This window comes from Salmo salar, chromosome 14 (assembly GCF_965601325.2).
Source record: "Salmo salar chromosome 14, fSalSal1, whole genome shotgun sequence".
NCBI lineage: Eukaryota > Metazoa > Chordata > Actinopteri > Salmoniformes > Salmonidae > Salmo > Salmo salar.
The window spans coordinates 79,578,026-79,650,114 of NC_138304.1; the positions used below are offsets into that span (position 1 = coordinate 79,578,026).

Here is a 72,089-nt window from a genome sequence, read left to right on the forward strand (position 1 = left end):
GGGGTGTTTGTTTAATGTGTTTCGGGGTTTGTTGGGCAATGTTCTATGTTAGTCTATTTCTATGTCTGTGTCTAGTTTATCTATTTCTATGCTTAGTTTATTGGTTTGACCTTCAATTGGAGGCAGCTGTTACTCGTTGCCTCTAATTGAAGGTCTTATTTAGTAGGGGTGTTTTTTCATGGGTTTTTGTGGGTAGTTGTTCCTGGTATAGTGTTGTACCTTACAGGACTGTTAGCGTCTTCGTCATTGTTTGTTATTTTGTTTTTCTGTGTTCACGTATTCTTCACAATAAATAAGAAGATGAGTTTACACATTCCCGCTGCGCCTTGGTCCCATCTTTACGATGAACGTGACAGAACTACCCACCACCAATGGACCAAGCAGCGGAGGAAGGAGCAGCAGAGGGATTTGGAGTCGTGGACATGGGAGGACATTTTGGACGGGGCAGGACCATGGCACCAGGCTGGGGAATACCGACGCCCTAAGGAGGAGCTGGAGGCTGCCAAGGTGGAGCGGCGCCGTTACGAGGCATTATACGCGCCGATTGGCAAACCCGAGAGGCACCCCCAATATATTTTTTTTGGGGGGGTGGGCACACGGGGAGTGTGGCTAGGTCAGGCAATAGACCTGAGCCAACTCCCCGTGCTTATTATGGGGAGCAGCGGATCAGAAGAGCGCCGGTCTATGCGGAAGTGCGCACGATCTCGCCCATGCGCACACACAGTCCGGTGTGAGCGATTCCAGCCCCTCGCAAGTGCCGTGCTAGAGTGGGCGTACAGCCAGGTAGGAGTATGCCTGTGCAGTACATCTGGCCACCAGTACGTCTCCTAGGCCCAGGTTACCCTACGCCTGCTCTACGCACGGCAGCCATCAGGCCTCTGCACAGCCCAGTTCGCCCTGTGCCAGCACTCCGCCTGTACAGGGCTACTGTTACCACCCAGCCAGGACGGGTTGTGCAGGCTGTGCACTCCAGACCTCCAGTACTTATTCATGGCCCTGTGTATCCAGTTCCTGCTCCTCGCACTAGCCCTGAGGTGCGTGTCTCTAGTCTGGCATCTCCAAAGCCAGCACCACGCACCAGGCCTCCAGTGCGTCAGCCCAGTCCAGTTCGTCCTGCTCCTGCTCCTCGCACTGGCCTTGAGGTGCGTGTTACCAGTCTGGCGCCTCCAAAGCCAGCCCCACGCACTAGGCCTGTAGTGCGCCTCTCCAGTCCAGCGCCGCCAGATTCGCCCTCCAGTCCGAGGTCTCCAGCGACGCGCATCAGCCCGAGGTCTCCAGCGACGCGCCTGAGCCCTGAGCCTTCAGCGGGGGTGGACCGGTTAGGTTGGGGACTAAGGCCAGAGCCTGAGCCACCTCCATAGTAGGAGGATGGGGGAGGGGGGGTGTAGCACAAGAACCGTCGGTGATGGTGGCCACCCTCCCTTCCCTCGCTTTAGTTTGGGATTATTTTTGTTTTGGGGTTTATTTTTGTGTTTATTTTTGTGTTTTGTTTGAGGTGCATCCGGGGTCTGCACCTTTGGGGGGGTACTGTCACGTCCTGACCAGTAAAGAGGTTATTTGTTATTGTAGTTTAGGCAGGACGTGGCAGCGGGTGTTTGTTTAATGTGTTTCGGGGTTTGTTGGGCAATGTTCTATGTTAGTCTATTTCTATGTCTGTGTCTAGTTTATCTATTTCTATGCTTAGTTTATTGGTTTGACCTTCAATTGGAGGCAGCTGTTTCTCGTTGCCTCTAATTGAAGGTCCTATTTAGTAGGGGTGTTTTTTCATGGGTTTTTGTGGGTAGTTGTTCCTGGTATAGTGTTTTACCTTACAGGACTGTTAGCGTCTTCGTCATTGTTTGTTATTTTGTTTTTCTGTGTTCACGTTTTCTTCACAATAAATAAGATGAGTTTACACATTCCCGCTGCGCCTTGGTCCCATCTTTACGACGAACGTGACAACACTGCACCAAGAGCCCAGTGCCGAGCCTTCTTGTTTATAATGTCTTTAAAGTAACATTTTCTAGCTAACTGGTTTTCATTTGAAAGGATGGCAAGGCTGTTCAACCTGTCTTAGCACATTGTGGATCTTAGATAGTTCTTTATAAGTTTCAGCTTACTGAAGGCAGGTTGACCTCCAGCAACTGTTACAGGCATTGTACAGAAGATTCGCAGTGCAATGCACACCTCTCCAAAAATGCTCTGTAGCTGCATCTTGTGGATGGCATTTAGGAGCTCTACATGAGAAAAAACATCTGCCTTGTGAAAGTATTCACCCCCCTTGGCATCTTTCCTATTTTGTTGCCTTACAACCTGGAATGAAAATACATTTTTTGGGGGTTTGTATCATTTGATTTACACAACATTCCTACCACTTTGAAGATACAAAATATTTTTGATTGTGAAACAAACAAGAAATAAGACAAAAACTGAAAACTTGAGCGTGCATAACTAACTATTCACCCCCCCAAAGTAAATTCTTTGTAGAGCCACCTTTTTCAGCAATTACAGCTGCAAGTCTCTTGGGGCATGTCTCTATAAGCTTGGCACATCTAGCCACTGGGGTTTTTGCCCATTCTTCAAAGTAAAACTGCTCCAGCTCCTTCAAGTTGGATGGGTTCCTGCTGGTGTACAGCAATATTTAAGTCATACCACAGATTCTCAATTGGATTGAGGTCTGGGCTTTGACTAGGCCATTCCAAGACATTTAAATGTTTCCCTTTAAACCACTCGAGTGTTGCATTAGCAGTATGCTTAGGGTCATTGTCCTGCTAGAGGGGGACCTCCGTCCCAGTCTCAAATCTCTGAAAGTCTGAAACAGGTTTCCCTCAAGAATTTCCCTGTATTTAACGCCATCCATCATTCCTTCAATTCTGACCAGTTTCAATGTCCCTGCCGATGAAAAACATCCCCACAGCATGATGCTGCCACCACCATGCTTCACTGTGGGGGTGGTGTTCTCGGGGTGATGAGAGGTGTTGGGTTTCTGCCAGACATAGTGTTTACCTTGATGGCCAAAAAGCTCAATTTTAGTCTCATCTGACCAGAGTACCTTCTTCCATATGTTTGGGGCATCTCCCACATGCCTTTTGGCAAACACCAAATGTGTTTGCTTATTTTTTTCTTAAGCAACGTTTTTTTCAAGCCACTCTTCCGTAAAGCCCAGCTCTGTGGAATGTACGACTTAAAGTGGTCCTATGGACAGATACTCCAATCTCTGCTGTAGAGCTTTGCATCTCCTTCAGGGTTATCTTTGGTTTCTTTGTTGCCTCTCTGATTAATGCCCTCCTTGCCTGGTCCGTGAGTTTTGGTGGGCAGCCCTCTCTTGGGAGGTTTGTTGTGGTGCCCTATTCTTTACATTTTTTAATAATGGATTTAATGGTGCTCCGTGGGATGTTCAAAGTTTCTGATATTTTTTTAGAACCCAACCCTGATCTGTACTTCTCCACAACTTGGTCTTCATGGTCTTCATGGTTCTGCTTGCTTGGTGGTGCCCCTTGCTTAGTGGTTTTGCAGACTCTGTGGCCTTTCAGAACAGGTGTATATATACTGAGATCATGTGACACTTAGATTGCACACAGGTGGACATTATTTAATTAATTATGTGACTTCTGAAGGTAATTGGTTGCACCAGATCTTATTTAGGGGCTTCATAGCAAAAATCATAGCAAAATACATATGCACGCACCACTTTTCCATTTGTTATTATTTTTTGAAACAAGTTCTTTTTTTCATTTCGCTTCACCATTTTGGACTATTTTGTGTATGTCAATTGCATGAAATTCAAAAAAAAATCTATTTAAATGACATGTTGTATTGCAACAAAATAAGAAAAACACCAAGGGAGGGTTGAGTACTTTTGCAAGGCACTGTATATCGTCTTTAAATCTCGCACTTCATTTTCAAATCCATCTGTGAGATCTTTGGAGTACTTGTTTCTCAATTTGTGGCAAGATACACACATTTAGTTTTCAATCATTTCCATAAATATAAGTATTGGTGAAAACTCATCGTATATAGCTGCAATCGTGTGGAACCGATTGTCCAAATTACTGATTATACTATCCAGAGCCACATAAAACACTGTGTTGAGAAATCCTGTGTCTGACTTCTGTTCATTTGCTATGCCATCTTCAGTCTCATCAGGGAAACGTTTTCTTTTTTTCTGGCGGTTCCTTTGTTCACTGTGAAACTGAGTAGTTCCACCAATTTCATTTGCCACCATGGAGGCTTCTGCCGGAAGAGCGTCCCATTGATTACACAGAGCCTGCATTTCTTCCTGTAGTGTCTTTTAATGAGCTGCTTCAGTGTCCAGAGAAATATTTCCTGACTGAAGAATTAGGCTTCTATTCTCAATACACTGCAAAACCTTTACCCAGGAAGTGAGCAGGAAGATTGCCTTGAAAGACATGAAGTAGCTTTTCAGACCTTTTGCCTCAGATTTGGCTTCGTTTGTCAGGCTGCAGCTAGCAAAAAGCATGATGACTTAATGATGGGATTGGAGTTGTTCCTGACCATGCAGTCATGAGTGAACAGGGTGTACAGGAGAGAATATGTTGTTACCTACACTTACCACCTGGGGCGGCCTGTCAGGAAGTCCAGGATCCAGTTGCAGAGCTTTGAGGGCACTATGGTGTTGAATGCTGAGCTGTAGTCAATGAATAGGATTCTTACATAGGTGTTCCTTTTGTCCAGGTGGGAAAGGGCAATGTGGAGTGCAATAGAGATTGCGTCATCTGTGGATCTGTTGGGGGCGGTATTCAAATTGGAATGGGTATAGGGTTTCTGGGATAATGGTGTTGATGTGAGCCATGACCAGCCTTTCAAAGCACTTCAGGGATTCAGGCGTGAGTGCTACGGGTCGGTAGTCATTTAGGCAGGGTACCTTAGTGTTCTTGGGCACAGGGACTATGGTGGTTTGCTTGAAACATGTTGGTATTACAGACTCAGACAAGGAGAGGTTGAAAATGTCAGTGAAGACACATGCCAGTTGGTCAGCGCATGCTCGGAGCCTGGCCCTGGGCCGGGCCCTGCAACCTTGTGAATGTTGACCTGTTTAAAGGTCTTACTCACATTGGCTACGGAGAGCGTGATCACACAGTCGTCCGGAACAGCTGATGCTCTCATGCATGTTTCAGTGTTACTTGCTTCAAATCGAGCATAGAAGTAATTTAGCTCGTTTGGTAGGCTCGTGCCACTTGGTAGCTCTCGGCTGTGCTTCCCTTTGTAGTCTGTAATAGTTTGCAAAGCCCTGCCACATCCGATGAGCATCGGACTCGGTGTAGTATGATTCAATCTTAGTCTTGTATCGACGCTTTGCCTGTTTGATGGTTCGTTGGAGAGCATAGCGGTATTTCTTATAAGCTTCCGGGTTAGAGTCCTGCTCCTTGAAAGCGGCAGCTCTACCCTTTAGCTCAGTGTGGATGTTGCCTGTTATCCATGGCTTCTTATTGGGGTATGTACGTACAGTCACTGTGGGGACGACGTCATCGATGCACTTATTGATGAAGCCAGAGATTGATGTGGTGTACTCCTCAATGCCATCGAAATAATCCCGGAACATATCCCAGTCTGTGCTAGCAAAACAGTCCTGTAGCTTAGCATCTGCTTCACCTGACCACTTTTTTTATTGACCGAGTCACTGGTGCTTCCTGCTTTAGTTTTTGCTTGTAAGCAGGAATCAGGAGGATAGAATTGTGGTCAGATTTGCGAAATGAAGGGCGAGGGAGAGCTTTGTATGCATCTCTGTGATTGGAGAAAAGATGGGCTAGAGTTTTTTCCCCTCTGGTTGCACATTTAACATGCTGGTAGAAATTAGGTAAAACGGATTTAAGTTTCCCTGCATTAAAGTCCCCGGCCACTTGGAGTACCGCCTCTGGATGCGCGTTTTCCTGTTTGCTTATGAGTGTATACAGTTCATTGAGTGCGGTCTTAGTGCCAGCATCGGTTTGTGGTGGTAAATAGACATCTAAGCAGAATATAGTTGAAAACTCTCTTGGTAGATAGTGTGGTATACAGCTTATCATGAGAGACTCCACCTCAAGCGAGCAAAACCTCGAGACTTCCTTAGATATCGTGCACCAGCTGTTGTTTACAAATATACATAGACCGCCACCATTTGTCTCACCAGAGGCTGCTGTTCTATCCTGCCGATATAGTGTGTAACCCGCCAGCTGTATGTTATTCATGTCATTGTTCAGCCACGACTCGGTGAAACATAAGATTTTACAGTTTTTAATGTCCCGTCGGGAAGGATATACATGCTTGTAGTTTGTTCACATTATTATCCAGTGATTGTGTTGGCCAATAGTACCGATTGCAAAGGCAGATTTGCCTTTCGTCGCCGGATCCTTACAAGGCACCCCGATCCCCTTCCGCGATATCTGTCCTTTTGTCCTGCGAATGATGGGGATGAGGGCCTCGTCAGGTGTCTGGAGTAAATCCCTCTCATCCAACTCATTATAGAAAAATGGTTTGTCTAGTTCAAGGTGAGTAATCGTGTTCTGATGTCCAGAAGCTCTTTTTGGTTGTAAGAGCTGGTGGCAGAAACATTATGTACAAAATAAGATACAAACAATGTGAAAAAAACGAACAAAATAGCTTGGTTAGTTAAGAGCCCATGAAATGGCAGCCATCCCCTCCGGCGCCATTATCACATCTTCATAGTGGAGATCAAATGTATAAATTCTGGCTGGGCTGATGAGACAGTGGATTGCACAGTCAGATGGAACAGAGTAAAAAGGCATTTTTACGTCATAGATTTAGCCGGTGGTAATTTGTGGAATAGACACCGGGTGGAATGCGGTTTTAACCAATCAGCATTCAGGATTAGAACCACCAATTGCATAAAATCCTATAAACTCAGCAAAAAAAAGAAACGTCCTCTCACTGTCATCTGCGTTTATTTTCAGCCAACTTAACATGTGTAAATATTTGTATGAACATAACAAGATTCAACAACTGAGACATAAACTGAACAAGTTCAACAGACATGTGACTAACAGAAATTGAATTGAATAATGTGTCCCTGAACAAAGGGGGGGGTCAAAATCAAAAGTAACAGTCAGAATCTGGTGTGGCCACCAGCTGCATTAAGTACTGCAGTGCATCTCCTCATGGACTGCACCAGATTTGCCAGTTATTGCTGTGAGATGTTACCCCACTCTTCCACCAAGGCACCTGCAAGTTCCAGGACATTTCTGGGGGGGAATGGCCCTAGCCCTCACCCTCCGATCCAACAGGTCCCAGACATGCTCAATGGGATTGAGATCTGGGCTCTTCGCTGGCCATGGCAGAACACTGACATTCCTGTCTTGCAGGAAATCACGCACAGAACGAGCAGTATGGCTGGTGGCATTGTCATGCTTGAGGGTCATGTCAGGATGAGCCTGCAGGAAGGGTACCACATGAGGCATGCTGCAATGATGAGGGAGGAGGATGTCTTCCCTGTAACGCACAGTGTTGAGATTGCCTGCAATGACAACAAGCTCAGTTCGATGATGCTGTGACACACCGCCCCAGACCATGACGGACCCTCCACCTCCAAATCGATCCCGGTCCAGAGTGCAGGCCTCGGTGTAACGCTCATTCCTTCGATGATAAACACAAATCCGACCATCACTCCTGGTGAGACAAAACCGTGACTCGTCAGTGAAGAGCACTTTTTGCCAGTCCTGTCTGGTCCAGCGACGGTGGATTTGTGCCCACAGGCGTCATTGTTGCCGGTGATGTCTGGTGAGGACCTGCCTTACAACAGGCCTACAAGTCCAGCCTCTCTCAGCCTATTGCGGACAGTCTGAGCATTGATGGAGGGATTGTGCATTCCTGGTGTAACTCGGGCAGTTGTTGTTGCCATCTTGTACCTGTCTCGCAGGTGTGATGTTCGGATGTACCGATCCTGTGCAGGTGTTGTTACGTGTGGTCTGCCACTGCGAGGACGATCAGCTGTCCGTCCTGTCTCCCTGTAGCGCTTTCTTAGTCGTCTCACAGTACGAACATTGCAATTTATTGCCCTGGCCACATCTGCAGTCCTAATGCCTCCTTGCAGCATGCCTAAGGCACGTTCACGCAGATGAGCAGGGACCCTCGGCACCTTTCTTTTAGTGTTTTTCAGAGTCCCTCCATCAATGTTTTTCACAAGCCCTCCATCAATGCTCTTTAGTGTCCTAAGTTTTCATAAGTGTGACCTAAACTGTTAGTGTCTTAAAGACCGTTCCCCAGGTGCATGTTTATTAATTGTTTATGGTTCATTGAACAATCATGGGAAACAGTGTTTAAACCCTTTTCAATGAAGATCTGTGAAGTTATTTTGGATTTTTAAGAATTATCTTTGAATGATAGGGTCCTGTAATTGACGTTTCTTTTTTGCTGAGTTTACCTATAGGATAGTGAGAATCCGATACAAATCCCTAATCCTATAGAATCTTTTGACTAGGGATATGAGCAATTCCATTTTTTTGTTGACCAAATTCGACACTCTTGACATTACTTCGTGGATTTATTTTCGTGGACAGATTTTGGGCGGAGTAAACCATCTTGCTTCGCCTCTTACTCTCTGGTTGAGTTTATGTTTGGTTTACCTTGTCTCGCAGGTACTGCTACTGCTGTAGCAAGAATTTGGGAAACGAAACTATACCGCGTGTGTTTTGTAGGCAATTTAATTTAAGAAGAAAAGTAGAATACAAATGCTCTTGTTTTTTGAGGAATATAACTTTACGGAAGAAAACTCGGTGGAAAGACCGGCGATCACTCTTCCCATGCCGTGAGTAAAACGTAGCTTAAACACAAACGGAAACGCGTACTGCAAATTAATAAACCCAGGTGTAACTTTAGCAATACACTACAGATGGAACAAAATACGATACTTGATTGGATATGTATTTTGGAAATGTTACCTTGACAATTATTGTAACTTATTTTGACCTAAGGCTGTAGATCGACTGACAACGTCGTCGTCCAGTTCAACAATCTGTTTTGCTGCGTGTCTGCAAATGAGTAACCTTTTATTATATATAGTAGGCCCGGCCGGTTTTTCAAACCGGGGGATTGTTTTAATTAATATCAACTCCCTGTAAAGCCTTTTTTTTTTTATTGACATTCACTTTATGACACATTTGTTTACATGTTGGCCTACTTCAGCAGCCTACATTGAATGGACTGTCACCGTCCTCATGCTGGCTTCCATAATGCCATTATTAATGGCGTGTTGTTTACTTTCTGTGAAAGAAGGTTTTGAACGTATAGGCCAGGGCGTTCTGGAGACCCAGGGCGCCATTTTCTGCCATATCACAGTAATTACACACCTGAATCAAGTTCTCATCTTATCACCAAGCCCTTGGATTTAGATGAATCAAGTGTGTTAATGTTGGGCTAGAACACAAACGGGCAGGGGTCATTGTAGTGTAGGCCAAACGCCAATAAGGCTGAAATTGAACCAAGTTGAAGTTTGTGTATTTAATTTTGTTGTTTCATTGCTTTTAAAACAACTAATTTGAGCCCTACATCCTGTGGGCTACATCCACACAACATCCACAGAATAGATTGGGTAGCTTGGCACTAAGGGATATGTGATGATTGATATAGTTTCTTGGTTTGGCAGGGGTTGCAGCCACATGTGACTTATGTTTAAAGTTTGGTTTGCCATGGAAAGGCCCTGCAGCATACATTTGACTTGTTATATAGCCAGGCATTGACCTAATGTCCATGTAGTATTGTTGTTGTCTATTGATTCAAGCCCACTTTACTTTGTCTGAAGCCGCTGATTATTATGACATGGCTAAGCAATGTTCTTTATAAATGTAACATACATATTTCATACTCCCTTTCCTTTTTCCCCCCCCCAGGCCCTGGCTCTAGTTAACCACCATGCCCAGCAGCAGCACAGGGAGCCCCAGACCCTGGTTCGAGCCAGGGGGTCAGGAAGGCCTCGTCCCTTTGGGACCCAAACATCACCTCTCCCGGGGCCACAGCACCAGCCTGGAGTCCTGCTATGAGGAGCGATGTGTGGACCCGGTGGAGGAGAGGCACCAGGGGCCAAAGGTGACATACCACAAGGCCAACCGCAGGGACGCGCAGAGCAGGGAGGCAGAGGAGACCATCAGCTTCATCCCCGGATCTGGAGACTCTCCTTCAGGGGGTCAGGGGTGTGGTCCCTGTGCCCACTCCTCCCCAGGCAGCTGTAAGAGCTGGGTGTGCAGTGTGCTGACCTGTGGACTCTACAGGGTGTGTCGGAGCACCATCCTGGCCCCTAGTCCCAGACAGAGCTCCCCAGATGACGATCGGGAGAAGGTCAGCCGGGGTCTCCAGGGCCACCTTGGGACCAACGACCCCCAAACCAGTAAGGAGAGTGGTGGTGACTCTGATTGGTCAGAGGACGTCTACATCAGAGGGGTCAAAGTGCACATTTCCACAATGGAGAAGGAGCCGGTGGTCGTTACCAGGCCTCCGTTACACAATGGAAGAGGTGGAGGGAGACGGTACAGCCCTCTCTCCTACTCCTGGAACGAGGGGGATATGGGTGATCTGAGTGTGGGTGATGTGGACTCTCTGATCACCCAAAAGCTTCTGGAGCTGTACTCTGAGTACCAGATCGAGGAGCTGGCCCACTGCACCTCAGACTCAGTGTTCCTGAAGAAGACCAGTGAAATCAGCCAGCTTATCAGTGATCTGGCCGAAGAGCATCAGCTTGATGAGCAGGATGCAGAGTGTCGACTGGTCAAGGGCATCATCAGGTAGCTACCATTCACTGGTAGGGATTAACTGCCTTGATCAAGGGCACAACGTGTTTGTGTGTGTGCACGCGCAGAAGCAGTTGTGTATCGCAACAGCGAATTAATACATTTACTTTGTAAAATGGACAGTAAAGTTGATTTACCATTTTCATCTATTCTATTTTATCAGGATCAGCACTAGGAAGAGCAAGAAGAGACCTCAGTGCAAAAAGTCACAGAGGAGAACCTCCGACAGCGGTAACGAAACCATGAGCAACTATCAAGCATCAACCATCAGCAATAACAGTAAGCAACACCTCTACAGATAAACATTTCCAACAGCTTTTCCCTTATTTTGCATACTTATTGAAGTGATACTTCATTTGTTATTCATTTGTAATTACACTGTTAGTTGACTGTCACTCGTTGTTTGTTGTTTTTTACGTTGAAGATGATTATTGTATCCAGATATCCAAGGAGACAGATTCTGATATGAATGCTAGGAACATGAGGATCAACAGTGGAGCAGGTAAGAGACTTGACGTGTGTGCTGTGCAGTGTTATTGTAGTCATCATTAAGTGCTTGTTACAAACTCCCTCACGACGCCAGGACAGCGGAGTCAATCACCACCTTCCGGAGACACCTAAAACCCCATCTCTTTAACGAATACCTGGGATAGGATAAAGTAATCCTTCTACCCCCCCCCCCCCCCCCCCAAAAAAAAGATATAGATGTACTATTGTAAAGTGGTTGTTCCACTGGATATCATAAGGTGAATGCACCAATTTGTAAGTCGCTCTGGATAAGAGCGTCTGCTAAATGACGTTAATGTAATGTAAATGTTATGATGGGGTTAGAGTCCTTCAAGACACTTTTACCGAAACCGCAGTATTTCCCTTGTATTCATTTAGCAGCAGAGTATTGCCGCTGATAAATTGTTGCCACCCACCCCGGAAAATTTGAGGGGATGGGAAAATGCTTTCAGTGTAAACTTAAATGACTAAAACCAGACAAAGTTTATAGAAAAGATAATTGATGTATATATTTTTAAAGATGCAGTAAGTCTTGTCAGAAGCTAGCAGAATCATTACTTACCAACAGCAGCTGTAAATTCCAATATAACTACATTACTTTTTCAAGTTCAATATCCTTGCTTTGTGGGTCAGAGTGCAGTATTTATTTAGTTTCATAGCACAAACGTTTGTTAGCACGTTTCTCATACTGGCTTAATGCTTCCAACACACCGACAGCGTCATTGCACAAAATGGTTACGCAGCATCATCTGGATATGTGTGCAACTAAAGTTCAACAATCACCTTCTGCTACTATTTCTGTCAAGCCGTCTACACATACAGTTTGACGCATACCTTCTATAAATCAACGTATGCACCACACCACGAACGTACTGCAACGCAATGCTGCAAGACAAACGCAGCGTTTCATTGGAAATGAATGTCATTCTGGTGTACCAAAATGCAACGACGCTGTCGGTGTGTTCAAAGCGCTAGACACGTACAGAGCGGCAAGTGCTCTGACATCGCTCGTCCATATGTATATAGTCTTAATTCATTAGATGTGTGTGTGTGTGGTGTAATTTGTTAGGTATTACTTGTTAGATATTACTGCACTGTCAGAGCTAGAAGCACAAGAATTTTGCTACAGCCGCAATAACATCTGCTAATCACGTGTATGTGACCAATAAAATTTGATGTGAATTGCAGGGGGGTTGCCTAGCAACATATTACTCAGAAGGAGTGAACTTCTGCATTGCGCCACAAATTCCCATTATTTGAACAGCTAGCATGACAGCCAAAATGGCTTTGGGAGAAAGAAAGAAATCAGCTAAGAGGGAGAAGTATCAAACACAATAACTACATTATGTAATTGATTGTGTGTGTGAGCATAAGAACACAGAATTAGCCATAGAGAAATGTGTACAATTGCAGACAATTTGCTTTAAAATGGCAAAATGTTGTCTCAGCTTCATGGAAATGTTTCTAGAAGGAAAGTAGCTCCCTTTTTGATACAGAAAAAAACCTTGCTTATTGCTAATAACACACCTGCCTGAAAATATTGTATGGTGCCATGTATAGGCTATGGTAAGAGTCGGTCCTAAAATATTGCTTTACCAATATGTTATTTAGCTAATTTCTGGGAGGGATTATAGATAGATGGTGTTGGCATCATTTGATTTTAATTATTTTTGGAGTAGCTTGTCCTTATAAAATGTCACCAGAAATTACACTACATGACCAAACGTATGTGGATACCTGCTCATCGAACATCTCATTCCCAAATCATGGGCATTGATATGGAGTTGGTCCCCCTTTTGCTGCAATAACACCATACACTCTTCTGGGAAGGCTTTCCACTAGATGTTGGAACATTGCTGCAGGGACTTGCTTCCATTCATCCACAAGAGCATTAGTGAGGTCGGGCACTGATGTTAGGCGATTAGGACTGGCTCGCAGTCGGCGTTCGAATTCATCCCAAAGGTGTTCGATGGGGTTGAGGTCAGGGCTCTGTGCAGGCCAGTCAAGTTGTTCCACACCGATCTCGACAAACCATCTCTGTATGGACCTCGCTATGTGCACAGGGGCATTGTCATGCTAAAACAAGAAAGGGCCTTCCCCAAACTGTTGCCACAAAGTTGGAAGCACAGAATCGTCTAGAATGTTATTGTATGGTGTAGCGTTAAGATTTCCCTTCACTGGAATGAAGGGGCCTAGCCCGAACCATGAAAAAAAGCCCCAGACCGTTATTCCTACTCCACCAAACTTTACAGTTAACACTATGCATTAGGTCAGCTAGTGTTCTCCTGGCATCCCCCCCCCTTGGGTTGTGCCATGGCGGAGATCTTTGTGGGCTATACTCAGCCTTGTCTCAGGATGGTAAGTTGGGGGTTGAAGATATCCCTCTAGTAGTGTGGGGGCTGTGCTTTGGCCAAGTGGGTGGGGTTATATCCTGCCTGTTTGGCCCTGTCCGGGGGTATCATCGGATGGGGCCACAGTGTCTTCTGATCCCTCCTGTCTCAGCCTCCAGTATTTATGCTGCAGTAGTTTATGTGTCGGGGGGCTAGGGTCAGTCTGTTATATCTGGAATATTTCTCCTGTCTTATCCGGTGTCCTTTGTGAATTTAAATATGCTCTCTCTAATTCTCTCTTTCTTTCTCTCTCGGAGGACCTGAGCCCTAGGACCATGCCTCAGGTCTACCTGGCATGATGACTCCTTGCTGTCCCCACCTGGCCGTGCTGCTGCTCCAGTTTCAACTGTTCTGCCTGCGGCTATAGAACCCTGACCTGTTCACCGGACGTGCTACCTGTCCCAGACTTGCTGTTTTTAACTCTCTAGAGACAGCAGGAGCGGTAGAGATACTCTCAATGATCGGCTATGAAAAGCCAACTGACATTTACTCTTGAGGTGCTGACTTGTTGCACCCTCAACAACTACTGTGATTATTATTATTTGACCATGCTGGTCATTTATGAACATTTTAACGTCTTGGCCATGTTCTGTTATAATCTCCACCCGGCACAGCCAGAAGAGGACTGGCCACCCCTCATAGCCTGGTTCCGCTCTAGGTTTCTTCCTAGGTTCCTGCCTTTTAGGCTGGGTTTCTGTACAGCACTTTGAGATATCAGCTGATGTAAGAAGGGCTATATAAATACATTTGATTTGATCCGCCAAACCCAGATTCATCCGTCGGACTACCAGATGGTGAAGCGTGATTCATCATTCCAGAGAACGCGTTTCCACTACTCCAGAGTCCAATGGCGGTGAACTTTACACCACTACTGCCGGCACTTGGCATTGTGCATGGTGATCTTAGGCTTGTGTGCGGCTGCTCGGCCATGGAAACTCATTTCATGAAGCTCCCGACGAACAATTATTGTGCTGCCAGAAGCAGTTTGGAACTCAGTAGGGAGTGTTGCAACTGAGGACAGATGATATTTATGAGCTTCAGCGGTCCAGTTCTGTGAGCTTGTGTGGCCTACCACTTCGCGGCTGAGCCATTGTTGCTCCTAGACATTTTCACTTCACAATAACAGCACTTACAGTTGACCGGGGCAGCTTTAGCAGGGCAGTAATTTCATGAACTGACTTGTTGGAAAGGTGGCATCCTATGACGGTGCCACATTGAAAGTCACTAAGCTCTTCAGTAAGGCCATTCTACTGCCAATGTTTGTCTATGGAGATTGCATGGCTGTGTGCTCCATGTTATACACCTTTCAGCAACGAGTGTGGCTGAAATAGCCGAGTCTACTAATTTGAAGGGGTATCCGCATACTTTATATATATATATATAGTGTACCTTCTCACAGTCCTACATAAAAATTATCCCGACTGGAGTTCCCCAGTGATTCCCCCCTTCCACAAACTTTGCCACCGCTGCACAAAAACAATTGTCTCAGAAACACTGAAACGGGTTGGGTTAGTATCTGAGTGAGAGAGATCTAATAGAGGGAATGTTGTGGCATATATCCAACGTTATCTCTTCCCCTGATAGATACTTCCTTTACGTGACATTTTATTGTGAACATCCTATTTATTTAAGTCTATCCCAGAGGTGGATTGGTTGCCTTAAGGTTGTAGCTCCTTGGGCAGGTCAGACTAGTATTGTCTTTGACAGACACAAGTAAATAAGTTCTATAAACCAAACGCTGTAATATGAACCTAATTGAATCATGTAGATGACAAGTTGTTCTTGATGATGAAGGTCCTGAACCAATTATGTATATATTACTAAACCTGTGGACTTAACTTCATTTTGCACATAAGTTGATGACAAGGTACTCCTGATGTTTTTTGTTTTTTTTGTCATTTGCATTTTAGATGTGAACTTTGAAGCCAAATTTCCTCATTGCGTTGACAATGAAGTTAGTCTGTTCTGTTATATTCTACATCTCATACCTTTTATCATATTTTGATTTAAGCAGAAAGCTCTGAGCATCAGAATGACCCTGCCCTGGACCACGGTCAGAACATGATGACCCATCATCAACACTCCTGATGCATGAAGCTACTAACCAGTCCCCAAGCTGGAGAGGTTGGGACCTGTAGTTCCACATGTATTGTATGTTCTATTGAATTCTGTGTTGGGTCCTTGAAGGAGCCAGAGAATTGCACTCGGTTAAAATAGGTGGGAGGAGTATTACACGTATGCAAACTACTCCAAAGACCGTGACTTTGAAGACTATACTATGAATCGTGTCATCTGTATTTTGAAGGATTATAAATGTACTCAGGGTAGTGAATGTATTTTTGATTCTGACATATTGCGTCCGTGTTTGGGGGTTGGTCTGTCTCAGAGAGAAGTTACTGTAGACTTCAGACCCTTCCAGCCGCTCCTCCTGTTTGGATGTCCGTTCTTATCGCCCTCATATTACTTTAGTGCTGTATGTCCCTTTATCCTTGAATAACAAGTAGCTGTGTTAATATGAAACCCCACTCTCCACTGCTGTTTGATCTCTTTCTGCTTTATCAGGTCAACCCCCAACACTGACACAAGAACCAGTTTCAAGGTAGTGTACTCGCATCCAGTGACTTGCAGGGTAAAGTAAACTGACCCAAGAAATATAGATAACCGCACACTTGATTGCTCCATGGTTTTATTGTGCTACGTTTGGACCTGACGGTCTTAGTCTTCGTAAGGTTTAACCCATGTGAATAATGCAGTGGTTTAGACACCAAGAACCAACCTGGAATGTACTGGAGGCCAAAAACCACTCGCAACGTATGAAGAAAGAACATCTCAAAGACAATGGATGTTGTTATTGGCTTATTGGTGACTGTGAAATACAATTGTAGATGTATCTTTTGATGCCATGGGAATATCATACTACTATACATAACTTTAATCCTAATATGTTGAGATCACTTTAAAATTGGTTATGCTTCAAAATCTCTAGCGAGCATAGGGTCCAGCTGTTGTAACATTTATCATTGTAGACTCCAATGAGTATATATGTGAAATTAACTTTTATAATGTATGCAATTCTGTGATTTTATATAAAACTGTAAAAAAAAGTGACATACAAATGAAGTTGTGACAGCGTTAATGCCATGCTATTCTTGCACATTTTGTCTAATGTTTTATTGTGGTTGGTATAAAGGATATGAGTTGTTCTCTATGGGAAAATTCTAACTTCCACTTAAGTCTAATTTTAGTTCTGCACAATGGGAGACTAAGTGGGTTTATGTGGAATTTATGTTCCGCCACTCTAAGCGTGTGTAAATTAATGACTTACATTGTTAATTAAAAAAAAAAGTCAAACTGTGACTACCTCATCTTTCATTAGCTCACCAATAGAAGATTCAAGAGTCCTACGTTTTGTGTGTTGACGTTAAGCTCTGTGTATCTGGGTTTTCATTCTTTCTAAATAGCCTTTTCCCTTCGCATGACTGAACGTGAGTCACACAATACTCACACACAATACTCTTCCAGTCTATTTACACCTCAGTTCTATGTAGCTGATGCATCAGAATGGAAGAATGTCTGACAACATGCAGACTGTGAGCCAATGAGGGTTCTGTGAGGTGAAACTTTTAGAATGTCGTAGATTGAAAAGATCTGACACACTTATTTTTTCTACAATGGAAGGCAAGCATATTTTTGATTCTACTCAATACATTTTTGTCTGAATGTTCTGTAATGCTTTGCCATGTTGAACAGCCCACATTTAAGACTTGAGCTACACAGACATCTCTGGCAGGTGCACAGTGTTCGTTTGTACCCCCTGGGGATTACTTTTATCTTTGGCAAGGACAAAATAATACAGGCCACCAAATAACTGTAACAAGATAACTGACAACATGTTTTGTTGTTAATGTTAAACAGGTTATTCTGGTTCTGGCCATAGACAGGAAATTGCTAAGAGGTAGGTTTGCAGGAAATGGATAACTGTTCACACATTGTTGAGCTAGTTGGAGTATTAATACATGGCCTAATGCCACATTTTGCCAGTCTCCCTTATCATGCGTTGAAATGTTCAATCCCAGGTAATGTCACTCAAGGGATTTTTGGTACTTTCCATTCCGTACTGCCCTGTACAGTATACAGCACAACATGTTTGTAGTTACATGTAGGAAACCACTAGTAGGAGCCAGAGTACATATCATGCTAAGAGACAGTACAATTAGTCCATGATTTTTCTATCAATGGAAAATACAGTAGCTCTCACTTCATTTATTTTTATCACACCACTAATATATTGCCAGATGTATGCCAAAAACAAATGATAGAAGAGTGATTAAATATGTGTAAAGAAGAGAGAAACTGAAACATTTTGTTTATAAAACTTTTATTGCTTAGTTGCAATCTTCACATTCATATTTGCCAGTAGAAAATACCCTAAAATATAATTCACAAACATACACCATACACACGCACAAACTTTCAGCTGTACTCTTGTCTCATAAACAGCATCTCACTTAACAAGTCAAACAGATTCGCCTGACCAATAACAGGTCTGAAGAACAGTTCTGTGATGAGTGATTGGCTGACAGCCTGTAGGGCAAAAGTCGATAGTAGGATGCGGCTGAATCGACCCGAGTCTCCTGGGTGAAGGGTCAGGACAACCTCCTGTAGAGCTCTCTGGGCCTCCTGTTGGAGACTGTCGATGAATACAGTGGTGCTCAGTCCTGGGACGTCTGTTAAGAGGAATTGGGGTAAATGGAATGTCAATTCAACTGTACTCCACCATCAGCAGTTTAACACTAATGTGACAGAAGAGTGAAGCTGTATGCCATCATTTGTCATGTTAGATTATTAAATAATCATTGATTATGCCATTGATTGCTTCAAATATTTCAGTCGAATGAAATTAATAGAATGTCAGTTCAGGTAGATTTGGAGTTCCACAGAACACCATAGCATGCTGAGAAGAAGTAGAAGAAGAGTTTTACCTGGATTGAAGAGCATAGCACCCTTCAGATAGGCATATTCCTTTGGGCTGAGATTCAGAGTCCACAGTCTGTTCAGACAGCATCTGAGTTTATGCACCCCAGCCAGCATGGGCAGAGACCTCTTCCCCTCATCTTCTTCCTCTTGCTCTTCCTCACTATGTGGAGCCTGACTGTTAAGGAGAATCCTCCTCAGCATGCTAGCCTGTGGTACATCCATCACCTCGAACACAGTCCGTTCTTGGGCTAGGCCCAGAGAGAACAGGGGCACCCAGCAGTCCCTCAGCAGAGATAGCTGGTCCTCCACTGGAAGCTGACGGAAGGAGGGTAAACTCTTCATGAAGCGGATGGTTTTGACCAGAACATCAGATGCCACCTGACAGGTTCCCTCAGGGTTCTTCAGACACACCGCCCGTCGCCACTCGCAATGACAGTTGTGAGGCATTATCATGTTGTAGTTGTACTGGTTCACGTGCTTGTTGTGGATCAGGCTGTTGTTGTTGTACTTACTGTCCGCCCGGCTCAGGATATTGTACAGGATGGTGTGAGGCTGATGTTGTTGCTCCCGGTAACCTGAACAGTGACAGGTGGTCTTCATCTCTTCAAGAGGAAACATCATGATGAATTTTCCTTTGAGGATCAATAAAGTATCAATCAATCAATAGATGATAAGATGTCTCCAGTGCAGAGGCTTTGCAGAGCTATGCTACAGAGGTGAGAATAGCCACATTCTCTCTTTGAAATATTGTTCTGCAGTATGATCAGCAGCTCTGACTTTCTGACAACTCCAGTAGCCCGAGTCCTATTTATAGGAAGATAGGACATGCTCCTCTGATCTGTGAGTGACAAGTCAGCCTTGACCCCTCCCCCTCAGAGCACACGCACACACACCCCCGAGAACAACAGAGTGACCCTGGACTGCTCTGCTCGCTGCGTTAGGTTCTCTCCACGTGGAGCGAGGTAATAGGGCGTATTCATAACAACTGTGACATTTGCCCTGCAGGGAGGGAGAGACGTGAGGAAGCCAGCTGCGCTACGGGGTCAATGACATTTATCATTTATCATGTTTACCTCCAGTTATTAACTCAGCCTGTACCAGGCTACCAAGGACGGGGTCAATGCTCCCATACAGACTGGTACCCCAACACACAGCCTTGGTTCAGTCTTCGATTACGTGCTAGTTAAGGGGTAAATGCAGACTTAGAATCATAGGATAGCAGCATTAATTTTGGTATTGACAAAGAGTAATATAATTTTAGGAAAACAACACAAGTAGCCTAGATTCTAATCACATAGATAGATATCATTTTATTATCATGATCAATAGCCTACTTTCTTTTTGGCCTTACATGTGTTTTTGAAAATAGGCTATGCAACATAGAAAACATTAATCTTTCCACTCATGTTGCATATCACTCAACATAACTATGTGATGGTCATTGTGACCCTTATTTCAGTTTATTTGAATAGTTCAGTCATGGCTCCACAGATATGTTATCTGGGTCAAAGAATGGAACAGTGAGCTGTTGGTCATTGACATCTATCCATCAGCGATATCTCCTGCTAAATCACAATCATTGACAATAAATGAGGGTTAGAATTAGAAAGATGTTCTACAACTATTACATGTAACATTTTCAATAGGATATTTGCCGATTCAGAGGTGGGGAAATTAGCTATAATGGAATCAGAATCAGAATGTTATCCTTGAGCATACAAATCATGTGTTTGCATGTAAAAATGTCTTTCCATAAATACATTTTAATTAATTAAAATGCACAGTTATAACAGATTAACGAAGAAATAATGTGTAATCGTGAAAGGAAATGAATATACGATAATTCTGGAATAATTCATTACCAATATTTTTGCCATCAATCAAACACTTATTTGTAATCTAGAATATTCGTATTTTCCCCCCGTCAAAATTTGAATGTGCCCATATCCGTTCATGTAACACGATCTAATTGGCTGTTTGGTTGTCATTTAAAAGATTGGCCTCCCATTGCATCAAACTTTCCATTCGCTTAGAAACAAGGCGGTGCTTGTTTCTAGGAAGTAGCACAGCAACGTGACTTTACATTGCTCCCTGTTGTTGCTAGCCTGTCCGTTTCAAATTATATTGTCAAACAAGTTTATTTATATAAGGGTATATATATTAGGACAGAAAATGGGTGACGATGAAAAGTATGACGGGATGTTGCTTGTTATGGCACAACAGCACGAAGGAGGTGTACAAGAGGTAAATTACAGTTTGATAGCATGCTAGCATTAGTTAGCAAATTGTTCAACAACTGGCTAGCCGGCTAATTAAGTTAGCTATATGGGGGATGGGAAAGTGTCCTGCGTTTGCACCATACATATAGCACCACAAACATGAAACTAATGTTAGTCGCATTTATTAAATATCACACCAGTAGCGTAATCGTTAGCCATAGGCTAGCTATCTGTGTTTAGGCATGTTGTTGTGGTACCGTTAGTAAGCCATAACAAATAGGCTTGTAAATCGTATAAGGCGCAGGTTGGCTATGTATCATCTCTAATGTAATATTTGTTTTTCCAACAGTTAGTAAACACGTTTTTCAGCTTCCTCCGGCGTAAAACAGACTTCTTTACGGGTGGCGAGGCAGGTGCACCAGAGAAGGTGAGTCCAAAATTGGATACCTAACAGAACAAAAATGCATACATCAAGAGATGCAGATTACCTAGTAATAATACCTCTGTCCCCAGCTGGTGAAGGAGTCGTTTGCCCACCACAGCGGTCTTGCCCTGAAGGCCCATAGAGAGAAGGAGAAGAGACAGGAGAAGGAGAAGAGAGAGAAGGCAGAGAGGGCTGCTAAGCTAGCTGAAGAAGAGGAGAAAAAGAAGATTAAGAAAGCAGACGATGAGCCCAAAATCAAAGAACTGACAGACGAAGAGGCAGAGCGACTTCAGTCCGAAATCGACAAGGTAAGAAAAACGTGTGGTCAGTTATGAGTGTTTGATGTGCTATACACATTAGATGTAATGGTTTGTCTTTGTTAGGGCTGACCCCATTTTTAGTCGACTGGTCAATTGTTTGGTCCATAGGCTGTTGGTGGACCGAGATTTCTTTAGTCGAGCAGTAGCAAAAAATATCACCTGTCTGATTCGTGCTCAACTGATCCATTGTGGAGGCCTTGGAGATGGCACAGTCCATCAGTCTAAAACATGTTAAACTGAAATTGTATATGGTTATATTACATAAGAACAATGGTGCAACGCTAATAAAAATGTACAAAATGTACCCCTTTTTCTCCCCAATTTCGTGGTATCCATTTGGTAGTAGTTACTGTCTTGTCTCATCGCTGCAACTCCCGTACGGACTCGGGAGAGGTGAAGGTCGAGAACCATGCGTCCTCCGAAACACAGCTCAACCAAGCCGCACTACTTCTTGACACAGTGAACATCCAACCCGGAAGCCAGCCACACCAATGTGTCGGAGGAAACACTGTACACCTAGCGACCTGGTCAGCGTGCACTGCGCCCGGCCCGCCACAGGAGTCGCTAGTGCGCGATGAGACAAGGATATCCCTGCCGGCCAAACCCTCCCTAACCCGGACGACGCTGGGCCAATTGTGCGTCGCCCTTAAAATAATATTATTTTATAACAAATGCGCGTTTTACCGGTCGCTGTCCACGGTACTGAAACACAGCACTGCGCTGTTGAATTGGTGCCTTTTCCTAGACCATGTTGCTAGGTGCGTAATAGCAAAGTTAACCAGCATATTGGTGTTGAGAACAATGCTGTGGAGAACAGCAGCAGAATGAGGAGAGGAGAAAACAGCCCTTGACTTATTGTCTAAGAAAAGTAAGGTGAGAGGAAACCCCAACTTAATTAGGTCTATAATCAATAGCCTAACTGTTAAATGTGCCTGTTTTTTTTTAAATCATCAATATATCTACAGAAATAAGACAGATCTTGCTTCTGTTGCCTGTTTGAGTGTTTGTTTAATAGCCTACTGATTCCGTGAGCACCAAGCCTCACGCAATTAAACAATTTCACAAATTAGACTGTTTTTAATCTTTGCTTTGCTGTAATTTTAGTTAGAACAGCCTTTCTAGTATTATTTATAATTTTAGTGTTAACACTGTTCTAAATTGTTGGTGAAATTATATTTATAATAATAACCCTCCTTTTTCTTGATCTCATTGTTATTATTATGATAATAAGTAATGTCATTATCATTAGTAGGCTTAATATAACAGCTTTGTATAACCACCATGGAGCTGTAGGCCTAAGAGCACATCCTGTTTAGTCTTAATAGTGTAATTAATTTAGGCCTACTGTATCAATCAATCATTCATTCATGTCATCACACAGCATATGAGTCATTCATGATTTGAAACGCAATCAAGCATTACATTTTTTTAAATACACTGAAGCGAGCATTTAATAATTAGCTTATGCAATAAATAAACTGTTCCATTTCGGAAATTGCATTCATGAATGAATGCAACTGTTTTTAGTCTTTACTGTAATATAGGCTTAACATAAAAATGTTACAGCAGACTCTATGGTACGCTTACTTTATTTAGTGTTTACGTTGTTCCAAATGGTCAGAAAAATGATATTGTAATCTATACAGCACCTGTTTGGCACACATAATATGCATGCAGCACTTGCTCCTTACTGTATTTTTCTTGATCTCTGGGATTTTACACAACTAGTCACATTTATTCCACACATCTGACTTTCCCTTTACCTCGAGCAACCAGTAAACATTCCCCCGTTTCAATTTGATTCGTCACGTCCTCTGCATCCATTTTGCTGTCACGTGTTAGTGTTCAGAGTTTGTTATAACCTATAGCATTATGATATGCTATAGGTCAGGCTCTATTGTACCCTATTCAGACGGGGTTAGTTTTACTGGGGAAGGTCGGGTAATGTAATTATGTGCATGAGCACAAAACACAGACAACTCTTGGTAAAGAACAGACAACTCTTGGTAAACCAATATTTTTTTTAATTGGGGACCGCCCTAGTCTTTGTCTTGATGAAGCTTAATGTCTGTCTTTGTCTTGTCTTCGTTTTTAGCAAAAGAAACAAGAGGAGAAGAAAGAGGCCACAAACACACATGCAGAAACTCCACCCGAGAAAGCTGAGAAGGAAGGGAGAGAGAAGGGAGACAAGGAGGTAAGAGATTCGTTTGGGATGCCTCAGTAGATAAATGAGCTGTAGAGAGACATCACTTTTTCCCCCGCTATCATATAGGTGGGGCATCTCACTTGGGAAATAAACTAGGGGGGGGAAACGTATGCACATAGTTAACAGCACAAGGGTATTTTATGCATGTTGAAGGCAATTGAAGCTAATAACTAACTTTAATTTCTGCTAGACTGATTCCGATGGAGAAGAAGATGAGAAAGACAAGGACAAGATTAAACCTAACGCAGGCAATGGAGCTGACCTGGCCAACTATCGTTGGACACAATCCCTGTCTGAAGTGGACGTGAGTTTATTTCCCTTTTGCCTTTGGTTTTAGTATTTCCTAGTGCATGGATATTAAAGTTGTTTAACTGTAGCATGATTGTTTAACTATGAAGAGGTATTTTGTGCTCTCTGTTCATTTTGCACATTATGCATGGGCAGCTCCTCTATTTCAGAGCGGGTGGTGATTTATCTTTTTGCCCCCAGTCGCTAAGGATTGGTTTAGTATTGGGCTAGATGTAATCTGGGCAGACAAGGTATTCAGGCATTCTGTGTGTTCCCCTTTATCTTGCCACCTAGCTAGTGGTGCCTTCATTCTAATTGGGTGTTCCCCTTTATCCCGCCCCCCAGCTGGTGGTACCTTCATTCTAATTGGGTGTTCCCCTTTATCTTGCCAGCTTGCTGGTGGAGCCTTCATTCTAATTGGGTGTTCCCCTTTATCCCGCCCCCCCAGCTGGTGGTACCTTCATTCTAATTGGGTGTTCCCCTTTATCCTGCCCCCCAGCTGGTGGTGCCTTCATTCTAATTGGGTGTTCCCCTTTATCTTGCCAGCTTGCTGGTAGTGCCTTCATTCTAATTGGGTGTTCCCCTTTATCCCGCCCTCCAGCTGGTGGTGCCTTTTGATGTGAAGTTCCGCATGAAGGGGAAGGATGTGGTGGTGGACATCCAGCGTGGTATGCTGAAGGTGGGTCTGAAGGGCCATCCTCCTGTGATCGATGGACAGCTCTACAGCCACGTCAAGGTGGAGGAGAGCTCCTGGCTCATTGAGGACGGCAAGGTGGTCACCATTCACCTGGAGAAGGTACTGCTTTTATTTCTCTTGTATTACAAGGGGTTTCATTGAGATTAAACATCTCTTTCACTCTGAAACCTTTTAAGTCACTAAATCATGCCTTGCATCTGTTTCAGATCAACAAGATGGAGTGGTGGAATAAGATGGTCACCACGGATCCAGAACTCAATACAAAGAAGATCTGTCCGGAGAACTCTAAGGTAACCAACGCCAAGCTACTGATGCAAGGCTCACTGCAAGAGAACATGTGATTATTCTCCTTTATTTAAAGATAAAAGGGTAATTTATCTCCCATTTACTAAAGCTCTTTCCCTTACTCTCCCTCTCTCTCTCCATCTCTATATTCCTCCCTCTCTCTCCATCTCTATATTCCTCCCTCTCTCTCCATTTCTCTATATTCCTCCCTCTCTCTACATTTCTCTATATTCCTCCCTCTCTCTACATTTCTCTATATTCCTCCCTCTCTCTACATTTCTCTATATTCCTCCCTCTCTCTACATTTCTCTATATTCCTCCCTCTCTCTACATTTCTCTATATTCCTCCCTCTCTCTACATTTCTCTATATTCCTCCCTCTCTCTCTACATTTCTCTATATTCCTCCCTCTCTCTACATTTCTCTATATTCCTCCCTCTCACTACATTTCTCTATATTCCTCCCTCTCTCTCTCCATCTCTATATTCCTCCCTCTCTCTACATTTCTCTATATTCCTCCCTCTCTCTACATTCTCTCTATATTCCTCCCTCTCTCTCTACATTTCTCTATATTCCTCCCTCTCTCTCTACATTTCTCTATATTCCTCCGCTCTCTCTACATTTCTCTATATTCCTATCGCTCATCTTCCATCTCTCTATATTCCTCCCTCTCACCCTCTATCTCTCCCTCTCCCTCTTCCTGCTGTCTCAGCTGTCAGATCTGGATGGGGAGACCCGTGGTATGGTGGAGAAGATGATGTACGACCAGAGACAGAAGTCCATGGGTCTACCCACCTCCGAAGAGCAGAAGAAACAAGACATCCTCAAAAAGTAGCTTTCAGCACATTGCTTATAGCACCATTGGCATGTCCATCATGACATAGTTTAAGTAGTGCAGTACCTTTCTTCACATTGAGCTCCCGAGTGGGGCAGCGGTCTAAGGCACTGCATCTCGGTGCAAGAGGCATCACTACAGTCCCTGGTTCGAATCCAGGCTGAATCACATCCGGCTGTGATTGGGAGTTCCCCTTTATCCCGCCCAGTGTCGTCCGGGTTTGGCCGGGGTAGGCCATCATTGTAAATAAGGAATTTGTTCTTAACTGACTTGCCTAGTTATATAAAGGTTAAATAAAAACATAGACAGTGAAACGTTTGACCCCATCCCAATAATCACTGGGACTTAACTACTGACAGAATTGAACATTAGAAAAGTACTTCATATTACATACCTACTGACAAGAAAATGTTCTGTTTGCTTTCTATAGGTTTACTTGGTGCTTTTCTTTTTATTGTCAAACATGTTCCAATATACTGGATAGTTTAACAGAGCCATAGAAACGAGGAAACAGGAAAAGGTGAATGTAAAAGCGGCTGCCTCCTACTGTTTTCTGTCAAGGTCAGGTCACACGATCATTGCAGCCATAAACAGATAGTGAGATGTCTGTACCAGCTTCCCAACTGAGTCCGGGACTAGAGCTGACCTCACTTCTTGTTCCTCGACCATCATAATGCCCCATGTCACCCACTGCACTCCTCTTCAGCAGGTGGATTATGCAGTGTGTTTTTTGAGAAGTGCATATGTTATCCCTATTCAAAGTCAGGACCCACGCTGACCTTGGCCGGTCAGTCAGTCTCAATGTGCATGTCTCCCGCGGTTGAGCTTTTTGTTATGAGCAGGTGGATTGCATAGTTTGTGCCCTGTTTTTTACATTTTTATTGAAGAACAAAGTTATATGCATTTTACATACTGCGTGGTCTTGTGAATATGCTCTGTATTTGACAGATTGCATGACCAGACAATGACCATGTCCTTATTTCCTAGTGACGTGACTTGGGCAATGTGAGGTGCATTAGTGATAGTTGGCAAATACTGCCTGAATGATCTCTGTATGACTCACTAGACTAGTATAGGTAGAAGGACCATTACACAGTGATAAGGGGTGTGTACGGGATAGAGGGAAGGAGCCGTAACCATTGGAGATGGATGCACAGGACGTTCTCTTATCACTGGAGGTTATTAACCCCTTCTAGTCCCAGTCACGAGCAAAGCCAGCGGTAGGTTACCCTTGTTCACCTGTGGCTTACTAGAAACCCTATTTAAGGGAAGGAGCCGTCGGAAATGGCTGTAGAGGACAGTCTCTTATCAGAGTTCATGTTATTAAGCCCTTCTACCCCCTGTCCTGGTCATGACGAGGCGAGGCCAATGATAGGTTGGCTGGTTATATGTGTGATGTCATTCTGCCACGCCTCACACTTCCTCTATAGTTTATGAAAGTGTCCTATTCAAAAGATCTAGTACACTTACTATGGTTAGACTTCTGTTCATTACTGTGTGACACAATAGAGGGAATCCAAATCCTTTATAAATGGGTGTTAGTCTGATGTGGTTACTTTGTAGGTGTTTTTGGCCATATCGGTATCGGGCGATTAAAAGCCTTAAAATATATCTGCATCGGCCTGTTGTGGAGGTGAGAAAACGAAGGAAAAGGTCAATATTGCAAAGAAAATACTGACCTATCGGTATCACACAAAATGTCCACATCGGTGCATCTGTAACCGGCTTCACTGTGCTGCTACCAGCTTGGTTTCCTCCACTGTCCCTTTACTGGGTTCAATGCTGGGATGAGTTTATCCAGTGTAATCTGACTATTAAACATGGCTAGTCTTGCAGACGCCTATGGTCGTTGTCATTGCCAAACCCTTGTAGCCTGGGACCAGGCTACTCTCTCACTGTTCTGACTCTATGTGACACCCCCCCCCCCCCCCCTCTGTCATTGTGTTCCAGGTTCATGTCGCAGCACCCAGAGATGGACTTCTCTAAAGCCAAGTTCAGCTAAGACTCACTGTGGTTCCCCAGCCAACCCTCCATACCCCTCTGCACTCTTACTCTGCCCAGGAAAACGATGGCTAGGAATCCTCATCAAAACAAACCTCCAGCGCCTCTGTCTTCATCACCCTTTCTCTTTCTTTCTTCATCACTTTCTCTCTATTTCTGTCTCTTCCCATTTCTGTAGTCCTAAAGTGCTGGGTTCTTGTTAGTCTCATTCCTGTGACTGACAGAAACTTGACGACTGTAGTAACTCCCATCTTTGTTGTGTTGCATGTGTTACTGTGTTCTGAATGTTTTAAAGAAATGTTTGGAGTTTTTTCTTTTAAAATAAATTAATTCAAACCACATTCATTGAAATCTGGCATCATCGGTACTTTATTGTAAGAGAAAAATAACTGAAATACCATGTGAGATTAGCTACCATGCAGATTAGTCATTTAGTTCATTGTGAAATGTAACGAGCTTTCAGAGACGCTGCGAGAGGCAGCAAATGTCAATAAAAAAAAAATAGTTCTCATGTTTTTATTACCCATGAATTGAAAGTGTTCAATCGTAAAACGTAGTTGAAGGCCAGGTTAACAGGTAGTCGTATTGAATTTGGAGGACATCCAAGCCTCAGGTCCAAGGGCTCCCAACTGACTGATATATTCAGTGTGTTTGAAATGAAACTTGTAGGTGTTGAGTGACCATGTGTTGCTATTATGTTACGTGTCCTGCCTTTGAGACTAGAGGTTTGTATGGATCTCTTATGAATTGCTTTAAATATGATCTGATATAGAAAAAGGTATATAGAGTAAGGAGCATGTACCAGGCAGGGCTAGAGCAAGCAGACAACGTCCGTTTGTACAGAGTAGATGACATCGATATTTGTAGTTCATAGGTTGGGAATGGTTGAGTCAATATTACCAGGTTACTAGATGAGGTTGTCATGGTAGATCAAGAACCTGACATCGTGAAGCGATTTTTCAAATAAATGTCAAGGGTATACTAAATGCACAAATATGATTAAAAGTCCTGGTTTTGAAATTATTTTAGATATTCCATTAAAAATCTGCTGTTTCCAGCTACAATAGTCATTTACAACATTAACAATGTCTACACTGTATTTCTGATCAATTTGATATTATTTTAATGGACAAAAAATGTGCTTTTCTTTCAAAAACAAGGACATTTCTAAGTGACCCCAAACTTTTGAACAGTAGTGTATATAGGTAGTATGTCAAACCAAAAATGATGGATTTGTAAAGGAATATAGTATCATTAAGAGGAGTCAGTAACCTATAAAGGGTCACCTGGAATGAGATCATCACCACAGCAAAAACAGACACTGTGCAATAAGGAGGCCTGCTGGGGCGGAGGCAAAGCGTCTCAGTAGGATTGCAGATCTTGGATCTGTTATGCCTTTTAGATCATAAGGATTAGATCAGCACTCCTACTCTGAGACATTTTGAATACATACTCTGGACCTCAACCAGCCTCCAGCCTCTCTGGCTCCCCCTGCAACAATAGGTCAGATGATGATTCCAGCCTGGCTCTATTGTCAGGGTCTGCATGGGGCCGTGGGTAAAACAGCCCAACTCACTGAGGGGGTCTGTTGCCGGCCGCTCTCCCCTTCTCAGACTGGAGGAACAACAACCAGCCTTTACTGCATTCCCACGCCAGCAGCAGCAGCACTTCTCGGGCAGAGAGATAGAATCATAGAGGTATTATAGCTGGAATTATAACCACCCTGGATGGTATAATGACAGACTGTTTCACCTCATGTTGACAAGTGACATTCAATAGTGAGGGGGAACCACCTACTCCTGTAAATGGAGTGGCAGGGCAGGACAGGACAGGGCTACTGTTGGGCTGAAAACAGAATCTGGCGCATTTAACCATGCAAACACTCCTAAACACATGTAATTCTGTGATCCAGACATGTCATGCATTATATCTGTGGGTAATACTAAGGTCGTTCACAGGTTTACAGGATTGAGGGCTGCCACAGGAGACTCAGGTGTATTTGCCCACCCAGTGGGATATATGGGGATCCTGGGGGATCCGACCAGGTGTGAGCGAGAGAGGACATGTTTGATTGGTGTTTGCATGTGTCCCAGGATGTGTCCATGCATCAGGTTTGATGGGATTAACTGGAGAGGTTACACATCCTTCTCTCCAAATAGATTCATTCTGCTCTCGCTGCATTTCTCCCCTTCTCACTTCAGAAGTTCAAAGTGTGGGATAAGGGGCAGGGGAAGGGGATGGTGGGGTGGAGTATGGGGTGAGTTGTGTGTGTGAGGGGGGGTGGGGGTGTTTTTCCTTCATGTGCTTTGCCACAGCTGGGATTCACTATATAGTCAACTTTTCTGGTTTTGAACACCATCCATGCCTTATAATGTGGATGACCAATATATCTATATTTTCTTGAAAGTATCTTTCCTTCTCTCTCTCAGTGAAACACTATGAACTCTCTCCATAATGGTCTCTGTAACTCTGCTGGTAGACCTCTCTACACTAGCCTTCTCTCCATCCAGGTCAGAGGACAGACTGGTCAGAGGTCAGAGTGATCGGTCACAGTGTCCCTTCAGTCAGTCAGGATTTGAAACTGTTCTCTGTGTACAGCTCAGTTACGCTAAACTCCTCAGAAGACATCAAGTCTTACATAATGAACTCTAACCCCTCTTTCATCAATAGACAGACCTGACTTTCTCAGGTCAATGTGCTTTACAAGTTAGTCCTACTTCTCATCCCAAAACAGACAAATGCTTGTACATTATACAGTTTGATTTATTTATAATCTTTAATAACTGGTCTCCATGATTTTGAAATGCTTTAAAGATTACATAACCAACCCTTAGATTTCCAACCGATAAACGGACGAGAGAAGGAAAAAGTGAGAAAAGAGAGAGAGAGCTGCACTCCACCAAGATGAAGGGAGACCAGAAGAAAAGGGTAAATTACTGTTCCTTTCTTATGGAAATAGTAATGAAGTGGTGAGGGGCCCTGGAACAATAGGGGCCACAGGCAGCTTGAGCGTCACCGTGTAAACTGCTTCCTGTTAGGGACCATTTAAGCCCTTTAACTTTTACTGACTAACACGCCGACTACAAAGAGAGGGCCTCCCCATCAAAGACACACAGGAGCTGGTAGGGGCCTCTGAGGTCCGTTCAGTCCAGACAGACAGACCTTTCCCAGGCCTGACCTGACTGACTCACTGACATCTATCAATAAACTTTCTGAATCTAAATCAAATGATGTGGCAGTGCCTCTTTCTTTTGTGTTCTGATTGTATTTTTTATGACACACAAATCCTTAAGGATGATTCTGCTATGAAGCATCTACCCTCTTGTGAATATTTATCATTGCTATATAAAGCTGTTGTAATACCCAGCACATCTGGGTAATAGTGACACAGCATCTGGTTGATTGTATTTTTCCATTTGTTTATTTTATTATAAGAGGCCTATACAGATTCACTGCTCACTCACGAGTGTGGGTGAGTACATGGATAGGCCCCAATCCACTGTTGCCAAGTACCAGTTAGCATTTTCTGTCCAGAATTGCTGGATAGAGTGAATAATCGTTCTGGACAATCTATTTAGCTCAGTACTGCTGTGTGTCTTTATTTGTGTGTATACAATGCAACACGTAAAGTCCTGGGTGATAGTAACGTAGAGTTGTATGGCCGTTATATACAAGCAAACCACCTATAATCTCAGCAAAACTGAGTAACTGGCCAATAGGGGCAGTGTTGCAATCCTGATCGATTCCCTGATTCGAAGTGACTGTCTTGCCCCTGCATTGACCAGACAGTAGGGGGAGCTCTAGCAGGTGTAGCCTAAGGAAGGGGATTGATTTAGAGAAGACTCCTGCTGTGGTACAAACCTGAAGGGGGGGGGTCTATCTATTATCCTTTAATGAGACCCTTTGATCTGGGTCTGCGTTAAGTGTTTGTACACCTGGGCTGCAGCACTCGCCTTGGATTGGTTGTCTATTCCTGCAGCTGGTTGTAGAGAATGGGGGAGATGGGTGTAGACTGGGAGGGGAGATGGGTGTAGACTGGGAGGGGAGGGGGGGCCCTGCCTGCCTGCGTGCCTGCGTGCCTGCCTGCCTGCCTGCGTGCCTGCCTGCCTGCCTGCCTGCCTGCCTGCGTGCCTGCCTGCCTGCGTGCCTGCCTGCCTGCGTGCCTGCGTTCTCCAGGTAGCACTTCTCAGTGAGTTGCTGCTGTTGCTGGCGTGGGAATGCAGTAAAATGCCCCCAGCTCCGGCCCAACCCCTTTGTTTACCCCATTTTATAGTCTGCTGGCCTACAGCTTCTGGTAAACCCCCTCAGACTGGCCAGACAGACAAGACGCTGGGCTGGTGCCCTGGCTGGCTCGTGTCCTGGCTTTGGTTCTGGCTACCCAGAGAGGGGCTCCTTCCTACGTGGAAAACCTTGGACACATATAGGGAAGCTGATCAGTCAAAAAAGGAGCACTTCTGCAGGGCATTGCCTGTTCCAGCACTTTCTCTTTTAACAAAGATTAGTTAAAGATTCCATTCAACTACTCAGCAACAGACTATCTTAAACCATCTCCCCTATGTGTCCCAGGATGAACACCAGAAAACCATACAAATAAATGGTGTTGTTAGTCGGTTGTATGCCAGTGGTGACAAGGGCGTCTTAATAGATTAACAAGAAATCCCAATAGCTCATAGAACATTCATCAGTAGCTGACACTGTATCGTGTGAACATGTCATTTTGCATTTATGAAGAGGAAGTGATGCAACAGGAAGAGAGTGCTCAGTGATGTGTCTGCTCTGTGGGCTCACGTCCCATCACTCTTCTGGGTAAATAACGTCTTCAGGGGTCCTGATATCTGCTACCATTAATACATGCATGGTGGTGGTTACCACATTTTAATGTTTGTCAGAACTGTCTGTCTGTGTGTCTGTGCTTCTGTCCTTTTGATCTCTCTGCATCAACTCTCTCTCTACTCCCATACCTAACCCTGCCAGCTCATATCCTTCCTTCCTTACCGACAGTATGTAACCCAGCCACCTCATATCAAGAGTGGAAAGGGTTTTGGGTTCTTAGAAAATGCAGTCAGGAAATACAAACTATGACTTTCCCACACATGACCAATAATTGTGTGTGTGTGTGTGTGTGTGTGTGTGTGTGTGTGTGTGTGTGTGTGTGTGTGTGTGTGTGTGTGTGTGTGTGTGTGTGTGTGTGTGTGTGTGTGTGTGTGTGGTGTGTGTGTGTGAGAGAGAGAGAGAGATGGCACAGCTAGGGGCTTGACTGAGCAGGTTTAACTGTGTTTTCTCACACGCTAGTGTCTGCTGACCTCAGCTGCTCATACAGTGCATTCGGGAAGTATTCAGACCCCTTAACTTTTCCCACATTTTGTTATGTTATAGCCTTACAAAGTAAAAATAACAACGTTAAAACTGGTTTTTACACATATGTAAATATCACATTTATTTAAGTATTCAGACCCTTTACTCAGTACTTTGTTGAAGCACCTTGGGCAGTGATTACAGTCTTGAGTCTTCTTGGGTATGACACTACAAGCTTGGCACACCTGTATTCGGGTGGCAGGTAGGCTAGTGGTTAGAGTGTTGGGCCAGTAACCAAAAGGTTGCTAGATCAAATCCCCAAGCTGACAAGGTAAAAATGAACAAGGCAGTTAACCTACTGTTCCTAGGCTGTCATTGTAAATAAGAATTTGTTCTTAACTCACTTCCCTAGTTAAATAAATATAACATTTGGAGAGTTTTCCCCATTCTTCTCTGCAGATCCTCTTATGCACAGCTATTTTCAGGTCTCTCCATAGATGTTCGATCGGGCTCTGGCTTGGCCACTCAAGGACATTCAGAAACTTGTCCCGAAGCCACTCCTGCGTTGTCTTGGCTGTATGCTTAGGGTCGCTGTCCTGTTGGAAGGTGAATCTTTGCCCCAGTCTGAGGTCCTGAGCGATCTAGAGCAGGTTTTCATCAAGGATCTCTCTGTACATTGCTCCGTTCATCTTTCCCTCGATCCTGACTAGTCTCCCAGTCTTTGCCGTTGAAAAACATCATGCTTAACCGTAAGGATGCTGCCAGGTTTCCTCCAGACATGACGCTTAGCATTCAGGCCAAAGAGTTTAATCTTGGTTTCATCAGATCAGAGAATCTTGGTTCTCATGGTCAGAGTCCTTTAGGTGCCTTTTGGCAAACTCCAAGCAGGTTGTCATGGGCCTTTTACTGAGGAGTGGCTTCTGTCCTGCACTCTGGAGGAACAATTCCGGACAATTCCTTCAACCTCATGGCTTGGTTTTTGCTCTGACATCCACTGTGTAGGACCTTAAATAGACAGGTGTGTGCCTTTCTAAATCATGTCCAATCAATTTAATATACCACAGGTGGACTCCAATCAAGTTGTAGAAACATCTCAAGGATGATCAATGGAAACAGGATGCACCTGAACTCAGTTTTGAGTGTCATTGCAAAGGTTCTGAATACTTATGTAAATAAGGTATTTCTGTTTTTTATTTTTTGTAAATTTGCAAAAAATTCTAAAAACCTTTTTTTGATTTGTTATTATGAGGTATTGTGTGTAGAAAATGTTTTATTTGCTTCCATTTTAGAATAAGGCTGTAACGTAACAAAATGTGGAAAAAGGGAAGGGATCTGAATACTTTCCGAATGCACTGTATTTACACCAGGCAACACCAAACCCACTGAAACAGACTGAAAACAGGTGCTCGTATTTACACCAGGCAACACCAAACCAACAGACTGAAAACAGACGCTCGTATTTACACCAGTCAACACCAAACCCACTGAAACAGACTGAAAACAAATGCTCGTATTCACACCAGGCAACACCGAGAGAGAGAGAGAGAGAGAGAGAGAGAGAGCGAGAAAGAGAGAGAGAGAGACAGAGCAGACAGACAGACAGACAGACAGACAGACAGACAGACAGACAGACAGACAGACAGACAGACAGACAGACAGACAGACAGACAGACAGACAGACAGACAGACAGACAGACAGACAGACAGACAGACAGACAGACAGACAGACAGACAGACAGACAGGTTTGAGGGGACTAAATGGCTTGATGATATAGCCTCAGTAGAACAAGGATTTTCCTTAATCATATACCTGTAATTATTGTACTTTTTCCATCTGAGCTAGTATACAGGCCTGTGAGAATATAGAAGCTATCAAAATATCATGAGACGTTCACTCTCACATTCCAGCAGTGAACTACTTTAATGGTATTCAGGTCCCAAACTAGTTCCAGTGGCACCGGAGGAAAAAGTTTGTCTGGAGCCCTACTATACTTAAAAAACATTAGTCTATTTATATATCAAACACTTCTTGGTTAAACATGAGATGAAAACATCTAATGAAACAGCAGTGTATTGCTAGGCTACCTGACATTACAACAAGTAGTAAATCAGGCATATTGTCACCCTGGGTACCTGACCTGCTGATCCGGACACCTTCTAGGTTAGAGGAACCAGAGATACACTAAGACTGTGCCCCTGGCGGTATCCACTTCATAAGTCAACATCTAAATCATCAATCCAAAGCCACAATCTGTGAAACTGTGTTTCAGCACAATGGACAGAAGGGATGGACAGTAGTCCTAGAAAGGTCATTGTTACTGTAAATATTGTATAAAGACACATCAATGTATCTGTAAGTGCCATAATACTACAGAGTTGTGGGTACATTGTGTTGCATAAGAGACATCTCAAACACATTTCTGTGTGTGTCAACTCTGTAATATTATGACACTTACCTTCAGATTTCAGACTCAGTGGTCCTCTTATCTCATTTCATATAGTATATCTGCTGTGACCACAGACTTTATTTTCCCATTTTTGTGTTTCATCCTCCTCTCTTTGTCTGTTTCAGGATATAAGGTAACAGATATAACAGTACTGTAATAACATGAAAGAACATGAAACGTCTACTACAGTATCCTACTACAGTATCCTACTACAGTATCCTACTACAGTATCCCCAGTCAGAAGCAGCCACTATACAGAGAAAGTTCATCATCTGCCGTGTCAAAGCTGAACCTGACTTGAGCTGGTATTAGCTGAGCTGGTATTAGTTGAGCTGGTATTAGTTGAGCTGGTATTAGTTGAGCTGGTATTAGCTGAGCTGGTATTAGTTGAGCTGGTATTAGTTGAGCTGGTATTAGTTGAGCTGGTATTAGTTGAGCTGGCATTAGCTGAGCTGGTATTAGCTGAGCTGGTATTAGCTGAGCTGGTATTAGTTGAGCTGGTATTAGCTGAGCTGTATTAGTTGAGCTGGTATTAGCTGAGCTGGTATTACTTGAGCTGGTATTAGCTGAGCTGGTATTAGCTGAGCTGGCATTAGCTGAGCTGATATTAGTTGAGCTGGCATTAGTTGAGCTGGTATTAGCTGAGCTGGTATTAGCTGAGCTGGTATTAGCTGAGCTGGCATTAGTTGAGCTGGCATTAGTTGAGCTGGCATTAGTTGAGCTGGTATTAGTTGAGCTGGTATTAGTTGAGCTGGTATTAGCTGAGCTGGCATTAGTTGAGCTGGTATTAGTTGAGCTGGCATTAGTTGAGCTGGCAATAGTTGAGCTGGCATTAGTTAAGCTGCCATTAGTTGAGCTGGCATTAGTTGAGCTGGCATTAGCTGAGCTGGCATTAGTTGAGCTGGCATTAGTTGAGCTGGCATTAGCTGAGCTGGTATTAGTTGAACTGGTATTAGTTGAGCTGGCATTAGTTGAGCTGGCATTAGTTGAGCTGGCATTAGTTGAGCTGGTATTAGTTGAGCTGGTATTAGTTGAGCTGGTATTAGCTGAGCTGGCATTAGCTGAGCTGGCATTAGTTGAGCTGGCATTAGTTGAGCTGGCATTAACTGAGCTGGTATTAGCTGAGCTGGCATTAGTTGAGCTGGCATTAGTTGAGCTGGCATTAGTTGAGCTGGCATTAGTTGAGCTGGCATTAGCTGAGCTGGCATTAGTTGAGCTGGCATTAGTTGAGCTGGCATTAGCTGAGCTGGTATTAGCTGAGCTGGTATTAGTTGAGCTGGCATTAGTTGAGCTGGCATTAGTTGAGCTGGCATTAGTTGAGCTGGCATTAGTTGAGCTGGCATTAGCTGAGCTGGCATTAGTTGAGCTGGCATTAGTTGAGCTGGCATTAGTTGAGCTGGTATTAGCATCCCAAAGGTCCCAGGGTCTCCTCTATGGCGCCTCCACCTCCACAAGGATTCTAGAGGGTTTGGGGGGGGGGCTTGGAATAAGGGGGGCAGAGGGGGCAATTACTGTCCCGACTAATTATTTTTTATCCCTTTCAAAGGCCTTAGTGATTAGAAAAGGAAAGTGTACATTTCCTGAACTTGTAACGGAACCGCAAAAGTGACAGACGCATCTTTGGGCTCAATCCACATCAGAGAGGGGAGGGGGGAGGGGGTAAGGGACAGGGACAGGGGTAGGAGGAGGGTTACGCTTTGGGTTTGGGTTTGGGTTTGGGAAGTAGCTATTGGTGTGTTTCACTCAGGTACTATCTGTCCCTATGGACAACAACACCTTTGCTTATTCACACAGAGCCACAGTTACGCCAGCCACTAATAAAGTACCATTAAAATACAGTACAACGACCGCAATAGAAACCCAACACTCGCTCCACTCAAACCCACCTTGAATTATCGGTGATAAACAAAATAGGAAAACACAGACAGATAGTTTTATGGTGGAGCTTGAAGAGGCTGGTGAAATGACAGGGGCATGGGAAGTAGCATGTTCTTTCATGTTATTACAGTACTGTTATATCTGTTACCTTATATCCTGAAACAGACAAAGAGAGGAGGATGAAACACAAAAATGGGAAAATAAAGTCTGTGGTCACAGCAGATATACTATATGAGATGCGATAAGCAGACCACTGAGTCTGAAATCTGTGATAAAGGATAGATGGATTCAATGGTGTTTACACTAACTTATAGTGAAGTGTGTTCAAATAGAAAATAATGCTGAGGATATTAGACGTTAATGTGCATAGGACACAAGAGACTCAAATTTAAGGGTGTGCGTGTGTGTGTGCGTGAGTGTGCGCACGCGGGTGTGTGTGTGTGTGTGTGTGTGTGTGTGTGTGTGTGTGTGTGTGTGTGTGTGTGTGTGTGTGTGTGTGTGTGTGTGTGTGTGTGTGTGTGCATGTGTCTAGTGAGTTGTTTCTTCTTTCTCAGGGCTGACTCATCCTCGTCTCTGTATTTACTTATTTAGGCCAGCGAAGACGAAGACGAAGTCCACTGGAAAATATGCTTGGCCTTATAACTGTCCCTTTGTGAAGCACCAGGCCTCTGTAATATTTCTCACCTAGGTGAGAGTGTGTTGATGTCTGAGGAGACTGGATGGTTTAACCCTCACGTCACCAACAGACCAGGCCAAAGAGATTATGGGAAACGAAATTTGACAAATAACATTGAGGTACACATAACAAATTAAGGAATTACATTAATCTTATTTTCAGATGTATTATTGGTTGAGTAGAACAGCACTCATACAGTATAACTCAACACCAAGTTGTTATTTAAATACATAGGCCTAGAACCAAAAATAAGTAAAAACGTGTTTTCAAAATCTTTGCTAATGTATTGAAAATGAAATACAGAAATATATCATTTATATAAGTATTCACACCACTGAGTTAATACTTTGTTTTGACACCTGGATTGTGCAACATTTGCCCATTATTCTTTTCAAAATTCTTCAAGTTCTGTCAAATTGGTTGTTGATCATTGCAAGACAACCATTTTCAGGTCTTGCCATAGATTTTCAAGCAGATTTAAGTCAAAACTGTAAGCAACTCCAGTGTAGATTTGGCCTAGTGTTTCAGGTTATTGTCCTACTGAAAGGTGAAATCATCCCCCAGTGTCTGGTGGAAAGCATACTGAACCAGGTTTTCTTCTAGGATTGTGCCTGTGCTTAGCTCCATTCCATGTATTTTTTTATCCTGAAAAACTCCCCGGTTCTTAACGATTACAAGCATACCCATAACATGCTACAGCCAACAATATTTTTGAAAATATTACTTTTGTGTCTTGTTGCAAACAGGGTGCAGGTTTTGGAATATTTTCTATTCTGTAGAGGCTTCCTTATTTTACCTAAAATAAAAATAATAAAAAATGATTTATCTGTCAATTAGGTTAGTATTGTGGAGTAGCTACAATGTTGCTGATCCATCATAAGTTTTCTCCTATCACACCCATTGAACTCTGTAATTGTTTTAAAGTCACCATTGGCCTCATGGTGATATCCCTGAGTGGTTTCCTTCCTCCCTGCCAACTAAATTAGAAAGGATGCCTGTATCTTTGTAGTAACTGGGTGTAATGATACACCAACCAAAGTGCAATTAATAACTACACCATGCTCAATGGGATATTCAACGTCTGCTTTAAAAAAAATAAACTTCTACCCATCTACCAATAGGTGCCCTTCTTTGCGAGGCATTGGAAAACATCCCTGGTCTTTGTGGTTGAAACTGTGCACTGCTGGACTGAGGGACCTTACAGATAATTCTATGTGTTGGGTACAGAGATGATTTAGTCATTCAGAAATCATGTTAACACTATTATTGCACAAATGCAACGTATTGTGACTTGTTAAGCACAGTTTTACTCCTGAACTTATTTAGGCTTGCCATAACAAAGGGCTTGAATACATTTCAGCTTTTCCTTTTTGATTCATTTGTAAATAAAATGATCTAAAAACATAATTCCACTTTGACATTATGGGTTATTGTGTGTAGGCCAGGGACCAAAAATCTAAATGTAATACATTTTAAATTCAGGCTGAGACAGAGGGACTGGTCAGGATAGAGAACAGTCCTGTATTTTGTAGCTGGTGGTGAAATTCTCTCTCTCTCTTCTCAGGCCTCAAAATAAAGAGGGGAAAAGGAAGAGGCAGTTGAATGATATGGGATGGAAAGGTGTGAGAGAACCCCTTTACATTTATGACCTCTGTAGAGCTGCAGGAAGTGGAGTAGTAAACTGGAGTCACGCTCCACAGAACCCACTCAATTCCAAGTACATCACAGAGCCTGAGACAGAGCAGACAGGAACACAAGAACACACAGACCCACTGTATTCTACCTCCCTCAGGATCAATGGTAACTGTTAGACCTAATATAACCTTCATACATCAGGAAAGACTTTAGCCACACAAGTTCCCTCCTAAATCTTCTGACATTATAGGGAGGGACACAGGTTCAAGGCCTCACCTGTCTTGAAATGAACATGTAACATTTGGAGTAATCTTCAGGAAACCACATGTAAAAAAAATACATTTTATGAAATGGATAAGAAGATAATAAACTCGAACAAAATATGAAATGATGATAATTAATATAGAATTTCTAAGTAGGCCTATATATACAACAAGACATTAGGCTACAGACATTGCTCAAGAGCTTGGTATCAGAATGAGAAGAAAAAAAAGGTCCATAAGCAGATAATTTGGTATAGGATACAATTATTAATCCCCTATAAACTCAATCCCCGATCTTAATGATAAAGAAGTCTAATACGTTTACAATGAAGTGTGAATAAATGTTTCCTCGATGTTAGTGAGAGTGGATGTGAGATCAGAAACAGACAGGCGGCTCCATTATGCAGATCTCCGATGTCACCTCGGGGCTAACCACACTTCGCCAAGTACAGGAACAGAGGAACAGCCTAATGGCCCGGCCACAGTCAACACTACATTTCTCACGTGTGTATTTGGGACAACAAAAGATTAGCATTATTCGCAAATATACAACTTAGTTCAAAGGCAGCCGGTTGCCCTGTCTCTTCCTTTCTTTCTTCTATTTAAATATTCAAAAAATTACTTTGGCCTAATCATCCAACGATGTTTTTTCCTATCTGACAGATAGATGATATAGACTAGGATACGAATAAACTATTTTTAATTCCATTTAATATTGTATGTTTTTGGAAATAAGGCCTAATAAAATGTTTACGTGTATTTTTTTCGTTAGAGGGTCATTTAAGATAAATAACGAATGTATGAAATATGAACAGCTCCGAAAATGTATTAGGCTATGCAAAAGTAAACGAATATCCAAACAATTTTAGAAAATGCATAGGCCTAGGTCATGAAGGCTATACACCTAAAGGAAAGGGCAATGAAGACGTTGTTCTTATTCGAACATGACCGTGTTTAAAGTAGGCCTAGAGGCCTATAGGTACATTTATTAATTTTGCATTGACGCAATTATGATGGGCAATTTTGCATTGGGGACATCGAAGAGACGCTCGAAACCAGACCGTAAGGCCATCAGGGCGTGGTCTAGAACGCAACGCCACGCCCTTGTCCCCATGTGGTCCCTGGGGGGCCTTATATGATCAGGCCTTGGGCTCCGAAGCCAGTAGTACTTATCTCACTGTCAAAACTAATCTTCAAACAGTGAATCCTATTCTAACGGTGCATTTCGCGGAACTCCACACGAACTCATCCTATAGGAAATATGACTTCAAACTCCGACCAGAGGCTGGACCACCTTCTGAGCGTGGTGGAGAGCGAGTTTCAGAAGGGCAGCGAGAAAGGAGACGCCTCAGAGAGGGATATTAAACTGGGACTAGAAGATGCAGAATTATGGACCAAGTTTAAAGAACTAACCAACGAAATGATTGTCACCAAGACTGGCAGGTAGGCTATGGTTATTTTTTGCTGTTAGCTACAGATCAAAATGAGGCCTTCGGGGCCTACTGGCCTGCCTAGCTAAAAGCAAAGTTTATCTGGAGAGATCGTAGCCCGCATTTACGCACGACTACGAAGCTAAACGTAACTGATGCGCACAGGTTAGATCAGGCAACAGGCATGTTCAGTCTAGAGGGTATTGGTACAGGCTATAGGCCATATATGCTTTACTGTTACAACTTGAATACCATGTCAAGAATTAGGCATAAAGCGCAATGGTCGTCAAATCGTATAAACCCTATGATTAGGATAAAGTAACGGCCTAGAAATGGCACCCTTTTTAATGCAAATATATATATGTCAAATAATTCATTTATAAAGATCAACGGCTGAGCCAACATAACATAATATTTGGGCTTGCTTAGGCTATATGTATATTTAACAACTTTATTTTAACCTACAGGCGGATGTTTCCAGTGCTCAGAGCGAATGTGAGTGGCTTGGACCCCAACGCTATGTACTCAGTTCTCTTGGACTTCGTGGCTGCAGACAACAACCGGTGGAAGTACGTGAACGGCGAGTGGGTTCCCGGTGGCAAGCCCGAGCCACAGAGCCCTAGCTGCGTCTACATCCACCCAGACTCGCCTAACTTTGGAGCGCACTGGATGAAAGCGCCTGTCTCATTTAGCAAAGTCAAATTGTCCAATAAACTCAACGGGGGAGGACAGGTAAGTCCCCGATTTGTTTTTGTCGTCTTCTGTGTTCGTATTTGTAGTATGCATATTCATTATTATGTAAATCATTTTAAAGTCAACTTGGAAGGCTATGTCATATTGCCCTGCACTCTCAGAGCTAATGATGCTCTACTCTGCTGTGCTGAATTACAAGAGTAGGCTTTTTCTGGGGGAAAACGTTATTAATTTCATGGCAAATCAACTTCACAATTTTGTGTTAGGGCTCTGTAGGCTCATATTTCTCTCTTATTCAGTTTGAGTGTGTGTTTTTTGATTATTCTTTACTGTGATATTATTAAAATAATGTATAATTTCTATCTAGATTATGCTGAACTCTCTGCACAAGTATGAGCCCAGGATACACATTGTGAAGGTTGGAGGGCTCCAGAAGATGATCAGTAGCCAGTCTTTCCCCGAGACTCAGTTCATTGCTGTCACTGCTTACCAGAACGAAGAGGTCAGTGGCCATAGTTACACAGTCACAGAGATAATCCTTGTTCACAATAATAAACATTATATTGTGTTCTGCTTACAATGAAGGAAGAACAGAATATCAGTTGTCATGTTTATGTAACTTGTAGATAACTGCGTTGAAGATCAAACACAATCCATTCGCTAAAGCTTTCCTCGATGCCAAAGAAAGGTAAGAGAAAGAGACTGATATTGTGTCAGCAATATGACAATGCTTTTCCTGTATTTATTTTATTTTGTGTGCGAATTCTGGTATTATGTTTTCAATTTTAGGAGCGACCATAAAGACATGCCAGACCATGGTGGAGACAGCCAACAGTCTGGTTATTCCCAGCGTAAGTCTTCTCTTCAGTTTTGCAACACCAACCAAATTAGAAAAGCTCTTTTTGTACCTCTCCGTTTCAATTCCAACAATCAAACCAAGTCATTATATGTGACATCATTTTCCAACACACTTTTATTAAACGTTCATAAAATCATTATCATCATCATCATACATTTTATTTTCAAGGCCTTCCATGTCCCAGGGAAACTGTACATAGAGAACAGTATGAAAAAGGAAGTGTATTAACCAAACCATTTTGTCTCTTCTCCCTCCAGTTGGTGGTTGGTTTCTACCTGGTAACGGTCCTATGTGCCCTAGCAGCAGCCCCCCTCCGTTCAGCGGGGCCCCTGGCCACTCCTCAGGGTCCTACTGTGAAAGGTACTCCAGCCTGAGGGGCCACAGGGCCGCTCCCTACCCTAGCCACTACCCACACCGCTCCACCAGCTCAAGTAAGAACCTCCTCTACCCAACCCAGCACTCTGGGAATGCACTGATTACTGTTTATTCTGATCACTAGTCAGACTCATAGGTATAGATTACAGCATGGGGGTTTCATGGATTTTAAGATGTTGGTTAAAACATGTTTGAGAAATTACCCCTGAAGGAAATGCATTGTTTTGATCAGAGAAATGTATACTGTTGTTAGTAATTTCTCTATGTACTTTATTGTTTAGACAACTACATGGACAACTCGTCGGGAGCCCTGCCCACCCATGACAGCTGGTCAGCCCTGCAGATCCCTAACTCCACTGGGATGGGAACCCTGGCCCATACCAGCAACTCCACATCCAACTCCAGGTATGGCAACACATGGTCATAGTTGATCATATATATGTTTCTGATATCACTGTTTATTTTTCGGTATGTTCCTGACTACATGATTTTATCAGGAACAATTCTGGGCCCTAGGCCTAGACCTTTACTAGGCCCAGATTTCTTCCTGGTTAGAAAAAACTCGTAACCTAACCTCTCCCTCTCCCTCTCCCTCTCCCTCTCCCTCTCCCTCTCCCGCTCCCTCTCTCTCTCTCTCCCTCTCTCTCTCTCTCTCTCTCTCTCTCTCGCACGCTCTTCCTAACAGCCAGTATCCCAGCCTGTGGTCTGTTGCCGGGACGGCCCTAACTCCTTCCGGCTCCTCCTCTGGTTCTATCGCTGGTGGCCTGACCAGCCAGTTCCTGCGAGGCTCCTCCTACACAGGCCTGACCTCCTCCCTGCCCGTATCCTCACCATCCTCCATGTACGACCCCAGCCTTAGCGAGGTGGGTGTAGGCGTGGGCGAGGCCCAGTTCGAAAGCTCCATCGCCAGGCTCACCGCCTCCTGGGCACCCGTGGCTCAGAGCTACTGAGCACAATGCTTCCATAGCCATTGACTCTCCTCAATCCCCATCCTGTTCCACATCACCACCATCTCCACTCTACTGCCTGACCCTAGGAAACTTTTGGGTTGAAGCAGCAACGCCTTTGAAATGCAGAGAGTCAACTCAGAAGAAGATCTATCTGAAGCAGAGAGATGTAGGGTCCTCTCAGGCCTTGTGTTTTACCAACATGACATGGCTGGTCTTCCATTCCAAACACCCTAGACATTCTAAGCTTAAGTCCATAGGTTGCCATTCTTAAGTTACACACTTGCTGTCTGAGTGGAAGAGGCATCTGTTTTTCCACTGGGAGTTTCCTTCATTCTCTCCAAGGTGCAGTTACAAGCCTAAGACAATCTGAATATACTTCCTCTACAATTGTTCCAGTTGTTGGTGTGTTATTGTAGTTGTGTCCTTCAGTACAGACAGAGTACTCCAAGACAATCGTACGCTGGCGTAAGACAATCAGGATCACTAGCTACACAAAGATAAGTTTATGAAGTAACCCCCTCAACTTTACTAAAGGGGCCAATCCTTATGTTTAACTGTTTATTGTTAAAATTAGTTTTGTTATTATTATAATAGATAAATAAGACGAAATAATCTGTTGATCTAACATAAAAAATGTATATGTGTGTATATAAAATAAATTAACATCCATTTTTGTTGTTAGCCGTTTACATGTAACTGTTTTGGATCCAGTGTTAGTGTGTTGCTTTTCGTGGCCTGAAGGAAAAGAAAGAAGGAAAGAATGAAAGCAAGAGGTGCCTTGTATCCTCCCACTGCAGCCCAGGAGAAAGCACAATGTCTCTCCTCCTTCGCTCTGTGTACATTCCCTCCCTGGCAATCATATGTACATATCTTTTCTATTTGTATTTGTTGGACTCATTGGGAGTTTATGTTTATTTATGTCATTTTAATAATAAATTAAAAGTTCCTTTGTTTTCTCAAATATGACTTCAGTGTGTCAATTACAGTCGCATTCAGTGTCAATGAAATTAGCATAACCTGAGGAACTTAGGCATGCATTACGTTAACTACCACATTACAGTGTCTACAATCATATCATTTCCATTTCCTAAAAGGTGAAGAGGGATTGAATCTATACATTTCAGCCTATGTCATATTAAATTTTATAATATAAAACTGCAAGCCAAAGACTGAGGCCCATGTCTGGATGAAAGAATAAATCATATTTTTTCAGGGCTAAGGTGAATACATAGCCTATTTCAACTGGCACAGATAAGTCTTGTTGAATAACCTTTGTCATCACAACTCAAAAAGAACTCACACACAGTCCACACAAACAAACGAGAAGCCAGTTTTTTGTAAAGAGCCAAATTGTGAGGAAATAACTGTTGAAAATAAAGTCCCTGCCAAAGTACAATGGTTATCACACATAACCTACACAGTACCTATCACACAATGCTTTCATTGATGTTGTGGTCTCCTGCACCCAAATTCAATCATCTTTTGGGGCTGCTGTACAGAGTGTTGTATAAATACCAGTGCCAACACAGCTATGCTAAGTGAATCTTCTTGTGTAATTGATATGACACGTAGAGATGGAACGATTCAGGTTGAGGAATCCTTCTGAGGGGTTTCCATCGCTGACGTATCTTTGTGACAATCTTCATGAAGGTGTGACACACGGCTAACACGTTTAGAATTCCCTGTCTGTCATTAAACAAAAAAAGTAGATGAACCCCAAATGCAGTATGCCAAGAGGACAGACCGCCTCACACCAGGGAGAGAATTCAAATGGAAAGCAACAACGCTTTATTTTGAACTTTAACTCTCCATTTTCAGGGTTGTTTTGCTTTATGTGTCCCTGAAATGTACATTTCTCATATCGTGTCTTCTAGTGTATTGGGTGAAGAGGGTAAATCTAATTTGGACCATATCATCCTCTCATTTCCCCAACAATAAACCATCTGTACTATACTGTAGCTAATGGCAGAGCAGGGAAGCGAACCTGGGTCGCAAGCGTGAAAGGCAAATACCCTACGCAGATTTGCCAATAGGGTTAACCCACATGGTGGGAATTGTAATGTGGCTCATACAGTGCATTCGGAAAGTATTCAGACACCTTGACTTTTTCCACATTTTGTTACGTTACCGCCTTATTCTAAAATTGATTAAATACATTTTTTTCTCTCATCATTCTACACTTAATACCCCATAATGACAAAGCAAAAAACAAATTTTTATTTTTTATTTTTTTTACAGATTTATTACAAATAAGAAACAGAAATACCTTATTTACGTAAGTATACAGACCCTTTGCTATGAGACTCGAAATTGAGCTCAGGTGCTTCCTGTTTCCATTGATCATCCTTGAGATGTTTCTACAACTTGACTGGAGTCCACCTGTGGTAAATTCAATCTATTGGACATGATTTGGAAAGGCACACACCTGTCTATATAAGGTCCCACAGTTGACAGTACATATCAGAGCAAAAACCAAGCCATGAGGGCGTTGTCTGTAGAGCTCCGAGACAGGATTGTGTGGAGGCACAGATCTGGGGAATGGTACCAAAAAAAAATGCTGCAGCATTGAAGGTCCTCCATCATTCTTAAATGGAAGAACTTTGGAACCACCAAGACTCTTCCTAGAGCTGGTCGCCCAACCAAACTGAACAATCGGAGGATAAGAGCCTTGGTCAGGGAGGTGACCAAGAACCCGACGGTCAATCTGACATAGCTCCAGAGTTCCTCTGTGGAGATGGGAGAACCTTCCAGAAGGACAACCATCTCTGTGGATCACGCCACAAATCAGGCATTTATGGTAGAGTGGCCAGACAGAAGCCACTTCTCAGTAAAAGGCAGCCTGCTTTCATGTGCATTTTCAACAAAGTACTGAGTTAAGGGTCTGAATACTTATGTAAATATTATATTTCAGTTTTAGATTTTTTTTTGCTTTGTCATTATGGGGCATTGTGTGTAGATTGATGAAGGAAAAAACAATTTAATCAATTTTAGAATAAGGCTGTAACGTAATAAAATGTGGAAAAAGTCAAGGGGTCTGAATACTTTCCGAATGCACAGTATAGCGAGGATCACTACTATACCATGAACACTAATCATAGGTATACACATACACTTTCAACTCTCATATTCCATCTTTGTCATGATAGGCATCAGGTTAGGTTGATATGTACTGAATGATGACCGTTCTCTCTCTGAGTTCTTTCTCTGAAAGGCTCAGAGAGCAGGGCGGGGGACCTGTCCCAGGACTGGAAAGTGATGGAGGGTTCCACACCAGGGTGTAAATGAAAACTGCAGGGTCACAGGGCCACCAGCAAACAGTAATGAAGCAGCAATGTGACATCCAGCTGGCAGGGCCTGGCCAGGTTAGGGTTGGACTGCAGCAGGCTGGAGGACTGCAACCCTGTGTGCTGGAGCAAGGAGCAAAGGTTCCCCTCAGTCAAAATACCTCCATACCTTTATTTTACAACTTCATACTCTATACCTCTGTCCGCTTTATGGCAGCTTCAAGTAGCATTGGCTTTGACATTGGATCATCTTATGATTGAAAGGACTGGGATGTCCAAGTTTTTTTGTGTTGAATATATACACTGCTCCAAAAAATAAAGGGAACACTTAAACAACACAATGTAACTCCAAGTCAATCACACTTCTGTGAAATCAAACTGTCCACTTAGGAAGCAACACTGATTGACAATAAAATTCACATGCTGTTGTGCAAATGGAATAGACAACAGGTGGAAATTATAGGCAATTAGCAAGACACCCCCAATAAAGGAGTGGTTCTGCAGGGGGTGACCACAGACCACTTCTCAGTTCCTATGCTTCCTGGCTGATGTTTTGGTCACTTTTGAATGCTGGCGGTGCTTTAAAATCTAGTGGTAGCATGAGACGGAGTCTACAACCCACACAAGTGGCTCAGGTAGTGCAGCTCATCCAGGATGGCACATCAATGCGAGCTGTGGCAAGAAGGTTTGCTGTGTCTGTCAGCGTAGTGTCCAGAGCATGGAGGCGCTACCAGGAGACAGGCCAGTACATCAGGAGACGTGGAGGAGGCCGTAGGAGGGCAACAACCCAGCAGCAGGACCGCTACCTCCGCCTTTGTGCAAGCAGGAGCAGGAGAAGCACTGCCAGAGCCCTGCAAAATGACCTCCAGCAGGCCACAAATGTGCATGTGTCTGCTCAGACGGTCAGAAACAGACTCCATGAGGGTGGTATGAGGGCCCGACGTCCACAGGTGGGGGTTGTGCTTACAGCCCAACACCGTGCAGGACGTTTGGCATTTGCCAAAGAACACCAAGATTGGCAAATTCGCCACTGGCGCCCTGTGCTCTTCACAGATGAAAGCAGGTTCACACTGAGCACGTGACAGACGTGACAGAGTCTGGAGACGCCGTGGAGAACGTTCTACTGCCTGCAACATCCTCCAGCATGACCGGTTTGGCGGTGGGTCAGTCATGGTGTGGGGTGGCATTTCTTTGGGGGGCCGCACAGCCCCCCATGTGCTCGCCAGTGGTAGCCTGACTGCCATTAGGTACCAAGATGAGATCCTCAGACCCCTTGTGAGACCATATGCTGGTGCGGTTGGCCCTGGGTTCCTCCTAATGCAAGACAATGCTAGACCTCATGTGGCTGGAGTGTGTCAGCAGTTCCTGCAAGAGGAAGGCATTGATGCTATGGACCGGCCCGCCCGTTCCCCAGACCTGAATCCAATTGAGCACATCTGGGACATCATGTCTCGCTCCATCCACCAACGCCACGTTGCACCACAGACTGTCCAGGAGTTGGCGGATGCTTTAGTCCAGGTCTGGGAGGAGATCCCTCAGGAGACCATCCGCCACCTCATCAGGAGCATGCCCAGGCATTGTAGGGAGGTCATACAGGCACGTGGAGGCCACACACACTACTGAGCCTCATTTTGACTTGTTTTAAGGACATTACATCAAAGTTGGATCAGCCTGTAGTGTGGTTTTCCACTTTAATTTTGAGTGTGACTCCAAATCCAGACCTCCATGGGTTGATAAATTGGATTTCCATGGATTATTTTTGTGTGATTTTGTTGTCAGCACATTCAACTATGTAAAGAAAAAAGTATTTAATAAGATTATTTCTTTCATTCAGATCTAGGATGTTATTTTAGTGTTCCCTTAATTTTTTTGAGCAGTATATATATATATATATATATATATATATATATATATATATATATATATATATGTGTGTCTGTGTGTGTGTGTGTGTCTGTGTGTGCACACGTGTGTGCATGAGTGCGTGCCTGTGTCTGTGCATTTGTTTGTGTGTGAGTGTTTCTGGATACTCAGTGAGGATGTTTGCTGTTTGGGCAGCACATACTGGTCTTTGCTCAGTCTTCCAGTGGTAAATAAGTCCTGCTGAGTTAGGCCATCTGTCTGCTATGTTATGGGAAGTGTGTGTATCTGCAAACAGACAGACAGACAGACAGACAGACAGACAGACAGACAGACAGACAGACAGACAGACAGACAGACAGACAGACAGACAGACAGACAGACAGACAGACAGACAGACAGACAGACAGACAGACAGACAGACAGACAGACAGACAGACAGACAGACAGACAGACAGACAGACAATAGTTCAGTGACTGAAGTCTTTGTCCGTCCAGAGAGCTGAGTACACAGCATGTTAGCCTCTCCGCTTGCCCAATCGCTATGACCTGCAGTCTCGGTTGGTCCTCGTTAATGTGTGTGTGTGTGTGTGTGAATACACTCTACAGAGTGTGCCCGGCATTAGGGTGTGGAGGGCTGGTCTGTGTATCCCAAACAGAAGAGGTCAATTGAGTTTTGATAAGCTCAATGGTGTTCTAAGGGGTCAGGAAACCCCAATCAGACAGTAGAAAGTCCTCTTGTTTACTTATTTCTATATGGTTAGTCATAGTGGTGCTCAAGGTCCCTCTCTTGTATACTGAAAACACATAGAGAACTGAATAGATAGATAGATAGATAGATAGATAGATAGATAGATAGATAGATAGATAGATAGATAGATAGATAGATAGATAGATAGATAGATAGATAGATAGATAGATAGATAGATAGATAGATAGATAGATAGATAGATAGATAGATAGATAGATAGATAGATAGATAGATAGATAGATAGATAGAACAGTATAATACATTCTGATTGGGAATTGATTGAGCAACCTTTATCAATCTCTACATTTAGTACACAAGCTTCTGGGGATGAGGCCTACTCTCCTATCCTGTAATTGGCTAGGAGTTCTCTCATGTATTCCTTCGTTTCCAGGAATATTTTGCAGTGCAAACACGCCGGTTGTGATGGTGAGTCAGAGAGCAAAGCATTCTGGGTGATTTATGAGGTTCCACCGCCAAAAAACAAGTTGTCGAATCTGGAACAGCTAGTCAGCGCAGCGGAGGGGGTGGTGTGTTTGCAGACCTCCCCCTCTCCCCCTTCACCCCTCCTCTCACCCCTCCTCTCCTCTCCCCCTCCCATCCCACCTCATCTTCTGGTGTCTGTGTGTCTTCGCTAATGAAGAAATTGTCGTACCTGGGTGAGACATTGCTCTCAGCTGAATTCTCTACCTCCTCCTCTGCCCCTTTCCTCCCTCTCTTCCTGCCCTCAACCTCTACCCGTCAGCCCTGAGCCCAACCAACCCCACCCAACACCACCCAACGACAGTCCAGGCAGAGTGGTAGAAAGTGAATAGTTTCATTCCAAAATGCTATATATCCATTTTCAGAAATGTTTGTAAATGAGATTATATTGTTTAATTAAAGAAAATATGAAAGATATTGGTGTGTTTTAATCATGTTCAATGCCAGTCATGTATTTGTTTAAAATCTATCACTTGATGGATTCATTTCAGAGAGACAAATAATCATGTTTTTTTTCTAAATGCTATATATTTTATTTATTTATTTCACCTTTATTTAACCAGGTAGGCAAGTTGAGAACAAGTTCTCATTTACAATTGCGACCTGGCCAAGATAAAGCAAGCAGTTTGACACATACAACAACACAGAGTTACACATGGAGTAAAACAAACATACAGTCGATAATATAGTAGAAAAATAAGTCTATATAGAAAGTGAGTAAATGAGGTGAGATAAGGGAGGTAAAGGCAAAAAAGGTCATGGTGGCGAAGTAAATACAATATAGCAAGTACAACACTGGAATGGTAGATTTGCAGTGGAAGAAAGTGCAAAGTAGAAATTATGGGGTGCAAAGGAGCAAAATAAATGAATAAATACAGTAAGGGAAGAGGTAGTTGTTTGGGCTAAAATATAGATGGGCTATGTACAGGTGCAATAATCTGTGAGCTGCTCTAACAGCTGGTGCTTAAAGCTAATGAGGGAGATAAGTGTTTCCAGTTTTAAATATTTTTGTAGTTCGTTCCAGTCATTGGCAGCAGAGAACTGGAAGGACAGGCGGCCGAAGGAGGAATTGGCTTTGGGGTTGACCAGAGAGATATACCTGCTGGAGCGCGTGCTACCGGTGGGTGCTGCTATGGTGACCAGCGAGCTGAGATAAGGGGGAACTTTACCTAGCAGGGTCTTGTAGATGACCTGGAGCCAGTGGGATTGGTGACGAGTATGAAGCGAGGGCCAACCAACGAGAGCATACAGGTCGCAGTGGTGGGTAGTATATGGGACTTTGGTGACAAAACGGATGGCACTGTGATAGACTGCATCCAATTTATTGAGTAGGGTATTGGAGGCTATTTTGTAAATGACATCGCCGAAGTCGAGCACATTCAGCACATTCAACTATGTAAAGAAAAAAGTATTTAATAAGATTATTTCATTCATTCAGATCTAGGATGTGTTATTTTAGTGTTCCCTTTATTTTTTTGAGCAGTGTATATACACGGGACATGACAAGACGAGGACAAGGACGTCTGACTGCTATGCCATCTTGGATCTCATATCCGCCACACTCTCAGAGAAATAAGTAGTATTGATAGGTTTTACACTATTTTTTATAAAGAACTATATAAATTATACATTTGTGGCATCTGGGTTGGAGAGCAGAGAGTGACGGAGGTGCGTGAAAGCTTAGCAGAGGAGGGGTGGAGAGAGGGAGAGAAGGGGAGCGAGAGAGGGGAGAGAGCGAGATGGAGAGAGAGAGAGGGGGAGAGGGAGGGAGAGCTAGAGAGAGGGAGAAAGAGAGACAAATGGAGAGAGAGAGGGGTGAGAGAGGGGAGAGCGAGAGAATGAGAGAGAGAGAAAGATGGAGAGAGAGAGAAAGAGAGAGGGGGGAGAGGGAAAGAGAGAGAGTGCTGAAACACTTTATGAGTTAGACTGAGTAGGTGATAATGATATTGTGATATGCTGCTACTGCAGAACAGTCAATTAGGCTTAATTGGATTTTAAATGGTTAAAGGGGAGGTGTGTGTGTGTGTTCCTGTGTGCATGCATTTCTGTATTTCTGTAAGTGAATTTGTGTGTGTGACTGTGTGCGTGTGTTTGTGTGTCCATGTGGCGAGGGAGGGAGAGGAGAGAGAGAGAGAGAGAGAGAGAGAGAGAGAGAGAGAGAGAGAGAGAGAGATGCTAATTTGATATAGAGAAGACCTAACTCACTCTATTAAATCAATCAAAACAGGAACATTTTACATTTGGCTAGAAATTCAAAAGGAAATTATAACAGAGAAAAATGGCCTCCTGTGTGCTACCTATATCCCCCCACTAGAATCCCCATACTTTAATGAAGACAGCTTCTCCATCCTGGAGAGGGAAATCAATTATTTCCAGGCCCAGGGACACTAGTCTGTGGTGACCTAAATGCCAGAACTGAACAAGAACCTGACACCCTCAGCACACAGGGGGACAAACACCTACTTGGATGTGACAACATTCCCTCCCCCATATAGACCCCCCTAGGCACAACTACGACAACATAACAAACAAAAACGGGTCAGAACTCCTGCAGCTCTGTCACACGCTGGGTATGTACATAGTCAATGGTAGGCTTAGATGGAACTCCTATGGTAGGTACACTTATAGCTCATCTCTTGGCAGTAGTACTGTACACTACTTTATCACTAACCTCAACCCAGAGTCTCTCAGAGCATTCACAGTCAGCCCACTGACACCCCTATCAGATCACAGCAAAATCACAGTCTACTTGAACAGAGCAATAAAGCAGTTATCAAAACCAACGGAACGGAATAATATTAAGAAATGCTATAGATGGAAGGAAAGTAGTGTAGAAAACTACCAAAAAACAATTAGGCAACAATAAATTCAATCCCTTTTAGACAACTTCCTGAACAAAACGTTCCACTGTAACAGTGAAGGTGTAAACTTGGCATTAGAAAATCTAAACAGTATATTTGACCTCTCAGCTTCCCTATCAAATCTAAAAATGTCAAACAGAAAACCGAAGAAAATGAACATCAATGACAAATGGTTTGATGAAGAATGCAAAACCTGAGAAAGAATTTGAGAAAGAAACCTATCCAACCAAAAACATAGAGACCCAGAAAACTTGAGCTTTCACTATGGTGAATCACTAAAACAATACGGAAATACTATGGAAAAAGAAGGAACAGCACGTCATAAATCAGCTCAATGTAATTGAAGAATCCAGAGACTCTAACCACTTCTGGGAAAATTGGAAAACAAACAACACGAAGAGTTATCTATGCAAAATGGAGATGTATGGGTAAACCACTCCTCTATTCTTTTTGGCCCTATAACAAAGAACTAACAGCAAAAACAAAAGCAAAAACATGATCAAATACAAATCTTATAATCAACTATTAAAGACTACCAGAACCCACTGGATTCTCCAATTACCTTGAATGAACTACAGGACAAAGTACAATTCGTCCAACCCGAAAAGGCCTGTTGTAACGGTCGTCTGAAGGAGAAGTGGACCAAAGCGCAGCGTGGTAAGTGCTCATGATTCTTTATCATCACAACACACTCAAACAAAACAACAAAAGGCGAAAAACGAAAACGTACAGTTCTGTCAGGCAAGAGGCTAAACAGAAAACAACCTCCCACAAACACAGGAAGAAAACAGGCTGCCTAAGTATGATTCCCAATCGGAGACAATGATAGACAGCTGCCTCTGATTGGGAACCACACTGGCCCAAAAACAAAGAAACAGAAAACATAGATTTTCCCACCCGAGTCACACCCTGACCTAACCAAACATAGAGAATAATAAGGATCTCTACGGTCAGGGCGTGACACCTGTGGTGTTGATGGTATCGAAGTATCAAAGAAATTATAACATTTACAGACCACAAATTCCAATTGGCTATACTAAAACTCTTTAACATCATCCTTAGCTCTCGCTTCTTCCCCAATATTTGGAACCAAGGACTGATCACCCCAATCCACAAAAGTAGGGACTGGGGAGCGTCGCTGGAGGCTCCGGACTGGGGAGCGTCGCTGGAGGCTCTGGACTGGGGACCGTTGCTGCAGGTTCCGCGCCATGGATCATCACTGGAGGCTTTGTGCCATGGATCATCACTGGAGGCTTCGTGCCATGGATCATCTCTACAGGCTCCGGGCCATGGATCATCACTACAGGCTCTGGGCCATGGATCATCACTACAGGCTTCTTGCCATGGATTATCCCTACAGGCTCCGGGCAATGGATTATCACTGGAGGCTTCGTGCCATGGATCATCCCTACAGGCTCCGGGCCATGGATCATCACTGGAGGCTTCGTGCCATGGATTATCACAACAGGCTCCGGGCCATGGATCATCACTGGAGGCTTCGTGCCATGGATCATCACTGGAGGCTTCGGACCATAGATCATCCCTGAAGGTGTCCTACGTGGAGCTGGCACCGGTCTCACCGGACTGGGGAGACGCACAGGAGACTGGGTGCGCAGAGCAGGCACAGGGTATACTGGGCCGTGGAGGCGCACTGGAGGTCTGGAGCTTAGGGCTGGCACACCCCGTCCTGGCTGGATGTTTATTTTAGCCCAGCAAGGGCGGAGCGCTGGCACAGGATGAACTGTTTGTGCTGGTGAACGAGGGGTACCGTGCGTAGAGCTGGCGCAGGATAACCTGGGCCGAAGAGACGCACTGGAGACCAGGAACGCTGAGCCAGCACACTTCTTCCTGGCTGACTGCCAACTCTACCACGGCAACTGTGAGGATCTTGCACCGAGCGCACCGGGCTGTGAGTGTGCACTGGCGACACAGTGCGCGTCACTGCATAACACGGTGCTTGCTCGGTCACTCGCTCCCCACGGTAAGCACGGGGAGGTGGCTCAGGTCTCAACCCCGACTTCGCCAATCTCCCCGTGTGCCCCCCCCAAAAAATGTTTTGCCGCTGCCTCCCGGGCTTCCGTTGTTGCCGTGCTTGTTCCTCAAAGTATCGCCATTCCGCTTTTGATGCCTCTATCTCCTCTTGCGGACGGCGATACTCCCCAGGCCTTGTCCAGGGTCCTACCCCATCCAGGATTTCCTCCCAGGTCCAGTCCTCCTGACCATGCTGCTTGGTCCTTTGGTGGTGGGTAGTTCTGTTATGGCTGTCGTTAGAAGGAGTGGACCAAAGCGCAGCGTGGTAAGTGTTCATTATGGTTTATTAAACAATGAAACACTAGAACAAAGAAACAAAACGAAAAGCTAAACAGTTCCGTCAGGTAACGAAATACAAAACAGAAAATAACTACCCACAAAACACAGGTGGGATAAGGCTGCCTAAGTATGATTCCTAATCAGAGACAACGATAGACAGCTGCCTCTGATTAGGAACCATACTCGGCCCAACACAAAGAAACACAAAACATAGAATGCCCACCCCACACCCTGACCTAACAAAATAGAGAAATAAACCGTCTCTCTCAGGTCAGGGCGTGACAACAATGTACTGAGAAAATGTCAAATTCTCTTTTTAACAAATTACCGTACGACAGACATATTCACCCTGCACACCCTAATTGACAAACAAACAAACAAACCAAAACAAAGGCAAAGTCTTCTCATGCTTTGTTGATTTCAAAAAAGCTTTTGACTCAATTTGGCATGAGGGTCTGCTATACAACTTGATGGAAAGTGGTGTTGGGGGAAAACATACAACATTATAAAATCCATGTACACAAACAACAAGTGTGCAGTTAAAATTGGCAAAAAACACACATTTCTTTCCATAGGGCCGTGGGGTGAGACAGGGATGCAGCTTAAGCCCCACCCTCTTCAACATAATTTATATATCAACGAATTGGCGAGGGCACTAGAACAGTCTGCAGCACCCAACCTCACCCTACTAGAATCTGAAGTCAAATATCTACTGTTTGCTGATGATCTGGTGCTTCTGTCCCCAACCAAGGAGGGCCTACAGCAGCACCTAGATCTTCTGCACAGATTCTGTCAGACCAGGGCCCTGACAGTAAATCTCTGTAAGACAAAAATAATTGCCAGTTGCCAGGACCACAAATACAAATTCCATCTAGACACCGTTGCCCTAGAGCACACAAAAAACTATACATACCTTGGCCTAAACATCAGCGTCAAAAGTTACTTCCACAAAGCTGTGAACAAGCTGAGAGACAAGGCAAGAAGAGCATTCCATGCCATCAAATGGAACATAAAATTCGACATACCAATTAGGATCTGGCTAAAAATACTTGAATCAGTTATAGAACCCACTGCCATTTATGATTGTGAGGTCTGGGGTCCGCTCACCAACCAAGAATTCACAAAATGGGACAAACACCAAATTGAGACTCTGCATGCAGAATTCTGCAAAAAATATCCTCAGTGTACAACGTAAAACACCAAATAATGCAGGCAGAGCAGAATTAGGCCAATACCTGCTAATGATCAAAATCCAGAAAAGAGCTATTAAATTCTACAACCACCTAAAAGGAGGTGATTCCCAAACCTTCCATAACAAAGTCATCACCTATAGAGAGATGAACCTGGAGAAGAGTACGCCAAGCAAGCTGGTCCTATGGCTCTGTTCTCAAACAGAAACATACCCCACAGAGCCCCAGGACAGCAACACAATTAGACCCAACCAAATCATGATAAAACAAAAAGATAATTACTTGACACATTGGAGATAATAAACAAAAAAACAGAGCAAACTAAAATGCTATTTGGCCCTAAACAGAGAGTACACATTGGAAGAATACCTGACCACTGTGACTGACCCAAACTTAAGGAAAGCTCTCTACTATGTACAGACTCAGTGAGCATAGCCTTGCTATTGAGAATGGCCGCTGTAGGCAGACCTGGCTCTCAAGAGAAGACAGGCTATGTGCACACTGCCCACAAAATGAGGTGGAAACTGAGCTGCACTAACCTCCTGACAAATGTATGACCATATTAGAGACACATGTTTCCCTCAGATTACACAGATGCACAAAGAATTCGAAAACAAACCCACTTTTGATAAACTCCCATATACTGGGTGAAATACCCAGTGTGCCATCACAGCAGCAAGATTTGTGACTTGTTGCTACAGGAAAAGGGCAACCAGTAAAGAACAAACACCATTGTAAATACAACCCATATTTATGTTTATTTATTTTCCATTTTGTACTTTAACTATTTGCACATAATATGACATTTGAAGTGTCTTTGTTATTTTGAAATGTAATGTAAATTTGTATTGTTTATTTCACTTTTGTTTATTATCTACTTCACTTGCTTTGGCATTCCATGCCAATAAAGCCCTTTAATTTAAATTTAAATTTAATTCAGAGAGAGAGAGAGAGATGCCCTAGAGTACATGAAGTTGTCAAAACAGAAGGTGCCCCATTGACACACACACGCACGCACACAGTCTCTCTCACACACTGATTTATTTTTATTTTTTATAATTCAATAAAGTAATATGAGATCTGTATGTAAAACATTTACATTTGACATTTGAGTAATTTAGCTTATGCTCTTATCCAGAGTGACTTACAGAAAGTGCATTCATCTTAAAATAGCTTGGTGAGACAACTACATATTACAGTGAAATATACAAGGTACGAACATTCCATTCCAGCTAAACAATGGATATATATAGTGTTTTGCAACAACAACAAAAATCTATGAATAAAAAAATCTGTGAACAGTAATATTTTACACACACATGATGGTACCCATAAGCATTCATTTCTGATGAAAAAACACAAATCTGAAAAATGTGTGGATATAAACTTTTGGAAAGAAACTCTTCAAGATATGCAGGCAGCTAATTCTGGAACAGAGAGCCTCTGGTCAATAGAAAGTGGGCCTCCTACTGTCATACTGTGAAATCTGGTCATCTACCACGCTAGTGAACAGTTTAGCTACCTCACTCGTGAAACAGCACCGACTCAGGCACAACAAAAACCTGCACCCTTTGGAGGAATATAACAGAACACTGAAAATGTCTGTAGCCACTTGGTTGGAATCACAGATGTTGGGTTATTCTGTGGAGAACCATTTTTTTGGGGGGGGGGACGGGACGACAAATCATCACACAAATCAGCCTCAGAAATTCTACTCTCACTTTCTGATATAATCAGAATAAAAGGATCATTTTCAAGGTGAATCGGATGTTGTCTGAAAGCTTTTATAATACATATGTGACAGTTTCACACATCAAGAAGAGTTGCTAGCTAGCATAAGCTAATGTATGTCTCCACAAGTCACCACTAAGATGGTGACACACTCTCACCATCCTGACAGGGCCTGTCAACTTAGCTGTGGATAGTTTCACCAAGTAGGACAGACTTGTAAACAAACTGGTCTGTCCCTGTTGAAATAACATCTAGCAGAGATGCAACATGTCCGATGCTATGGCCTATGTGAGAAAGACCCTTTCTCCACCCATTGATAATAGCATGTGGATGAATTACATGTTGGTAAAAACATGTAATATCATGTTGATAATTATAATCTATGATGATACTACTAGGTGGTGAGGAGAGTACAACGAACATGTGAGACATAGAAACCAATGTCTGCCACTCTCCTTTCCACTTTCTAAGTTCTAACAGGGGTATCAATACCAGTACTTCTCTATGATGCCCTGAAAATTGTTCTGTGTATACTGAAGTCTTGCAAGCACTTCAACATAGGACAAATACAATGTTTTAGTTTTATTCAACTATAAGGTTTACTGTGGACTGGCTGGCATTTGATCATTTGTTTTATAGGAAACACCCACAGCTGCCCACTCTGTTTCAAGGTTTGGTGACATTTTCATTGAATTCTCCCTGTCCAAACCCAAACGGCCCCCTCCGCCTCTCTTTGTTTACTACTGACTCACTGCCCAGACCTGGAGGAACCCAGGAGGAACACATCTGTACAAACCAGGAAGAGATGAAGGGTTTAAATAGGAAGGGTCCAGCTTAGCGTTGGACTACATCAGAGTAAAGTACTGTGTACAACAGCTGAAGTAAACAAGGGCTTACTGTGGCACAGATGCTTAGATGTGTTTGTTGCATCAGTAACGTAGACTCACTTTGAACATGATAGGCATACGAGAGGCTTGTTCAAAGGACATTATGTTTCTTTTCTGTTGTCATCCTTATAAAGCTGATTTCTAGATAATTCCCATATATATCCCGTTTCTAGGCATCCTTTCAATTACACTATGAATGGAAGTTACAGGATTTTTAGATCAATAATCCCATTGATGATTGCTTGCTCACCAGTGTCCTCATGCGATGCTTGGATGCCCACTTCTGGTAGGATGGAGGTGCCCAGTTGCCCTCCTTCCATTCAGACAAATCTCTTTCCTTTCACCCTGCCTGCCAACTGTGCCAAGTCATGAATATTAACAGTGTGAATTAAATGAAAACAAGGCTTGTGAAAGAATCAAATAATGCAACACTACTACTCAAGGATTACAACAGGATATTTTATTCATGAGTCTGTAAACTCTCAAAGGTTCAGAGGTTCAGAGGCAAAAAGATGAGTACTCTCAAACACAGTCAGATAATCCTATAGATAGATTCCCAGAAATGAGGTTTTCTTATGGTTGAACAACCAATGACTTCAGATGGCTCTCTGTGTTGTTTTGAACTTGATAGTACGCAATCAAAGCACCGATTTGAATTCAAATGTCGACTACATTTCAGAGGCAGACGTTTAGCTTCATGGAGTTTTGTTGGTACCATGTAACCTTGCATCATATCGGACCGGTACAGGGATTGTCATTGTTAAAATGTTGTAAATATTGGAAACATTGAACTGTTGAGCCTTTGATAATAAAATGCTTTATCTTATAAAGTTGTATCCATTAATGCACATGAGAAAGTTTCTTGATTTATTTTACCCCCGGGAGAACAGTGAGGGAGGGAGGGATGTGTTGCACATTATAGCCAATTATCTTCTCTGGTTCTGAAAAGCCAATTCCGAGCTCAGAATGCCATGGGTTTGTTCTCTCTCATTCATGTAAAGGATCCCCATCTCTCTTTTTCACTCTCATTTTTTCCACCCCCCTCTCAGATCCACTCTCCTATTTTGTCTTCAAACTTCAGTCCCTCGTTGGCCCTTGAGTTAGCTGGGTTGGAGGCCCTCTTCTGGGTGCTGATGAAATTACCCCTACTACCACCCGAAAGCTGAACATCAATCATGAAAAAATAGGAGAAAAGCCCAGTGTGAGAGATGCTAGATTGGAGTGGTAGCTGTGTACTGCTCCTGCATGGTAAAGCAGGTGGCTCTGAATCCATTCTATGAGTGTTTGGTCTGTGAAGTGAAGGGGTAGACCTGCTTTGCCAAACTCATGGGTCATTACACACAGCCACTGTAGGAAGAGAAGAGGGCCTTCAGCCCATGCGAACATGTGAAGCCTGTACAGTCTGGTCCTGGATCTGTGTGTTTACCATTTGTTAGACAGTAAGTGATGGATGTTAACATAACAAAACGGTTAGTTTAAGACCTAGCAAAATGAAAGAACGGCAGCCCACTGGGAGGTAAGGGCGATCAACATTACAGCATCTTCCCTCTGTTTCTCCTAATGGTCACACTCAACATGACACACATACAGTGAGGGAAAAAAGTATTTGATCCCCTGCTGATTTTGTACGTTTGCCCACTGACAAAGAAATTATCAGTCTATAATTTTAATGGTAGGTTTATTTGAACAGTGAGAGACAGAATAACAACAAAACTATCCAGAAAAACACATGTCAAAAATTGTATAAATTGATTTGCATTTTAATGAGGGAAATAAGTATTTGACCCCCTCTCAATCAGAAAGATTTCTGGAGGGAGCTGACGGTTCGAGTTGCCAAACGTCAGCCTCGAAACCTTAATGACTTGGAGAAGATCTGCAAAGAGGAGTGGGACAAAATCCCTCCTGAGATGTGTGCAAATCTGGTGGCCAACTACAAGAAACGTCTGACCTCTGTGATTGCCAACAAGGGTTTTGCCACCAAGTACTAAGTCATGTTTTGCAGAGGGGTCAAATACTTATTTCCCTCATTAAAATGCAAATCAATTTATAACATTTTTGACATGCGTTTTTTCTGGATTTTTTTGTTGTTATTCTGTCTCTCTCACTGTTCAAATAAACCTACCATTAAAATTATAGACTGATCATTTCTTTGTCAGTGGGCAAACGTACAAAATCAGAGGGGATCAAATACTTTTTTCCCTCACCGTATCAAGACAGGACCTCGTCAGTAGAGTCTTCTAATGCACGTTATTCTGAATGACAGGGGTAGCAGTGCGAGAGTTCAAACCTCTCTGAGAGACATAAATATTCATATTTTGTCTGTCTGACATACTCACTCAAACAGACACACACACAAACACACCGGCATGCACGAACGCACGAAAGCATTCACGCACAAATAACAGATCAGATTAAGTTTGAAGATAAAAAAGGAAAAGGGTGTCTTTGCCTTCCCTTTGTCAGAAGTTCATTGAAACAGCATGCCCCCTGCTTGCCTGGCTGTAGTGACTGGTTGTTAAATGAGTCTTACTCTCTCTCACTCTCTCTCTCTTGCTTTCTCGCTCTTTCTCTCTCGCTCTCTCGCTTTCTTGCTCTCTCTTTTTCCCTTTCTCTCTCTGTCTCTCTCTCTCTCTATCTCTGTGTCTCTCTCTGTCTGCCTTCTCTCTCTCTCTCTCTCTCCTCTCTCTGTCTCTCTCTCTCACTCTCTCTCTCTTGCTTTCTCGCTCTTTCTCTCTCACTCTCTCGCTTTCTCGCTCTCTCTCTTTCCCTTTCTCTCTCTGTCTCTCTCTCTCTATCTCTGTGTCTCTCTCTCAGTCTGCCTTCTCTGTCTCTCTCTCTCGCTCTCTCTCTCTGTCTACCTTGTCTAGCTCTCTCTATCTCTAGCTGTCTCTCCTCTCTGTCTCTCTCTCTCTGTCTGCCATCTCTCTCTCTCTCTCTCTCCTCTCTTTGTCTCTCTCTCTCTCTCTCTCTCTCTCTCTCTCTGTCTGCCTTCTCTCTCTTTATCTACCTTTCTCACTTTCTCTTTCTATTTCTCTCTCTCTAACTCTCTCTTGTTTATTTTAGTCCTGGTCTGGAATAGGGAATGAGGCTGATTACACTTCCAAGATTGACAATTTTATGCTGCCGAATTAAAAAAGAACCCTCTGAATTAGTGAGATAATTGTGGCAGACTCTTCTAATGGGCTGTCAGTGATTACCACCCTGCTCAGCCAATCAGCTGTCAGACATACAAAGAGGGGGGAGAGGAAGGGAGGGGAGAAGGTGAGTGAGGAGTGATGCGTGCTGAAATGAAATGTCAATCATATTAATCTAAATTAGTAAATTAGCGTGAGTAGCTCATTGTCAGAACTGATAAATATGGATGCGTCACCCACGACCTGGAAGCTACGACACAGTGCTGAAGGATGGATGGAGACACTTAGATCAGGGAGCAATAATGACAGACAGACACATAGATAGAAAGAGAGGGAGGAGGAAAGGAGTTGAGAGATGGAGATAAATTGCATGTGAGTATAGGGGATGGTGACATGAGACAGCCATGAACAATTAAATAATCCATTCCATTCAGTCCAAGAGTTCCATTGGCCATGGCTGTTGCTGTTCCCTTCACTCTGCTATATTGGTCAGTTCGCTGGTGAGAGGCTTTTGAAGTGAATGATTGTGACACCAAGTGAAGTGTAATTTTATGTCATGAATATGCAGCATACAGTATAAGAGAGACATTGGGGTCGTTCTTGAATTGCGGTGAAAAACACTTTAAAATGACAAATAGTTACACATCATACATGCTTTGTTTATATTGAACTGTTTACCAATGATAAAATATAATGTAAGTCCTTTATACTGCAAAACCTTATGTTTATGAATTGCTTTAAGTACTTAAGGTAGGTCAATTGGCTTGTCCCAATAGTGATGTGTAGAGTTGTAGTGACATGTTTTGGAGATTTTGTGATATCTATCAATTATTTTGAATATATGAAAGTGAACAAAATTATATAATATAATATATTGTATAGTCAATAAATAAAGTTTATTAAAATACATTTTTTTACTAGTATAATGTCTGTCCCTCAGTTTTATGTAATCGGTGTTACTGCCTTGAAAATCACTCATTACAAAGATATACATGGACCTTGAGCATTCCCTTATCGGGGGAGCTGTCTACATTAAAGAACATTATTAGCTAATTGCACCTTGTTCGCATGTCATAAATTTTAGGATTCCATTGATAATTTGGTGTGTCTATGGCTGCGTTTATAGAGGCAGCCCAATTCTGAAAATGTAACCCCCACTAATTGGTCTTTGACCATTCAGATCAGCTCTTTTGCCAATAATTGGGAAAAAGATCAGAATTGAGCTGCCTGTGTAAACGCAGTTTAAATTCAAAGTGTCACTTGGTGTTATTCTATTTAAATGAAGGGAAATAACATTGTGAGACAAATATTTAATCATATCACTTTAGTAAATTATTGAAGCAGCTGTGGCCTTTAAGAAATTCCTCAATAACCAAAAATGTCTCATTGGTGTTACCATCATTGATGTTAATACTCCTACTGGTAAAAATAGAGTCGCACACTCCATATATAAACTCCCAGTAATTTATTGGGTGTGCGACTCTCTTTATTTATATAGTTTATAGTTTATTCGCCGTTAGTCAGCACCTCCACACAAAATAATCGTTTTGGGTGTGTGCCAGGTCATGTTTTTTATAATACTGCTACTCTTGGCACAATGTTATCCTAAAGGTAGAAATTATTTAGTCACTAAGCTACCATATTAGTTGATTTAGACTGGGAAGATGTACCCAAATACATTTAAATAAAAAAGGATCCCAAATGCCACCGCAATTCAAGAACGACCCATTGAAAACACTGAACAGGGTCAAATGTTCTCTCTCTCTCTAACGCACGCATGCACACACACACACACACACACACACACACACACACACACACACACACACACACACACACACACACACACACACACACACACACACACACACACACACACACACACACACACACACACAAACAGTCCTCCCCCTTTCACAGCATTTCCCCCGGCCATGCGGAAGCAGGTTTTAAATCAAGGCAGAATTCCCATAGCCGGACCATTCATTTGTCAGCCAGCCTGTTAGGAGGAAGCATAAAGAGAGGGATCGTGTGTCGGTAAATCATGTGACGTGGCTGTATTTATGCCCACAGCAATGAGTTTAACAAGAAGAGCAGTCCTTCAGGCAATATTCCTAAGTGGCACTTGGGCCCTGACTCCCCTCCCCTCACCACACACACTCACACACACACACACACACACACACACACACACACACACACACACACACACACACACACGCACACACACACACACACACACACACACACACACACACACACACACACACACACACACACACACACAATACATAAAATGAATTGTTTGTTTGCATGATGTTGGTATCTTATACCTTTTAAAAAAACTAAAATACTACTTTTAATTAGTCAAGAACCTCAGATGTATTTATGTGGCCATTTTCTGTGAAGCAATGCAGCTTGTAGAATGGATGTATTTCCAAACTTGTGCTACATACTTTTTGTCACTAGATGGGAGTCCTGAGTTGCTGTTCTGTTTCAAAGGGCCTGTTTCTGTGGCCTATACATTCATTGGTTGATTCTGTGTCCCACACTCTTCCCCTTTACAGCTTTAATTACTGTGAATAAAAGGGAGTAGTTAGTTAGATCTATTATGGACCATCATCATTGCTCTGCTTAGCTGCAGATAGACCGATGCACGCTCCCGTTTTACTGTCAAAGCTTTTCTCAGATTAAGAATTAAGAATAGACTGGTGGTTAATTCATTAAAATGAGCCTGCAATATAGCAACACTAAAAATAGCACCTGCGCCCTTCCTATACACTCCCAACCCCCTCCTCACAGATGTGTCCTTTCTTTCTTTCGTTCTTTTGTTCTTTTCTTGTTCAAATCCATTTCCGTCAAAGAGATAATGCTATTATGAAAATGTTCTAGAACAAAAAGGGGAACAAAATCCAACATATCTGCTACCTCCCCCATTTTAATATCCAAAAGTGTGTAACAAAAAAATATTACCTCACAGTTCATTTTCCACAATAATACTGTATATGGGCTTTATTCAAGGTGTATTCTTGGATTGATTAATCGGGCATAACCGTGATTCTGAAATACATCACATTACCATAACCACCATTACCATAATCTGCATAGTCAAAGTGAATTTGTCTTTTTACACTAATGCGACCTGCATCAACAATTATAAGAAGACAACGAAAGAGGATCTGTGCTGTCTATAGGTTATCAGTCTATGAATTAAAGCACACATCCCCATGATAACACCGCACCACAGTCTAACACCACAGCCACAATGACATCGGGATTAGCTAGCATCAGAGTCTTATTACATGGACTCAGACTGATGGAGTCACAGTGAGTCACAGTGGAGTTACAGTAAATGTGATCATTGGTGCCTATGAGAACTGGGTGAGAGGAACATGTGTGACAGTAGCAGAGACCAAAAGAGCAGCGCAATTATTCAAACCGCATCTCATAGCCACTTTAAGAACTCTACCTACATGTACATATTACCTCAATTACCTTGACTAACCCGTGCCCCTGCACATTGACTCTGTACCGGTACCGTCTTTATATAGCCTCGCTATTGTTATTTTACATTTACATTACATTTAAGTCATTTAGCAGATTTTACTGCTGCTAATTATTTGTTAGGTATTCTTCTTAAAACTGCATTGTAGGTTAAGGGCTTGTAAGTAAGCATTTCACTGTAAGGTCTACAAATACAATTTGATTTGATTTATATCTAATGTGCTAATGTAAAGCAATGATTTAATGTGTGCAGGGAATGGATTGTAAAGCATGGGGTTGTGCATGGGTTGGGAACGTTTGATACTCTAATTCAGTGTGGCTACAGAACACAATGGGATCCAAGTTCGCTGACTATATACTCCATACAATAGTACTCATTACTGTAAGTAATCTGCTGATTAAGTGTATACAAAGCATAGGTTGGGAAGGTGGTTGTCAGTGAGACCACAGAGTGAGAAACAAAGTTTCCTCCATACAAAAGCACTGTGGTGGGGTCGTGGAGCTGACCCCTCATCCATTCCTCTGAAAAGGCATTATGTTCCAACTCAACGCCAGCCACCACGGTGGATCAGGAGCTAAACCAGTCTGTGTCTAATATGCAGAAAGACCGGAGAGGCTAGGTCAGGAAATGTTGTGTGGTGCAGAGTCACAGCCCTCTGCCCTCCTCCTCCCAGGGGTTAAGGGTCAGCTGTCAGCAGGCGTGTGTGTGTTCACCTGGATAGACCAGCACTGCAGTATTGTCAACCCCCTCCCTCCCTCACTCAAACCATGCTCTTTGTACGTAGGACTGCTTTGCCTACGTTGCTGTTACCAGAAGAAAATCCTTAGAATCACACAGAAATGTCTGAGTCCTGTTTTTTTATTAACGTGTTGTAATATTGCAAATGTCAATAAAGAAATTGGTGTTGTTGATTCTATTAATCAGTTTGATTACGCTGTAATATTTCCTAAAGATTAAGGCTTTAAGGTTTTTGTTATTAGTCTATAACCCAGGAAACTCAATCTCCTTCCAAATCATCTTGGCCCAGGCTAGATTTATGAATAGGAAGTATATAGGAGGGAATAGGGAAATGTATTACAGCCTATAGATAAAGGGATTATTCCACTTTGACCTGGTTTACTGTATGGGGATACAGAGGCCTGTGTCCTTTGTTTTTGCAGTGTGACACTGTGTGTCCCATTTCAATTAGGCCATAACAGACTGCTAAACTGCTTTCATCATTTTATATGCTCTCAGTGCAGGCTATATGAAGGAAATATGTACAACCATACAGTATGGACAACATACAACAACAAAAAACATTGTTTAATGCTTATAGCTGAAGAAAAATAACAAAATTGCTGTTGATTGTTTATTTATTTTAGGGGCACCATCCACGATGTAGAGTTTTTACCCTGAGACATCAATCTACAGCTGAATTCCAGGATGATGTGAAATTAATTCAGTTTTACCGGCCCACGGAACAGATGGCTATTTCATTCAGGACTCAGGCTAGTTTTGTTGCCTGGCAATCTCTCCCCAAACCAAATCAGAGACCATAAAGTGTCACTTACGGCCAGTGGAATCTGGTTTTCCACACTAGTCCGGCTGTGAAAATGTCAGGCATCCCTCACAAACCAAGGAGCCTCGGCTCTATTCGCCTCCCAGACACAAACCTCTACGCAAAACAGAAGCTGACTCAAAATGAATTGACGGGTTATATATGATATTAAGCCAAGGGAGTGGGAGGGAAGTCCCCTGTAAAGATATTGGAAATTAAGAATATGAAAGAGGAGAGAGAATTTGCCTTACAATCACTGTTTTGAATGAATAGCTTTGCGTATTGAGCCTACATACAAAATAACAGATAGTTATATATGTGTAGAATAGATATTTCCCCCATTTCAATAAATAATATGGGGAAATATGTTTTGGAAACATTATAAACAGTATTTCCTCAATGTGCAGTAAAAAATACTAAATTGCTGGTAGAATAACATATTTTATTCCCAAACAATGTATATTTTTTCAATTAATGTACCAATTCAATATTTTTGTTGATAAACTATCTTTCCCAAAATTGCATTTTAAATTATATTTTCTACCAGAGCCTTTCCACTTTTCGTTACCCTTATCTTCTATTTTTTTCTCCCTTTCACCCTCTCTCCACTTCTCTTCTCTTCTAAGGCGGGAGTTACAGGAACAGCAGCAGGCAGGCAGGCCCCATCACCGGCGGAGCAACACAGGAATGCATTGTATGTGTTAGAAAGGCAGGACAGTCAGGCGAAATAGTCCATAAGTTACCTAAAATCGTCATGTAGTAGATTTTAACCACGATACACACACCCCTGTAAAATAGTGAGTGAAATCCTATTTTCCAGCACCATTTTCCAAGGTGAACTGGCCGGGTATTTTGTAGTTTTCCGGCAAAAAACACAGTCACACACACACACACACACACACACACACACACACACACACATACACACACACACACACGCACAAGTGAGCCGCGGAGGAATCCTTAAGGTTGGCAGTGCGTGCTTCGCCGCTGAAAGCGCACACAGTAAATTGAAGCTAGAATCGCTTCGAAAACCCGGAGTGGAGTTTGATTTTAATCTAACCCAAAAACCCTTTAAAAAGTATGCAAACAAAACTCCAGCGTCACATGTCTTCGGTTTAAATATTGTCTCAATGTGAGAATTTAAATATATATTTTTCTATTCCCACATTTTAACTGTTAATAAATCCCATATTTGTGTTCATTGAGGGCAGGGCTGGTGTTCTGTACTCCAGACTAGAGCTGATATTTTACCTCATGGAAACAACACCGGGGAAAGCCTGCCTGCAACACACAGTCGTGAGGTAAAGATACATGTTTGAGTATCAATCTTTATATTTTGCTATAATAAAGTCAACTGTATTATTTTGTTCATATGCATTCTTATCAAACATTCCAGTCACATGGTAGGCAACATGAATACTGGAATAGAATAGAATACCATATTTTTTTACAGAGGGAATTTATGTATTACAGCAGAAAGGAAAAAAAAGAATTAAAATTGATTAGTTAATTTGGATGATCTCAGCCAGACCTGTCTTCTAGTATAGGCTATCCATGCTTGATGGCCAGAACTCCCTGACCATAGACTCTCTATATAGCCAACGATCTATCAGAACAACAAGACTATATACTCTCTATGATCCATCTGAACCAGCCTGACCCTAAGTCTGTCCAAGCCAACCTTCTCCACTGTCTGCCCTCTGGCCCTGGAATGCGTCCACTGGCCGGGATTCTTCCCTCAAACAACACTCAAGTATTTGGAATGGGTGACAAAACCAACACACCTCCCTATTGGTCTATTGGTTATCCCCTGCTCCTCTGGCTCCTCTGTTCTCCTCTGTCTGATTCTTCTGTCTGTCCCCCTCTGTTTGTCCTCCTCTGTGCTCCGAGCATCAGAGGGGCTGTTGGATAGAGATACAGGCTGCCAGGCTGCAGCACATGTGAGAAAAGAAAAGACAGACCGATTTCAAGGAATGAGGCGGCCTCAGCCAGGAGTTTAATCAAACATTGGGGTGCCACTGTGTTCGATGTCAATGTGACACCATTTCAAAGTGATGACATATTAGGGAACACAATAGGGGAAAATCACCTCCTGTTGGAGTGTTGGGAGTCTTTGCCCATGTCTCTGAAAGAGGCTGACAGCAGGGAGGTACACTTAGTTGACATGCAACCAAAATATTTTTGGGGAAGACTTCAAAGAAAATGATTCTCTATCATCACAGACAGGGTCTCTCTCGCTCTCTTTCTCTCACTATCTCTCTTTCTCATCCAGAAAGCAGATCTTAGTCTTTTTACCTCAGAAAATCATTGTGAAAAAACCGAGCACGAGGAGGATTTAATGCAAAATAAACATAGTGGTTAAATTTCAGTCAGTGCCGGTGTAAACTTCAGTAATGGTTACATTTGGAGAGTGGGAAGAACAGCCTTGGAATTATAATGTAGACGAACTGTATCTCTGAATGTTTTCCTGTATCTCTCGATGACATTCATTGGATGATCTGGAGGAAAGGTCAGCTCAGCATTCTGCACTGGGCCGTGCTGTTATGTTTATTTAGACTGTATTTACATCAATCTGCGACTGGATGGCCCCTCCCGTCGGAAACCCCATGCTACTGTCTAGAAAAAACCCTAACCCATTCCCCGTATCGCATTTACCCATAAACCTTAGGGGCTAGGGGTTAGGGTGCAGGGCTAGTTTTGGGACACAGGCCTTCTCCCCTCAGTCAGCCCCCTGTTTGATTGTCACGTCTGTCTGGTTGACACAGAGAGCGTGCTGCCGTGGCGACAGGGACGGGGCTGGGGATGGGGCTGGGGTTTACCCCTCCCTGTAGCTCCCAGCTGTCGATGGTTACATAATAGCAGGGCCTTGTCGGTCTGCCGGATGGCTTTGTCCCCCTGTCACTGAGGGTGATTGTGGCTGAGATTAAGCTGCGGGCGAGGAGCTGCTGCTGAGAGTTCCCTACCTGATCTCCAGCAGAGAAAACAAGCCAAACAGAGACTGCGTACCAAATGGCACCCTATTCCCTATACAGTGCACTACCTTTGGCCCTATGGGTCCTGGTCAAAAGTAGTGCACTACATATAGGGTATAGGGTGCCATTTGAGACGCATCCAGAGTCACACATTTGGGGACGGACGCAGCGCTTACAGCTTAAAGCACACAGACCCAGCTAGAGGCTGGAGTCGTTCCCCCTTTCCTTTCACACTGTGCTTTGTGTGACTAAACAGTATTTCTTGTCTTGATTATGTGGTTGATGTTAAATGTATTGCCAGAGTAAAGACCACCAGTAGAGATTACACGGGCTGCCCATGAATTACATTTTCTCATAGCCTTGAATATTAAGGTTTCAAATTACATAAATGGCCAAATGGGAATACAATCTGTGGGTATGATGGCACGGCTAGGCTACTACTACGAAATGAAGTTGATATTCATTTCTTCAGCATGCGTTATATACATACACATTTTCACCTGAGACAAGTATCAATGCTCCAGCTGTTGTAAAATATATTGTAGTTGTATTATTAATAGGTCTGCTAGCCACAACAGATTTGAACAGATTTAAATGCACCACCAGAAGTACAGTTCAAATCAGTACCTAGTTTGATCCAGCTATTATTGTTGCATGTCTGCATTGTATTATTGCTATGACAAGGACATGCATGTGATTCAAGTAAACGTGGTTTAATAGCATGGTTATTGGCCTTGAAACCATGAAAATCAGGGACAGTGTGTGTCGGGGGGGGGGGGGGGGGGGGCCTGATTTCCCTGGTGCCGGTTTTGTTAATTTAATGCATTATGCCATTGTTTATCCAGCTTTAGAGCTAAGAGATAGTAGTTTAGTTTCCATAGGCAAACAACTCCTCTCAGACAAGTAGTCCCTTCCCTACCACAGAGGAGGATCACCATGGGTGCAGGGCCAGCAATTCCTCTGATTGGACAGAATCCTTTTTGAAAGCTCTACTAGTAGTCTGGGTTTGTGGTTGACAGAGTGACTCTGTGGCAGGCGCCGTTCTCTTTCTCTCTGCTCCCTTCTGTCTCTCGCTCTCTCCGTCTCTGCCTCCCTCTCCTCCCTCGGCCCGATCCAGGCCAGCTTTTCCCTCTCTCTGACGGTTATAACAGGGAGCCAAGCCTTACATTAAATCTGGGTTTCTGCATAACTGGCCTTGTGCATTTTTTTCTAGTCTG

The 72,089-nt window shown here is 43.1% G+C and overlaps 4 protein-coding genes across 5 annotated transcripts; 3 read left to right on the plus strand and 1 right to left on the minus strand.

Moving 5' to 3' along the window:
* The first annotated feature begins 8,481 nt into the window (after positions 1-8,481).
* Positions 8,482-16,963, plus strand: LOC106570243 (keratinocyte differentiation factor 1). Of its 2 annotated transcripts, XM_014142348.3 has the most exons (5): positions 8,482-8,740; positions 9,822-10,709; positions 10,879-10,994; positions 11,140-11,217; positions 13,870-16,963. In XM_014142348.3, exons 2-5 carry the CDS (start codon positions 9,844-9,846, stop codon positions 13,881-13,883), a joined length of 1,074 nt encoding a protein of 357 aa, XP_013997823.1. In that variant the 5' UTR covers positions 8,482-8,740; positions 9,822-9,843; the 3' UTR covers positions 13,884-16,963. The 2 variants fall into 2 exon arrangements, with proteins under 2 accessions (XP_013997823.1, XP_013997821.2); XM_014142346.3 differs by lacking the exon at positions 13,870-16,963 and having other exon boundaries at positions 11,140-13,863.
* Positions 16,964-17,973: 1,010 nt separating this feature from the next.
* LOC106570251 (nuclear receptor subfamily 0 group B member 2) lies at positions 17,974-19,356 on the minus strand. The gene is made up of 2 exons (XM_014142362.3): positions 18,595-19,356; positions 17,974-18,339 (listed from the first exon to the last, which is right to left on the minus strand). Exons 1-2 carry the CDS (start codon positions 19,208-19,210, stop codon positions 18,086-18,088), a joined length of 870 nt encoding a protein of 289 aa, XP_013997837.1. The 5' UTR covers positions 19,211-19,356; the 3' UTR covers positions 17,974-18,085.
* Positions 19,357-20,655: 1,299 nt separating this feature from the next.
* On the plus strand, positions 20,656-28,374 carry nudc (nuclear distribution gene C homolog). The gene is given in 9 exon segments (NM_001146614.2): positions 20,656-20,833; positions 21,158-21,235; positions 21,322-21,540; positions 23,648-23,746; positions 23,949-24,062; positions 24,648-24,842; positions 24,950-25,033; positions 25,740-25,858; positions 27,813-28,374. Coding segments are annotated over 9 exon segments (1,032 nt in total). The 5' UTR covers positions 20,656-20,761; the 3' UTR covers positions 27,865-28,374.
* Positions 28,375-41,205: 12,831 nt separating this feature from the next.
* On the plus strand, positions 41,206-45,325 carry LOC106570244 (T-box transcription factor T-A). Its single transcript, XM_014142351.3, has 8 exons — positions 41,206-41,500; positions 41,955-42,219; positions 42,548-42,682; positions 42,807-42,868; positions 42,970-43,031; positions 43,297-43,470; positions 43,696-43,819; positions 44,100-45,325. Exons 1-8 carry the CDS (start codon positions 41,319-41,321, stop codon positions 44,362-44,364), a joined length of 1,269 nt encoding a protein of 422 aa, XP_013997826.1. The 5' UTR covers positions 41,206-41,318; the 3' UTR covers positions 44,365-45,325.
* Positions 45,326-72,089: the final 26,764 nt, after the last annotated feature.

Excerpts from the sequence above, each read along its gene's own strand:
- LOC106570243 (XM_014142346.3), top strand. The coding sequence starts at position 9,844 with ATGCCCAGCAGCAGCACAGGGAGCCCCAGACCCTGGTTCGAGCCAGGG. Across the intron at positions 10,710-10,878 it reads CTGGTCAAGGGCATCATCAG|GATCAGCACTAGGAAGAGCA; the intron begins GTAGCTACCATT and ends CTATTTTATCAG. Across the intron at positions 10,995-11,139 it reads ATCAACCATCAGCAATAACA|ATGATTATTGTATCCAGATA; the intron begins GTAAGCAACACC and ends TTTACGTTGAAG.
- LOC106570251 (XM_014142362.3), bottom strand. The coding sequence starts at position 19,210 with ATGATGTTTCCTCTTGAAGAGATGAAGACCACCTGTCACTGTTCAGGT. Across the intron at positions 18,340-18,594 it reads TGCTATGCTCTTCAATCCAG|ACGTCCCAGGACTGAGCACC; the intron begins GTAAAACTCTTC and ends TCCTCTTAACAG.
- LOC106570244 (XM_014142351.3), top strand. The coding sequence starts at position 41,319 with ATGACTTCAAACTCCGACCAGAGGCTGGACCACCTTCTGAGCGTGGTG. Across the intron at positions 43,471-43,695 it reads ACACCGCTCCACCAGCTCAA|ACAACTACATGGACAACTCG; the intron begins GTAAGAACCTCC and ends TTTATTGTTTAG. Across the intron at positions 43,820-44,099 it reads AACTCCACATCCAACTCCAG|CCAGTATCCCAGCCTGTGGT; the intron begins GTATGGCAACAC and ends TCTTCCTAACAG.